This window comes from Pongo abelii, chromosome 14 (genome assembly GCF_028885655.2).
Source record: "Pongo abelii isolate AG06213 chromosome 14, NHGRI_mPonAbe1-v2.0_pri, whole genome shotgun sequence".
Taxonomy (NCBI): domain Eukaryota; kingdom Metazoa; phylum Chordata; class Mammalia; order Primates; family Hominidae; genus Pongo; species Pongo abelii.
The window spans coordinates 96,274,963-96,347,051 of record NC_071999.2 but is presented as its reverse complement, the minus strand read 5'-3'; the positions used below and the strand labels follow the sequence as shown (position 1 = coordinate 96,347,051).

At 35.8% G+C, this 72,089-nt stretch overlaps 1 pseudogene across 1 annotated transcript; it reads right to left on the bottom strand.

Moving 5' to 3' along the window:
- Positions 1 to 29,985: 29,985 nt before the first annotated feature.
- On the bottom strand, positions 29,986 to 31,287 carry LOC100435567 (keratin, type I cytoskeletal 18-like; annotated as a pseudogene). The gene has a single exon (XR_094864.5). The product of XR_094864.5 is annotated as a keratin, type I cytoskeletal 18-like (transcript).
- Positions 31,288 to 72,089: the final 40,802 nt, after the last annotated feature.

The following is a 72,089-nucleotide window of genomic DNA, read 5'->3' as shown; positions in this document are numbered from 1 at the left end:
TAATCATATTTTGCAGAATATGAAACACTTTCTAAGGCAGAATGACAGAGTATATTTGTATTTTATTTTTAAAAAGTAAGAGTTTTCCAACAAGTTCTCTTTCCCCGTAGTTCCAACCACTGACCTGTAGAAAGCACAGTTCGTCAGATCTCATTCTTTATGTCTTTTTTGCTACTATCTTTACTATTGCCATCAGTTTCGACTCCAGTCATGCAAATTTTCAGCAGGAGCATAGGTATTCTATATTTATAATAGAAATTTATCAGTGTTTAGTCAAAGATGGAATAAGAAATATGAATTCAAACTACTCCAACATTTTACTGAGTGAGTTGTACAAAACATTAGTACTGTGAGATTTCAGCATTTTAGGGTAAATTTTAGATAAAATTAAGCAATTCCTATTTTAAACATTTTTAAGAGTATTTAATATAATGTGCTTTCTAAATTTCTAAAGGAACAAAGAGCAAAACTTTTATTCATTTATATTTGATGATGTGACCTTTTCCTTAGGAAGAAATTCCAGGCAACTATATTTTATAGACTATGCTAGGAAATGATTTTCTTCCCATATAGTCTTGTTTTGAAAACAAATACAGACGAAAGCACCTCATCTGTTAGCATATAATACTGCTATTTTCTTATTGTTACTCTTGCAATTTCCATTTCTAGAAACGTAACTAACAAAAGTACAAACAGACACATAAAGATATGTTTTTCTATTGTTCATCTGGTTATTAATAATCTTGGCCAGGCTTGCTTTTCTGTAGATTTCCCCAAAGATTTCAGGGATGATTTTCATATGATCTGAGCCAGGAACTCATCATTAGTCAGTGATCAAATAGAAGCTATGCTTTGCTGAACACTGGGAAAATGTATATGAATTTATTTTTAATAAAGATACAAGGTAGAAAAAAAAATAAGAGGACAGACAATATTAACAGTTTTTAATTGATTGTTTACTCTGTGCCATTGACTATGCTAAGTAAATCACTGAAATTATCTCATTTACTTTTCACAAGAACTCTAGGATAAAGATATTACCATTCCCTCCATGTTACAGATGAGAAGACTTAGCATTCTGTAGGTTATATGATTTGACGGTGCCCTCCTAGTAAGAAACAAAGCAAGATTCTAACCGAGGTGAGCTGATCCTGAAGCCCACATTCACTGATGATCAGTGTGTTGCCTCATACCAGCCCTCACTATCACTATGCAATGCTTAGAAGCAAGAGCGATTGGTTCAGTTGGCCTCATTCATGAATGAAGCTTTGTAGAGTTAAGTCTAGAAGAAAACCTAAAAGAGATGAGAGAGGATGCTTGCTGCCTGATTTATTGCTACCATCTTTGATATAAGGAAAGAAAATTCCGTTGAGTTGCCAGTTTTATTTTATGCCTTTTCCCTGGGGAATCCTTAGTGTGTGGAATGCAGTTAGTGTGGAGATGAGGTGAACCATGAGGTCTCCATTCTATGAAACACGTGGTGTTCTTTTAACAAACTTAGGTATTAGCCTTTAGAACATTGCCAGAACTATGGAAGTTGTCATGTTCTCATCACCTCTAAAGCCATGGCTGCCCCCATACACTCACAGACGCTTAAGAAGTCCTTCCTCCAAGCCTAAGAGTGAAGTGATGAAGGTATAATTAACATTCCAACAAGCTGTAGTAGTTCGATGATGGTTTGGACACATGACCAAGACCATCCCACAAATCAGACCAACATACAAAATATTTTGTACACAGTCTCCAACAATAAAAGAAAAAAAATTTAGTGATCTAACCATCCCAGACAAGAAGTTGGCTTCTACACAAATTGCCTCTTGTAAATAATTTTCTACAAATTCAGGTTCTTGGGTATTTTTTGTTTTTGTTTTCTCTAGCAATGGCTCATTAGTCAGGGATAGTAAACATTCTCATTTTGATAACTTGAAATATAGTCCTTTAAACCAGTGTTTCCCAATCTCCATTCTTAATCTTTCTATTTGTTCACTGGCAAAATGATCAAAAGAGTACTATTACCTCCAGTGCTTTTTCTTCCAGTCTCAACTTACTCTTTGTTATTTTTCCTCCTACAAATTCGCTGAAACTACAGCCTTTGAGAGCTCAATTCACCAACGACCTACTAATTAACAAATTCAATGGTCTCTTCTAAGTCCTTATTTGACTAGTTTTCTCTACAGTAATCAAAATCACAGATAACTTGTTCCTTCTTGAAAAGCTCTTATAACTGGAAGAAGAAAATGAATGTCTCTTTCCCATAGAGAGCCTGGGGAGAAGAATGACCCTTGGCTGAAAATGTAATCAAGTACTTGTAAGAAGTAATTTCAAGGCTTCCACCTGCTCTTAGTGTAGCTAAGGTAGCAGGTTGTAAAAGATATACGGTTTAGCATTAGCCATTTATTATTCCAGGTAGACCTGAAATAGCATGTTTTAAAAGGAGGTTGGGGATCTGAAGGAGAAGAATTATCATGGTGCTGCATAACAATGAGACTACGCTAACTCTATTGCACTCAGGTGAACTTGTGAGTTACGAGGCAGTTAAAAACGTGTTTGTTTTTCTTACTTAGACTTGGCACTATTTTGAAAGATCTATGCATATGAATAAGTGCATATGAGAGAGAAACAGAGACAGACAGATATAACAGATAACAATTGGAAAGTTGGAGAAACAAAATGTTTGTGACCCCATCTGACCTTTGGGAAACAACTACAGGATCCAGATTTAAAGTTCCCAGGACCACTCCTGGATTGCATGAAAAAACTGCAAAAATAGGCAATTTTTGAGTGTTTCTTTTAATGTCTACATGCCTTTATTCCAGCTTTGACATGACTAGACTAGTGACACTTAATCCTAGATGGGACCAACCTTAATAGATTTGCTGTAAAGGAAGATAATTTTTCTAAAATTCATCTAAAAGCAATGAGCATATCAACAAAGGTTTTAAATATGTTTATATATCTGTTTCCTCTTCATCAATTTTCGAACTCTTGGAGCCCAATCATTCTACCTGTTTTCTTTGAACATCATTGTACCTCCCATAGAGGCATCAATAATTAGTAAGTGCTCAAGAAATATTTTTAGAATTGAATTGTTGAACTAAACACAGACATATGTATGGTAAATTGGTCATATGCTAAATGTTATATTAACTTTGATAAATTTATTTAAATAAAATACATGTAAAAGTAGATGAATTGGAACATATTAATATTAAACATACAAAAATTAATTAGCAACATGGCGTGCACACAATGAAAGAGTGTAAATATCTTGATATTTATGGTAGAGGGAGAAAGTAGGAACTAAGCTAACATTTATTAAGTGCCTTTAAAATATCAGACATTTTTCATACATCATCTTATAAAATATAAACAAATTCTTTAAAAATAAGCATTTTAATTCCAATTTACAGCTGAACATTCAGCCCAAAATTCCATGATGAATAACTAGCTCAGGGAAGAACAATAGATCTCAACTTTCTTGCAAACACCCATCAATTTATTCGGGCTGCAGATGAATAATTAAAAATAGTCTTTGGTTGTATCTCTATTCAATGAGAAAGACTCCCCATGCATCAGTAATATCTGCTTTAACTTCAGAAGGAAAGGGAAACTGATCACTAGCAAGTATTGCTATCACTGCACAAGCCCAAAATTAGAAAGCAAGAATATGAGTGTAAGGACATGTTTATTTACAGAGAGATGGAAGAGAGGGCTGAACAGGATTTGAGCTCACATACATGCTCCTCTCAAGTAGAGCTATTTCCACTATCATTAATTTAATTTTAAAATATGGGAAAGATATAAGTTTTTTGATGAGTGCATGATTAATGACAAATGTCATGGTAAGAGCGGACTCAGGAAGCATTAGTTCAAACTAAAAGTATCCTAATGGGTAATACCATATGAAAAATTATGACTAATAGAGCAGAAGTTGGAAAGGAGTCAGCTCTCCATTTCCTTTTTTTGTTTTTGTCTTTCTCAGACTGGTTTTACCATTTTTGTATCTAGTGATCTTTGTGAGCTTAAGGATAAAAATATACACAAATGTTTTGACGTATTACCACCACAAAACCAAGAAAATAAAATACTCCTGAGTTTACATAGTCTTCCCCTTTTGGGCACTGGTTCATATTTTCAAAATAAATTGCACCAAAATCAAAAATAATATGTAGTTTCTTTAACATTTCTATTTATAAGCAAATGTTTTATACAATAAAATTTATTTGCTATGAAGTTAATTCTGGCCTACAGATGAATATATTAAATAAAATAACTAAAAGATGAAATTCAATACCAATTAAGTTGAAGAAAATGAAGAAATGCAAGTTCCCCAAATTACAGTGTCTTTTATTTTAAAGCAACAATGCTACTGACACTGTGGTTCTGTCTTCCAAAGCTTAGATATTGGCTGGCATGGAGAGCTGGTAATTTGCAAAATTAGAAATATGCTTTCTACACCACTTATAGTTCAATTAAATGAGTTTATAAAGACTCTGCCACAAGGAGGCAGAGCGAGATGGCCAAATGGAACCCTCTAGTGATTGTCCTCCCCACAGAAGTAACACATTGAACAACTATCTGTGCAGAAAGCACCTTTATCGAAATCACATATAACATAATGACAAGTAAAGACGCATCGAAGAGGATAGGAAGGATAATCTCGCATTGCCTGTACACCCCTCCCCCTGCCTCAGGAAGAGCAGCAGGGAGAGAGAACCTGTGTGCTTGGGGCAGGGAGAGTGAAGTGAGTGTGGCACTTTGCATTGAAACTCAGTGCCACTCTGATACAGTAAAACACAACATCGGGCAGAATTCCACTGTTCCACTGAGAGAGCATTTAGATCAGTCCTGGGCCAGAAGGGAATCCTCCACCCCAAGGGTGGGAACCCAAGTTCTAGACCGCTTCACCACTGCTAACTAAAGTAGGCTGGGGTCCTGAATAAATTTGCGATGCAGTTAGGCCACAGCAATTGCAATCGTTGAGCAGGTCCCGGTGCTGTTCAGACTTTGGAGGCTTTGGCCTTAGGGTGCAACCCAGAGAGATGCAAGCTGCAGCTGTCAAGGAAGTCCACGCATCACCCCTCTTTCAACTCCAGGCAGTGAAACACAGAGAGAGACCCCTTCTACTTAAGGGAAGAAAAGGCAAGAGTACAGAGAACTTTGTCTTATAGCTGGATATCAGCTAAGCCACAGCAAAATAATGCACTATGCAGACTCCTGAAACACCCAATTCCAGGACTTTGCTCCTGGATGTTTTTTCTAGACACATCCCAGACCAGAAGGGAATCCACTGGCCCTGGTGAGACAGACAGTTTCAGCAGGATTCACACCGGCTGACTAAAATGGCCTTGGTCCTTGAATAAACATCAGTGGCAGCCAGGAGGTCGTTGCCATGGGCCTTGGGTGAGCCCCAGTACTGTGCTGGTCTGAGAAGATATGGGCTTCAGGTGCAAAACAGCACAGTGCCAGCTGTGCCCATGAGAGTGCTCATATTATCCTTCCCCCAATTCCAGGCAGTCCAGCACAGAAAAAGACTCCTTGTGGGAAAGGAAGGAAAGAAAGCAAAGGACTTTTTGGGAACCCAGGAAATTCTCCCTCATCTTCTCCAAGTCCACCAAGGCTGTGTATTTAGGGGTCTGCAAGAGTCACCGCATACGTGGGCTTAGGACATCACCTAGTGCTGGAATGGCTGAAATGACCACAGGCTAGGAAATAAAACCCAATCCCCTTTGAATTCTTGGATTCCTCTCAAGAAGGATAGGCACAAACAAGGCCAAATTACAAAAACTGGAATAAATAACTTCCAGATTTTATAAAATAAAATCTCTTCTATGCCCAGAAATAAACAAATGTCTATGAGCATCAAGAACATCCAGACCACCATGACCTCATCACGTGGAGTAAAGAAGTCACCAGTGACCAATCCTGGAGTGATGAAGATATGAAATCTCTCAGACAAAAAATATTCCAAAAGCTGTGTGAGGAAGCTCAATGAACTTCAAGACAACCCAGAGAAGACATGCAGAATTTTATCAGAGAGCCGGGCACGGTGGCTCAGGCCTGTAATCCCAGGACTTTGGGAGGCCAAGGCGGGTGGATCACGAGGTCAGGAGATGGAGACCATCCTGGCTAACATGGTGAAACCCCGTCTGTACTAAAAATAAAAAAATTAGCCGGGCGTGGTGGCGGACGCCTGTAGTCCCAGCTACTCCGGAGGCTGAGGCAGGAGAATGGCGCGAACCCAGGGGGCGGAGCTTGCAGTAAGCCAGGATTGCGCCACTGCACTCCAGCCAGGGCAAGAGAGCGAGACTCTGTCTCAAAAAAAAAAAAAGTCTTCTTTTGAGAAGTGTCTGTTCATGTCCTTCCAAGACATTTATGCAGCCAAAAAACACATGAAAAAATGCTCACCATCACTGGCCATCAGAGAAATGCAAATCAAAATCACAGTGAGATACCATCTCACACCAGTTAGAATGGCAATCATTAAAAAGTCAGGAAACAACAGGTGCTGGAGAGGATGTGGAGAAATAGGAACACTTTTACACTGTTGGTGGGACTATAAACTAGTTCAACCATTGTGGAAGTCAGTGTGGTGATTCCTCAGGGATCTAGAACTAGAAATACCATTTGACCCAGCCATCCCATTACTGGTTATATACCAAAAGGACTATAAATCATGCTGCTATAAAGACACATGCACACGTATGTTTATTGCGGCACTATTCACAATAGCAAAGACTTGGAACCAACCCAAATGTCCAACAGTGATAGCCTGGATTAAGAAAATGTGGCACATATACACTATGGAATACTATGCAGCCATAAAAAATGATGAGTTCATGTCCTTTGTAGGGACATGGATGAAATTGGAAATCATCATTCTTAGTAAACCATCACAAGGACAAAAAACCAAACACCGCATGTTCTCACTCATAGGTGGGAATTGAACAATGAGAACACATGAACACAGGAAGGAGAACATCACACTCTGGGGACTGTTGTGGGGTGGGGGGGAGGGGGGAGGAAAAGCATTAGGAGATATACCTAATGCTAAATGACGAGTTAATGGGTACAGCACACTAGCATGGCACATGTATACATATGTAACTAACCTGCACACTGTGCACATGTACCCTAAAACTTTAAGTGTAATAATAATAAAATTAAATTAAAAAAAAGAATTTTACCAGAGAAATTTAACAAAGATATTGAAATAATTTTTAAAAATCAAACAAAAGTCCTGGAGCTGAAAAATTCAATTGACAAACTGAAGAATGCATCATAATGCCTCAAAAGCATAATTGATCAAGCAGAAAAAATAATGACAAAGCTTCAAGATAGGCTATTTGAAAATATACAGTCAGAGGAGAAAAAAGGGTCATGAATAAAAAATAACGGAGTATACTAGCAAAACCTACAAAATAGCCTCAAAATGATAAATCTACAACCAGACTGAAGGTAGTTCTTCAGTGTGAAAGAATAGGACATCAAAAAAAAAAATCATCTAAAGTTATAAAACTCACTGGTAGATTAACTACACACACAAGTACTAAATACTCTAATACTATAATTGCAGTGTATAAACCACTCATATATTTAGTATGAAGACTAAAAGGAAAACCTATTGAGGGCAGGCGTGGTGAGCTACCCCTGAAATCCCAGCATTTTGGGAGGCCGAGGGGGGAAGATCACTAGGTCAGGAGTTCAAGACCAGCCTGGCCAACATGGTGAAACCCCGTCTCTACTAAAAATACAAAAATTAGTGGGGCATGGTGGTCTGTGCCTGCAATCCCAGCTACTGAGGAGGCTGAAGCAGGAAAATCACTTGAACCCGGGAGGTGGAGGTTGCAGTGAGCGGAGATCCCGCCACTGCACTCCAGCCTGAACAACAGAGCGAGATTTGGCGCAAAAAAAAAAAAAGAAAAGAAAAGAAAAAGAGAAACTCAACAAAAACAAGAATAACCACAGAAATTTGCTTAAATACATAAATAGATAACAAAAAGAATTTTTTTAAAGCAATCTCATTTACAATAGCTACAAATAAAATTAAATGCATAGGAATAAACTGAACCAAAGAGGTGACATATTTCTACAATGAAAACTGTAAAATATTGACATACAAAATTGAAGAGGACAGAGAACATAGAAAGATATTTAATGTTCACAGTTTGGAAAAATCTTATTGTTAAAATGTCCGTGTTACCCAAAGCAGAGATTCAATGTGATACCTATCAAAATACTAATGATGTTCTTCACATAAATAGAAAAAAAAAATCCTAAAATTTACATGGAACCACAGAAGACTAAGAATTGCCAAAGTCATCCTGAGCAAAAAGAAAAAGACTGGAGGGATCACATTACCAGACTTCAAATTGTACTATGCTGTACTAACCAAAATAGCATGGCAGTGCTATTAAAACAGGCACATAGACCAATGGAACAGGATAGAGGACAAAGAAATAAATCTACACATTTACAGTTGACTCATTTTCAACAAAGGTGTCAAGAACAACCATTGGGGAAAAGCCAGTATCTTCAAAAAATGGTGCTGGGAAAACTGGATATTCATAGGTACAAGAATAAAACTAGACCACCATTGCGCCTCATATACAAAATCAATTCAAAATTATTAAAGAGTTAAATCTAAGACCTGATGCAACAAAACTACTAGAAGGAATCATTGTGGAAATGCTACAGGACATTGGTCTGGGCAAAGATTTCTTGAGTAAGACCTGGAAAGCACAGGCAACCAAAGCAAAAATGGACAAATGGGATCACATCTAGCTAAGAAGCTTCTGTACAGCAAAGGAAACTATCCAGAAACAGGATGGGAGAAAATATTTGCAAGCTATTTAACTGTTATGGGATTAATAGCCAGAATATATAAGGAGCTGAAAAATTCAATAACAAAATAACAAAGAATCTAATTTTAAAATGGGCAACATAGTTGAATGGACATTTTTCAAAAGATGAGAATGGCCAACAGGTATATGAAAAAATACTCAACTTCCCTAATCATCAGAGAAATGCAAGTCAAAAACAATGAAATATCATCTCTCTCCAGTTAAAATGGCTTTTCTCAAAAAAAAAAAAAAATGGATAGCAGCAAGTATATGGAGAAAGGGGAATGCTCATACACTCTTGGTGGGAATTTAAATTAGTTCAGCCACTATGGAAAACAGTATGGAGGTTTCTAAGAAAATTAAAAATAGAACTACCATATGATCCAGCCATGCCACTGCTGCCAATATACTCAAAAGAAATGAAATTAATACATCCAAGAGATATTTGCACTCCCATGTTTATTGCAGCTCTACTCATGGTAGCCAAGATATGAAATCAACCTAAGTGTCCATTAATGGATGAATAGATAAAGAAAATGTGGTATATATACACAATGGAATATTAGTCAGCCATAAAAAGAATGAAGTCCTGTCATTTGCAACAGCATCAGTGGAACTGGAGGACGTTACATTATGTTAAGCGAAATAAGCCAAACACAGAAAGACAAACATTGCATGTTCTCCTTCATATACTGGCATTACAAATTTGATCTCATGGAGGTAAAAAGTAGAATGATGGTTACCAGAGGCTCAAAAGGGTACTGAAGAGGAGAGGTTAAATAGGGGTTGATTGATGGGTACAAAAATACAGTTAGAAGAAATAAGAACTAGTGTTTGGTAGCAAAATGTGACAACTATGGTTAACAATAATTTCCTTCCTTCCTTCCTTCCTTCCTTCCTTCCTTCTTTCCTTCCTTCCTTCCTTCCTTCCTTGTCTTGCTCTATCACCAGGCTGGAGTGCATGGAGTATAATGACGCGATCTCGGCTCACTGCAATCTCCGCCTCCCGGGTTCGAGCAATTCTCCTGCCTCAGACTCCCGAGTAGCTGGGACTATGGGTGTGCGCCATCACGCCCAGCTAATTTTGGTATTTTTAGTAGAGATGGGGTTTCACCATGTTGGCCAGGATGGTCTCGATCTCTTGACATAGTGATCCACCCACCTTGACCTCCCAAAGCGCGGGGATTACAGGCGTGAGCCACCTCGCCCAACCTTATTGTGTATTTCAAAATAACTAGAGGAGTGAATATGGAATGTGGAATGTTCCCAACACAAATTCAGGGTAAACAGATATCCCAAGTACCTTCATTTGATCATTACCCATTGTATACTTGTATCAAAACATCACATATATCCCGTAAATATATACAACTCTCTTTTTTTTTTCTTTTTGACAGTCTCACTCTGTTACCCAGGCTGGAATGCAGTGGCATGATCTCAGCTCACTGCAACCTCCACCACCCGGGTTTAAGTGACTCACCTGCCTTCGCCTCCCAAGTACCTGGGACTACAGGTGTGTGCCACCACGCCTGGCTAATTTTTGTATTTTTAGAAGAGGCAGTGTTTCACTGTGTTGGCCAGGCTGGTCTCAAACTCCTGACCTCAGGTGATCTGCCCACCTCGGCCTCCCAAAGTGCTGGGATTACAGGTGTGATTCACCGTGCCCAGCCTATACAACTCTTATGTACCCATAATTTTTTTTAAAAAAGTTAAAATTTAACCACAATAGAACAACTGGTATTTTTCTTCATGGTGAATCTTGAAAATTTGAGCATAGATGAATTATGTGTTTATTCTTTTTACTTGCTTGCCCTATCCATTTTTGCTCTCATCACCTCAGGTGTCACCCCCTTTTGTTATTGTCCCTAGGGACCCGATGCTGGCTGGTTTATGATTAGGTTTAACACAGGGAAAGCACCAACATGAGACTGGAGGGCAAGAGTGAAGATTCTCCATTCTCCTTTGCTTTGAGGATGCTTTATTTTTATTTATTTATTTATTTATTTATTTATTTTTGTCTGCAGCTGCTTTTCTCCACAACTACTTGGGTAGCCCTTTCACTGGTAGTTCAAGTTCCCATTGAGGAACTGTAAAAATGTTTCCTATCCTTTTTTTCTTCAATCTATGGGTAGAAAGATGGTCTGACATTACTATTATCTGGATGCCTCACTTGCTATACCTTTTTTGTTTCCTTAACTCTGCCTGAAGCTTTTGAGAAATCTTTTCAATGGGTTAAATTTTATTTCCTTTTGGGACTATGATCAACCCAGATTGTGTTCCTGGTTTTGTTGGTCTTTTTTATTTTTTTTTATTCCTAAAGCTTGTAAATTTGTTTGTGTTTATGCTCTGGGTTTAGCATCTCTAGTCCACACACTGTCCTTGGTGCTCAAGGACACTGTTCCATTTGTTTCTCTCATTTCTTCCTTTCTCCTTCCACCCATTTAAAATAAGTTTTCTTTGTAGCACATTTCAATTTTGTCTGTCATTTTAATTCACCATAGGGTTCAAATGTGTGAGAAGAGCTGGTAATAGATCAAAGTGCTCCCTCCTAGGTAATATCCTAATATTTCTATTGAAAGTAGTGATGCATTGAGAATAGTCCTGAAATTTAAGGAAAAAGATCAGCATCTGAGCTCAGCTCGGCATTAATTATTTCACATTACAAGGATCTATTAAACATCTATTCTTCTGAGGCAGAGCAAAATAATGTGCTTATGAAGGTGAAGCAAATACTTTCTAAACCTAAAGCGGATTTGAATGTGTTTTATTTCTTCTTTCTCTATGAGCCTTTATTTTCTTTTTATTTCCTTTTATTACCATGCAGTGATTTTTCTGTGGGAGGCAGTAACTACCATAGCTTGTACCTATTACTTAGTACTTACATAAATATGTGTAAAATTGAATTAAATTTTCTCTACTTTAAGTTGAAGAACATATGTTCTAAGTTCTCGCTTACATGAAATTTTCAGGACCAGCTGTTTATTTGTGGCACTACTAAAAATATATTGATAGATTGATATGCTTAAATTGTACTCCCTTTAGATAAAACAAGTAACTTGGTTAATATCTTTGGAATCACCCAGGAAATTTAAAGAATATTAAAATGCTCATTCATTCACATTTATTTTTAATACAATCTAATGTTTAATCAAATTATCAATAGTTATTTAAGGGTTTGCATCATGCAGACATAATCTGTTTTTTGTGGAGGGGAGCAGCAGTGGATATATTTGAAAAATAACAAAGAATAAATTCTACAACATTTCCGTTTGGCTTTTAAAAGTTATTACATGTTTCAAATTCACATTACCCTATTTGTAGAATAATTTCACCCATTGAGTAGATATATTGTATTTTTTAATATTTCAAGATAATTTTGAAGGGATGAAAATAAATGTATACAAATTATAGTGATTTCATACACAATTATCTTATTTTATTACAATTGATGAAGTTTTCCTTTGCTCCCTCAAATTTAAGTATCTGAGCATTACAGCAATAAGCTATTCTTTTATAGTTTATTGATATCCACTGAAATATCAATGTGTAATTTTGCTCTGTTCAGATAGTATTTCATCATATCATGTGATTCCATTGTTCTTGAATCATTGGGCTGTTTCCTAAGATAGAAAATAAAATTAACCTGGCTTTATGTATTTCTTTGCTACTCTTTCGATAAAGGCTGATAGTAAAACAGTTAAGTAAACACAAAGTTTCTAAGAAGAATCACTGAAATGCATATGATCTAACATAATGTGCTTCACAGAAACTAGAAATTGGATTAATATTGCTTGCTCATGCTTGAAGCACAGAAAATTGCTCAAAGGCAGATGGATGGAGAGTGAAAATCTAAAAATAAAATTCCCAGTGGAAATGAGGATTTTCACAGTCCAGATTGGTTTCGTCTAGGATATAAGTCTCATGGCATGGACAAAAACCTTACAAGCAGGGCACTTATGAATATTGTAAATCATATATATGTGTGTTTGTGTATATCTGTGTGTGTGTGTGTGTGTGTGTGTGTGTGTGTGGGAGAGAGAGAGAGAGAGAGAATAGGCCTAAAAGATATATAAATTAAAGAACAAGAGAGTTAAAATTATTCATCATTTGTGGCAAAGTGTCATTATTTATTGACATAGCCTATGATTTCTTTTATAGACTTCCAGCAGCAGGCATTCAAAATTTGAACTAGTATGATTTTAATGAAAAAAAATACAATGAACTTTGGCATGATTTTCATTGTTTTATTTTAATAAAATCTATATGGTGGATATGTTCCCCTTATGGTTTATATTTACTAACTTCTGGAAAGATCCGGAGTCTAAATGCTGCAGTTTTAATACCTTCAGATAAATCAGCTCAACTGTGTATAATGTGATAAATGATCACAACAATTATGAAAAAAAGATGAATTCTAAATTAAAATTTATTGAAACATATCGCATTGTGTATAGCACTGAAATAAATTCCTAACCAAAAAAAGTGTTAAGTAATCAGATTTAATATGTTTTATTATTTTTTAATTTAATTTTATTAAATTAATTAATTTATTTATTTTTGAGATGGACTCTTGCTCTGTGGCTCAAGCTGGAGTGCAGTGGCATGATCTTGGGTCACTGCAACCTCTGCCTCCGAGGTTCAAGTGATTCTCCTGTCTCAGTCTCCCGAGTAGCTGGGATTACAGGCATAATCCACCATGCCTAGCTAATTTCTGTATTTTTAGTAGCAATGGGGTTTCACCATATTGGCCAGGCTGGTCTCAAACTCCTGACCTCAAGTGATCCACCTACCTCAGCCTCCCAGAGTGCTGAGATTACAGGTGTGAGCCACTGCACCCGGCCAGATTTAATACATATGTTTTACTGTAAGGACAATTCATAAAACTAGTGTTTTTTGTTGCTGACCACATATTATCTGCTAATTTAATATAGGCACAAGGTATAAAGTGTGCCCATTTATTAATAATGCATTTACGTTTCTTCTCTTTAATTCTAGAAATTTCACTCAAGTAACTGTAGTTAATACTTTTATTAGTGACAAGACAATTAAATCACCTCATTTTCTTTATATGAAAAAGGAGATTTTGCTTAAAAATAATATTGTGTCTCCTCTCACCAATGCCAACCTATAACAAGTGCAAACACAATTTAATCATTTATTGCTAATTTATTTTACATTGACTTCATTTTAATAAACTTTAAATACATGAAATAAAATATTAGGAAAGTATTATGGGAGGGGTTATTAGATTATATTAAATAATACTCCCCATTAGGCTTTAATGGAGAAGACAACCAACTTGTAAGGGGTGAAGCTTTCTGTCACAACTTAAGAAGTTTCACTAAATTGACTATTTTCTGCTTATCTGTCCAGTGGTTCTATAAATTAGCTTTAGAGAAATCATAAAATGAATTTTAAAAATTCTTTAGAGTGAAAAGAAAAAGGCTCTCAAGTGACCCAATAATGTTCTCAAGGCCCTTCCAAAGGCTGCTTCTTTGGTCCTAGACTCATCATCGATTTCCTGGTTGACCTTCAATGTTATCCAGTACCTTTGCCACAAATGGGAAGGATTGGTAATCTGCCAAGGCCTTTCTCAGGCTTATAAATCCATTTCTAGAAAAAGATTTGACAGTAATTCATCTTCACTGATAACAGGGCAACATTATAAAAAATAATAAAAAGAAAAAATAAAACATTGACTTAAATTTCAGGAAGGTTTAGAAGGGTAAGAACACAAAGACAAGTCTTTTCGAAAAATAGAAATCTCTTAAAACACTTTTATATATACCCACCTAAATGAATTTAGAATCAAGTCAGTTTTATCATAGATACAAAAGAAAGAGTATTAATATTTCTTCAAGTTTTATGAATTTAACATCATATGAACAGATATACCAAATAATATAAATTATGGAGAGATTGTCTTTAATATCAACATTACTATTAATTTACAAAAAATTTCAGGGACTAATGCAATTTTTTTCTCAAGTCCTGGAATCAGTCTCTGTATACCAATAAATGAAAGTTATAGCTTCCTGTAGGGAATATAGTCTAGGTTCAACATGCTTCCCCAATTACAATGAAAATATTTGTCTAATTTTTATTTTTCTTCCTAATTCTAGCATCAACTAAAGTTGTCCTTCTTCCTGAACATAGGATTAACAGTAAATTAGATTATAAAACTATATTTTGATTATTAACCATTCCACTAGTAAGAAATAAAATACCTTATACTTTTCTTAGGAATTTTTACTTTTCCCCATTTAAGAGGGGAAGGTATTTCTGCTTAGGCAAAAAATGTTTTAGTCACAAAATAAAACATATCAGATGATAAAGATGTAAACATATATTCATTGGAATACTCATTTTGTTTGAGCAAATCATTTTAATTCAGAAATTGATCAAAAAGAACTTTACACCTAAAAAAGGAAAAAAAAAAAACCTTAATTATAGAAATTTGAAAATTCTCATAAATCTGAATGCCCGTAGTTGAATTTTCTTGAGTCAAATTTACCAAGATTATTTTATTATGTTTGATTGAATGGTAAAGTAAATCACCTAAAAAAACTTAAAGAAAAATTAATAGTCCTATTTAATAAATCAATTATCATATATTTAGAAGAAATTTTGTTAAATTAGTTCATTATCAGTAATAACAGCTAGTTTTTGAAAAGATAACCTGATTATTATTCTGTATCTGTTTTACCTGAATATGTAATTTGTATATATTATTCTTATTATTTTAGATTCCTACATTCTATTCATTAACATTTCTTGAAAACATGTATTAATTCTCACAAGTATTTAGGCATTAGTGGGGAAAAAAAAACACCCAAAACTACCATAATTTTCCACCTTAAAAATCACTGCAATATTTTGCTATATTTTAAATCCCTTCTGGGAAGTATTTTTCTTTTTGTTAATTTGAAAATATAAAATAGTGCCCTTTACTTTACATAAAATAACATTTTCTTCAAACTTGGTACTTAGAGCACAGTTACATAACCAGAAATACAGGAAAATTGCCTCGCAAGATATTGACTGTCCCACAGCTTACACACTTAACCCGGAGAGTGACAAAACTGTTTGTCAGCTGTATAAGATTTTAGAATTGTTCATAAAATTAACTTTATTGGTTTAAGTAGCTTGATTAGAAGGGACAGTAAATCAGAAGCCTCACCTGGAATCATTCAGGCTGGAAGGAGAGAGAACATTGCAGTTCTAACTTGGAACTCTTATCTTTTGGAGTTGACTGAAAGAAAAGGAATTTGTACAGACAACAAAGCACAGAGTTTAGGTGATCATTTAAAGCAGGAAGCACGTCACTTTAACCCTATGTTCTGAGCATCATCGTCATTCTGCTCCAGATAGCAAATAGTATTAAGCAATTGAAAAAGTTTTGGAAATGTTTTTAAATATTTAGCCAAAAACAAAAGTTCCTAAGGAATAATGCATATAAAAAGGCATATATTTATGTGAAAAATTTTATTCTCCACATACACCAAAGTGATAGATGCGTGAGATCATTATTTTTAAATCACAACAATATATTGATACAACAAAAAGACTGACTTTAAAATAATATATAATATATAATAAAAATATACAAATAATATATATTACATTATATATTACATAATATATATCTACATTATATATATTATGTATATATATCTACATTATATATATTATGTATATATATTACATAATATGTATATACATAATATATATAACATGATATATATACAAATAATATATATTACATAATATATTATATATGTAATACATATATTACATATATTATATATTATATTATATATGTAATACATATATTACATATATTATATATTATATTATATATGTAATACATATATTACATATATTATATATTATATTATATATGTAATACATATATTACATATATAATATATGTATTATATATGTATTATATATGTATAATATATGTATTATATATGTAATACATGTATTATATATATTATATATAATATATGTAATATATGTAATATATGTAATATATATAATATATATAATATATAATATAATATTACATATATTACATATAATATATTACATATATTACATATAATATATTACATATATTACATATATTACATATAATATATTACATATATTACATATAATATTACGTATAATATATTACATATATTACATATAATATTACGTATAATATATTACATATATTACATATAATATTACGTATAATATATTACATATATTACATATAATATTACGTATAATATATTACATATATTACATATAATATAATATTACATATATTATATATTACATATATTACATATAATATAATATTACATATATTATATATAACATATATTACATATATGTTACACATTACATATGTTATATATTACATATATATTACATATATTACATATATTATATATTACAAATATATTACATATATTATATATTACATATATAATATTACATATATTTTATATGTAATACATATATGACATATTAAATATAACATCATGTATTGCATATATTATATAATATATTATGTATATAATGGATGTATGATTTTGATGCTCAATACATGTTTATTAGCAACAATAAAATAAGGCCCAATAACAGTAATTGTTTACAGTGAGATAAAGTAGTAGTCTAAGCAGCTGTAAAGTCAAATAGAAAAAGAATAAGCATATTGAAAATTAAATGAATGCATGGAATTTCACCAAAATGTCAAGTTCAACATAGTAAGTAATAGTGTAATATAAAACAAACACATTTTCCATAAAGCAAATTAATATACTCATTCATCAAAATAATTTATGGAACTCCTACTGTTATGCATCAGATGTTGTCCAGGGTACAAAAGGTTGAAAGGCAGTTTTAAGGACAGAAGGAGATTGAAAATTTTCGAAGAAATTGTATGTAGTCTCTTGAATTTGCGGCAGTTTTCCAGTTGTCTTTTACTTCACTATTATTATTGTGCTTTCTCCATGGTAGAAGCTATCCATTTTAATTTTCTATTTGCTAAATGAATGAAATAGCATACTCAATTAGTTGCTTAATACATATTTTTATTTTATAGCTTTATTGAGATATTACACATATCATAAAATTCACCACTTTAAAACACACAGTTGAATGATTTTTAGCATTTTCAAAGAGTGTACAACCATCATCAAAATCTGCATTTGGAGTACTTACCTGATGCCCAAAAAGCCCCAAACACATTAGCAGCCATATTCCATACTGGCTTCACATCCTGCACTCTCTCAATTCGAGACCCCACTTCCAGCCTCAGCTCCAGAGAACCACTAATCTATTTTCTGTCTCTAGATTTACTTAGACTGGTATTTCATGTAAATAAAATTGTTCTTTATGTGGTCTTTGTGACAGCCTTGTTTCACTTAACACGATGTTTTCAAGGTTCATCTCTATTGTAGTATGTATTAATATTACATTATTTTTATTGTCAAGTAATATTTTATTGTATGATATAACGTTATATTTATTAATTAATAGATATTAAATATTTTGTGTTTTCCCATATTTTGCCTATGAATAATGCTGCTATGTACATTTATTTATAAGATTTTTTTTGTGTCTAACTTTTTATTTATTTTGGGTGTACACTGAGGAGTGAAATTTCTGGGTCATACGGTAAATTTATGTTTAATTTCTTGGAAGAACTGTAAGTTTTTCAAAGTGGCTATGCCATTTTAACTTTCTACCAGTGATATATAAGGGTTCCAACATCTCCATATCTTCATCAAACACTTCTTATTGTCTGTCTTCCTTTATTTTAAGCATTCCATCATATGAGAAGTGGTATTTCCTTTAGGTTTTAATTTGCATTTTCCTAATGACTAATGATGTTCAGCGTCTTTTTATGTGTTTATTGGCCAATTGTATTTCTTTCTTTTTTCCTTTTAGCAACTTCTATTTAAATCCTTTGCCCATTTCATTACTTGTTGTTTTTATTGTTGAGTTATAGAAATACTTTATATATTTTAGATACAAGGCCTTGGTCAAAGTGTGATGTGAAAATAGATTTTTCTCATTTTTCCACTTGACTTTTCACTTTTTGATTATGACCTTTGATGGGCAAGGTTTTCAATTTTGATTAATCCAAATTATCTTTTTTTATTTATATTGCCAGTTGTGCTTTCAGTGTGGTATTTAAAAGATCACTGCCTAACCTGAGGTTATGAAGATTTACCCCTATGATTTCTTCTATAACTTTTATAATTTTGACAATTAGTTTATGTCTATATACACCTCTGAGTTAATTTTTTTGTAGGATGAGATAGAAGTCTAGATTTGTTCTTGTGGATTTGGATATTCATTTGTCCTATCACTATGTATGAAAATATTACTTTTTTCTCCATTGAATTGTCTTGGCATCCTTGGTCAATTTATATTCAATTGATTTATGAACTGACATTCAATTGACCATAAGTATGAGTTTATTTCTGTAAACTCAATCACATTCTTTTGATCAGTATGTTTATTCTCATGCCAGTATTGCTTTGCCTTGATTTCTATAATTTGTCATAAGTTTTGTATAATTTTTATCCCTTCAATTTATGAAGGCTTATTTTATGGTCTAGCATGTGGTCTGTCCTGGAGAATGATTTTATACACTTAAGAAGGATGTGTATTTTGCTGTTGTAGGGTGTAGTATTCTATACATGTCTGTCAAGTCTAGGGGTTTCTAATGTTGCTCAAGTCTTCCATTTCCTTGTTGATCTTATGCCGAGTTACCTCATTCATTATTGAAAGTGGGTTGTTGAAATATTCAACTATTATTGTTGAATGTTTTATTCTCATCCCCCACTGTGCAGCAGAGCTGAGTTCTCTGAGTTAAATACAAAACATCACCACAGTCTGAGAATAGAGATTTTGTAGTAATCTGCAAGTTCAAACAAAATATTGTCTGTGCTCTGGGAGTGATGCTTTGAAGGCAACTCCGGAAGAGGTTAAATCTCATTGTCTGCGGTACTGCTGTATTTTTGCTACTGTGCCATTGATCTGGGGTAAAAAGGAGTGATAGGAGTAGCCTCAAGTTAAAGAACCACAGATCTCGCTGTCATACTTATATTCAATATTTTCTCTAGGATCACTCTAATTACTAGAGTTCTGCTATGGCAGGTTTAAGTTGTTTTGCTAGTATTTTTATTGTTTTAGAGACAGAGAGAGTTCACTGAGGTCCTCAGTATGTCATACTGTAACTATGTATATGATTATTGAATAATAGTAGTGTCTGGGAAAAGAAAGCTTTTTAAATTCTTTACTGGAGCTAATGAGTCTTGGTTCCATATTCTAATATTCTCTAGGAGTTGTTAATGTCATTATAGTTGCAATTAATAAAATAAATATGGCTTCTGAAAAATCTATTCTTTAGTTTACAGAAGTAACATTCAGAGTACCTTGGTAGGTCATCTTAGTCTATTTTAGCTTCAACTTTATAGTTCTAAAAACCTAAATTGAGCAGAGTATATAGAGATAATTTGATTCAAAGGAACTGATTCAAACTAACAAATCGAAATGTGTTTAACCAAAACACAAACTTTACTTTGACTTACATTAATCACCATGCCTTACTGAGGGGCCTAAATATTCAAATAATCAATATAGCTTGAAAGTGACTTAAAGGCATATCTAAAAAGTATAACTATAATGCTATTCGATTAACAAGGAAAATAATACATTGTATCAATATTTAAAATATGGAATCACTTTTTATGTGCTAGGCACTGTACTAATATTTTTTGATGTATTACCCAAGTTATCTTTTCAAACCTTCATATGATGGCTATAATGATTATTGCCCCGTATACAAAAATGGACTAGAGTAAGAGAGATTAGAAAATCATTATCATATTTTAATTCAATATTTGTTTAAATATTTAATTAAATATTCAACAAAAAGTATTTGTTGAATAAATCAATGAATGCATGAAATATAACACTAAGAAAGTGAAGAGGATTAGGGAGATGGAAGAAATAAGATATTTACAGCCCTCTCCTCGATAGCGCTATGGTCAAATGATAGGGAGAGTAATGGTGCAAGTACAATAAATATTATTGGAGTTATTTTTTTCCCTTTTTTTCCTGTATTGCCCCCATTTTCTCCCAAAATAGTCTATTAGAGACAGAAAAATAAGACATAATCAAACAAGTGTTCTACTGCAGACCAAGATGTTTACTACTGCATCAATCAATTAAAAAATGTAAAAATACATGAAACAACGGTTTTCAAGACACTAAACATCAGTCAACAGACAGTGAGCCCTGAAAGACCAGAACTCAACAAAGTAAATCCTACAATTGTTCCAGCTTCTAGTCCTGAGATTTTCTACACCATAACAGGAAGCAAGTAACGAGGCCAAGCCTGGCAGACTCCCCGAACTGAGCAGGCAAAGTTGGTCAGAGTTACTAAGGTGGCTAGAGTTCATGAAACACATATGCAGAGAAGACGGCTGCACAGGGAGAAGGCGGGAGTCTGAGGTGTCCTCTTCCAGCATCCAGCAGTGCTGGTCAGAGCATGCAAATGAGGAAACAGTGAAGACATACCCTAGAGGCTTTTAACATCTTTACTATTAACTTCCTTCCTACCACGAAGAAAACTTTTTTTGACACAAACCTAGGACTTTGTTCAAGATGTCCATCCGTCTCTACTACTAATAAGTAAATAGTTCTTTAGCAGTACTTTCTTCCTGGAATCAACTTAAGATTTTAATATTTGGTTGATAAAATCTACAAGTGTGGTAATGAAAGATATTTGTTCCATATTTTGCTTCTTACGAATGCTCATAGCTCTTATCATATTCTCATAAATACCACAAAACAAAAGTCCAGTTATTTTCTTGCACAAGATAAAGATTTATGCCTTCCAAAGACTGAATATATCATGTCATTTTTTTCATCAGTCTCATATTACTAAAAACTACATCTAAGACATCTAATTAAATGCAAATGAATACAATTTAACATAAAATGCTATTTCATTGATAGTACATTTTAAGATTTTAACCTCAATTTTTAGCTATATTAAAGTATCTCAGAGATATCTTCTATGTAAATACACAAAATAAAATGGATTGTAATGAAAACATTTATTGCTATACATACAATAGTATTTTAACAATTACAAAAGTATTATTTCTTCTATTGCTTTCTATTTAATCAAACAGAAAATATGACATAACACTCCTGTGAAGTACTTTGGATAAATTATGTATAAGAAATGTAAAATATAGAGAAATATAAAATATTATACTCAAATTTGAATTTTTTAAAATTGTCATATGAACTATAATGATACAATGTTAATGTTTCTTGTTTAGAAAATGCATTAATGTATGTTAAAATAAATGTATATATATTTTTAATTCTAATACCATAGTTAAAATATTAATGTCTTATCTCGTTATCATTTGATATGATAGCTCTAAAATTCAAAGTTATTTCTTAAAGAAATACGTAATAGTGCATATAGTAACGTGACTTTAAAATATATTTTCATGGGAGAAGAGATGGGAGAGCTTAACCCCCTTTTTTTTTTTTTTTTGAGATGGAGTTTCACTCTTTCGCCCAGTCTGGAGTGCAGTGGCACCATCTCGGCTCACTGCAACCTCCACCTTCCGGTTTCAAGTGATTCTCCTGCCTCAGCCTCCCAAGCAGCTGGGATTACAGGCGCCCGACACCACGCCCAGCTAATTTTGTATTTTTAGTATAGATGGGGTTTCACCATGTTGGCCAGGCTGATCTCAAACTCCTCACCTCAAACTCTGCCTGCCTTGGCCTCCCCAAGTGCTGAGATTACAGATGTGAGCCACCGTGCCTGGCCAGAGAGCTTAACCCTTAATTGGCATTTTCTATGATGACACATGAGCCCAAATGTCAAGCTGCATATGGTCATCCACTCAAACTTATCACATATATGTGCAAAATACCATCTCACAGCTGGTGATGAACTATTCACAAGTTTCTATTTGTTTACTCAGGTACAATTCTTATTTCCAAGAGAAAAATGTTTTCAGTTTTCAGTCTTTTAGTGTTAAGTGTTAGCTCTACACATACAAAATTACTACTTCAATAAAAACTCATTAAATTTCATGAGAGGGCTGGAGAATAAGGTGGAGGAAATCTTCTGGAAATAGGACAACAGTACCAACAAATTTTCAAAAAATGTATGAAAGATAAACTAAACTTAGAGTATCAGAATGCTTGGATAAGAGTTCTTCTGCCAATAAGCTAAATGACAGAAAAAGAAAGAGGAGAAAAAAAAACAGATTAAAATGATGCAAGGCATTTGTCAAAGAAAGAGTGCTAAAATAGAACAAAACAGAAATCAAACACAAAAAATAAGCTGTTCGGGTCCCAGCCATCATCTTCATCATCCCTGTGGCAGGGACAAGCAAGGGATGGGGTTGCAGAGGGCTCACATCCACTTTCACTAAACTTCATTTCTACAGGGTTACCCACCACACTTCACTGAATTTCACTGGCCAGATTTTGGTCACATGGCCCAATCTAGCTACTAGGGAGGCAGTATGCATGAAATAAATTAAAAGAAAAACAGGCTGGGCACGGTGGCTCACGCCTGTAATCCCAGCACTTTGGAAGACCGAGGCGGGCAGATCACGAGATCAGGAGTTCAAGACTAGCCTATCAATATGGTGAAACCCCATCTCTACTAAAAATACAAAAAATTAGCTGGGCATGGTGGCAAGTGCCTGTAGTCCCAGCTACTTGGGAGACTGAAGCAGGAGAATTGCTTGAACCCAGAAGGGAGAAGTTACAGTGAGCCGAGATCACACCACTGCACTCAAGCTTGGGGGACAGAGCGAGACTCCATCTCAAAAAAAAAAAAAAAGAAGAAGAAGAAGAAAAACAATGTTGTAGAAGAGAAGAGTGAACCTATACTATTATGTAAATTATATACTCTGTTACTGATCTGTGAATAATATTTCCATACTCATAGAATGTTAGTGCTGAATAATGATTTAACAAAAAGTGTGAACTTTTATTTTGGGGGTATTCACATTATGTCTGGTGAATTCATTAGTGTTAAAGCCTCATCTTTCATAATGGTAATCATATATCATCTCTAAAATAGAAACAAAAAACTAACATTATAATTGATAAAGGAAGAAAAATCAATCAAAATTGCTCCCTCTAAGTGGAAGGATTTGAGTACCTTATTTCTTTTAAAATTTTTTATATTGTACACGTTTCCTTAAGGAAACATGAAAAATTGATTTTTTTGAAAAGGTAGGATTAATGCTTTGGTGGTATGGAAGAAGCTGTAAAATTGCAAGGGCAGGGGTATATAGTCAGAGAATTTACAAGAACTTGCAGGACTGGAATTGATACATTAGTACTGACAATAGGGGTGGCCATGGAGTTAATGGCTGAGCTAAGTTGAAGAAATGTTATTAAATTCTAAGAGGTTAAGGAACTGAGAAGAAAAGTTTTTGAATAATCTTTCATGGGAATGATGATAATATCACTAAGATTAATAATAGAAGAAGGACTCGATTTTTTAAAAAATGAGGAGAGTGATCAGGAGGTAGATGATAACTACATAGGGAAATATGGGGTGGTATAATCGTTTGACATCTGGGTCAAATGACTTGTGAGTTTTAAAGGCAGAAGATAGAAAAATGATTTGAAAGTGGTAATGAAGAACAGTATGAGTCCTATACCTCACCACTAAGACCTGAGCTATTGAGTTAGGAGAGGAAAGAAAAGAGTCCACCTGAAAAAGCTGCAGAGAAGACGGTATCTTTATCAGAAACTCACTTATTTTGAGAAGTAATGGGAACATTCAGAAAACTGACTAAGGCTTAAGGGGAATTGCTAATGATAGCGCATATATTTCAGACTTGGGATGTATAAAACATTGTGAGCGTTAGAATTGGTTGGTATAAAAGGGAGTAGAAAGTTGGGGTTCTGGCAAAGATATTAGTAAAAAGAGAAGTAGGACATCATGGAGTTAGTACCTAATGCGCTCAACTGAGTATTTCCGGTGACTCATTGTCTTCAGAAAAAAGTTACCAAGACATCAGGGGATTGTTAACTCCTGAGGGAGAGCTATTCTGGAGTTTGATGTGATACAATTGTGCTCAATAAATTAAAAAGTAATTTACAAATAAAGCCATGGTTGGAAACATGAAAATTCAAAACTGTCTGAAAACATTGCTATCAATAAGCAGGAATAAGATTATTACAGAGAGCCTAATATACAGGAAAAAACAGGTTAAGATACTGATCAGAAAGAAAAACTATGCAACAAAGAGAAAAATAAATGGAGAAGAGCTACCTAACAACAAGAAATGGAAAAAAAAAATACAGTGAACATAAACCGCCCTGAAAGGGAGCACCGTTGGCAGTGATTAAAAAATAAAAGAAAACTGTATGGTTTTCTTGAAGGACTGCCTTTGACTTTACCTCGTATTCAGCTTCCTTTGCTCCCCATACGCAACATGCTTGCAAGCCTCTAATAACCATTGACTAGCAAAGTGAAGCCCAAGAAATACACTGAATTTCTGTGTACAGAAAGAACTGCTTTTATTAGCTGCCACATACAGCCTAGAATAAAGTTTTGGCAACAGCCGAGTAAATTGCTTGAGTGGATGGAATTATACTTTTCTTGGCTTTCTAAGTAGGAACCCTACAGCGGCCTCTGGAGGCTGGCTGATAGAATGGATCCAATTATTTATTGATATATCATCTTAAAACTGATAAAGATGTTGTGTAATTATTTTTACCTCTTAAACTCCTATTGATATCGGGAATTCGATTTTAGTCTTCATTTATCTGTTTCTAAACTTCAACATGATTAAAAGTATGTTCAGCTTTCATGATTCTCTAAACTAAAATATTGTAGGTTTGTTATCATGAAAACCTATTTCTCAAAAAGGCACTTCTCTCTGAGATAACACTGGGGCTAGTAGTGAATATACTGGTCTATTGGACATTCAATGCCAGATAATTCTGAATATAATCTTAGTTCTAGTCTAATAGCCAGACATATGGTGTTACTTATAGCCACTATATTAACAGAAGTTTTTATTTAAAAAGAAGATGCTACAGTATTGAACATACTAATATAGAACTAAAATGTTTAGAAAAAAAGACATTATAAGAGTGTGAATTTTAAGCTGTTTCGTTTCTCTCATTTAATCCACAAATATAGTGCCATAATTAAGCTCAGAAAATTGAAAAGAGGAAGATTTTATAAATCAGTTGTTTTAAGTCTCTCCTAATATTGAAATAACCCCATACATTAAGTTTTCTTACATTCCAAATACAAGAGCAAGAATATTCTTAGAAATCTTTACATAGGGCCAGGCACGGTGGCTCAGCCTCTAATCCGAGCACTTTGAGAGGCCGAGGTGGGTGGATCATGAGGTCAGGAGTTCGAGACTAGTCTGACCAACATGGTGAAACCCGGTCTCTCTAAAAGTACAAAAATTAACTGGGCGTGGTGGCTCACGCCTGTAATCCCAGCTACTCAGGAGGCTGAAGCAAGAGAATCGCTTGAACCCAGGAGGCAGAGGTCGCAGTGAGCCGAGATCTCGGCACTGCATTCCAGCCTGGGCGAGAGGAAAAAAAAAAAGAAAGAAAGAAATGTTTACATAGCTAGATTTTAGGAAGAAAAATATTTTTTTTCATAGAGTAGGAGAACCTTATTTCCCATGCAAGTATGATTCTGTCATAATCAAGTCTGCAGTCATCTCTTTCCACAGAAGAGAAAATCTATAAGAACCCACCTGAACCAATGGAGAAGGTGTGTGTGATAAACAACTGTATTGTTATTTTCTTAAGTGCTTGAATAAAATAGCCAGGTAATATACATAATTGTCCAGCATTTTGGAGATATAAAAAACAAACTTGAAATGGCAAAACATTTGTTTATTTATTTTTTTTGAGACGGAGTCTCGCTCTGTCGCCTGGGCTAGAGTACAGTGGCGCGATCTCGGCTCGCTGCAACCTCTGCCTCCCGGGTTCAAGCAATTCTCCTGCCTCAGCCACCTGAGTAGCTGGGGCTACAGGCGTGGCCACTACGCCCAGTATTTTTAGTAGAGACGGAGTTTCACCATGTTGGTTGGCCAGGATGGTCTCGATCTCTTGACCTCGTAATCTGCCCGCCTTGGCCTCCAAAAGTGCCGGGATTACAGGTGTATGCCACTGTGCCCGGCCCATTTGTTTATTTTCTTAATGAGAGGTGACACCATGCTGGCAGTCCTCACAGCCCTCGCTCGCTCTTGGTGCCTCCTCTGCCTGGGCTACCATTTTGGTGGCACTTGAGGAGCCCTTCAGCCCACCGCTGCACTGTGGGAGCCCCTTTCTGGGCTGGCCAAAGCCAGAGCCCACTCCCTCAGCTTGCAGGGAGGTGTGGAGGGAGAGGCACGAGCAGGAACCGGGGTTGTGTGTGGCACTTGCGGGCCAACTGGAGTTCCGGGTGGGCGTGAGCTTGGCGGCCCGCACTTGGAGCAGCCGGCCGGCCCTGCCGGCCTGGGCAATGAGGGACTTAGCACCCGGGCCAGCGGCTGTGGAGGGTGTACTGGGTCCCCCAGCAGTGCCAGCCCACCGGTGCTGCGCTCGATTTCTCGCCCAGCCTTAGCTGCCTTCCCGCGGGGCAGGCCTCGGGACTGCAGCCCACCATGCCTGAGCCTTCCCCCACCTCTGTGGGTTCCTGTGCAGCCCCAGCCTCGCGGACGAGCACACCCCCTGCTCCATGGCGCCCAGTCCCATTGAACACCCAAGGGCTGAGGAGTGCCAGCGCACGGCGCGGGACTGGCAGGCAGCTCCACCTGCAGCCCCGGTGCGGGATCCACTAGGTGAAGCCAGCTGGGCTCCTGAGTCTGGTGAGGATGTGGAGAGTCTTTATATCTAGCTCAGGGATTGCAAACACACCAATCAGCACTCTGTATTTAGCTCAAGGTCTGTGAGTGCACCAATCGACACTCTGTATCTAGCTGCTCTGGTGGGGCCTTGGAGAACATTTATGTCTAGCTTAGGGATTGTAAACACACCAATCAGCACTCTGTATCTAGCTCAAGGTTTGTAAACACACCAATCAGCACCCTGTGTTTAGCTCAAGGTCTGTGAGTGCACCAATCGACACTCTGTAGCTAGCTGCTCTGGTGGGGCCTTGGAGAACCTTTATGTCTAGCTCAAGGATTGTAAACACACCAATCGGCACTCTGTATCACGCTCAAGGATTGTAAACACACCAATCAGCACCCTGTGTTTAGCTCAAGGTTTGTGAGTGCACCAATCGATACTCTGTATCTAGCTGCTCTGGTGGGGCCTTAGAGAACCTCTGTGTCGAAACTCTGTATCTAACTAATCTGATGGGGACATGGAGAACCTTTGTATCTAGCTCAGGGATTGTAAACACACCAATCAGTGCCTTGTCAAAACAAGCCACTTGGCTCTACCAATCAGCAGGATGTGGGTGGGGCCAGATAAGAGAATAAAAGTAGGCTGCCCGAGCCAGCAATGGCAACTCGCTGGGATCCCCTTCCACACTGTGGAAGCTTTGTTCTTTCACTCTTTGCAATAAATCTTGCTACTGCTCACTCTTTGGGTCCACGCTGCTTTTATGAGCTGTAACACTCACCGCGAAGATCTGCAGCTTCATTCCTGAACCCAGCAAGACCACAAGCCCACCAGGAGGGTCGAACAACTCCAGACGCATTGCCTTAAGAGCTGTAACACTCACCGCAAAGGTCTGCAGCTTCACTCCTGAGCCAGCGAGACTAGGAACCCACCGGAAGGAAGAAACTCCGAACACATCCGAACATCTGAAGGAACAAACTGCAGACGCGCCACCTTAAGAGCTGTAACACTCACCGCGAGGGTCCACGGCTTCATTCTTGAAGTCAGTGAGACCAAGAACCCACCAATTCCGGACACATTAATACTCAACACTTGAAGGCAAACAATCTACAATAATAGTCTGACAATTATTGAAAATTATATATTTTTTAAAAATAAAAACTTTTGGTATCAGAAAGTTTTTTAATGTGAGGTACTATATTTTCTTAATTATAACTCATAGAGAACCTAGCCAATTAAGAATGTTCATAAATCAATAAATATTACTTGAATAACGATGCCACATACAAAGGCCAAATGAAAACTATGTGAGCAAATTGTTGGTAGCAGCTAGGTTTCCTTCAGAAATTCCTTTCACATAACACTATTTGGACAGAATGTTACCTATTTCAATCACTTCTAAACCATCTTGAGAAAAGAAAGTCAGGGAGAGTTGCAGAGTTTTTTAACTGTTTGATGAGAACTTTATCACCTTTCCTTTGATGTGTAACTTTCTCTTGAGAGAGGTCTAGGGCAGCTCTGACTGAGATTGGCATCTGAAGAATCTGAGTGTTGTAACTTTGTGATCCCTTCATTGTATTTGTTTGTGGGTAAATATTTTATAAAAGCCTTCAAATATAAAACTTCCCCGGTCATGATTTTTAACATTCTTTCTGGTTTGACCAAGTTTCTCCTCTTACTTTGTCTTAATAGGGAAACTGTAGTAAGTACTTTTCAAACATCAAAATCAACAAGCTCATACTTACTTTGAGATTAAATACTAATGCTAAATCATTTCAAACAGAGCTGCCTAGTAGTTATCAAAAATTAATTTGTTATGATTGGCATTTTATTATAAACTTTAATAATAAAGTTGATTGTGTTTGATCAATTTCAAAATTTTAACAGAGATCTGTGAGCTCTTTATGAATGAACATTACATAAAACTTGAGTGTTGTCTCTATGTTCCAAAAATATCCATACATTTTAAACTTCAGTTATTATGGGATTCATCTTTTTGACTAAGGAAAATAGTTGAAATAACATATTCTGTAAAAAAGCAGTTCTATCAGAAAAATCTTCAAGTCATGGCACACAGCGGCTCATGCCTGTAATCCCAGCACTTTGGGAGGCCAAAGCGGAGTGGATCACTTGAGGTCAGAAGTTCGAGACCAGCTTGGCCAACACAGTGAAACCCTGTCTCTACTTATTGTTTTAATTAATTTACTTTTTAACCTCTGAACTTCTTATTGGCCTCCTGCCCCCCAAAGGGTACCCTGCGTCTGCTGGCTTAATGTCTCAGAACTTTAGTGTCGTTGGTCTCAGACACCACTTTGTCATCCACTATCCTGCAGGTGGTGGACTTTTGGTTGGTTTGCATGGAGCTGCTGCTGTCCAGGGCATCACCATGATTGAAGTTCTCCCCGTCTTCCAGTGGGCTGTGGTAGGTGGCAATCTCAGCCTCCAGCTTGACCTTGATGTTCAGCAGGGTCTCGTACTCCTGGGCCTGGCGCTGTCCCTCTGCCTGAGTCTGTGCCAGCTCTGACTCCAGGTGCAGCAGGATCGCGTTGAGCTGCCCCATCTGCAGGGCATAGCAGGCCTTCACCTCCCTTAGGCTGTTTTCCAAGCTGGCCTTCAGATTTCTCATGGAGTCCAAGTCGATCTCCAAGGACTAGACTGTATGTCTCAGCTCCGTGAGCGTAATCTCAGCAGCTCCAACCTCAGCAGACTGCGTGATGACCACTGTGGTGCTCTCCTCAATCTGCTGAGACCAGTACTTGTCCAGCTCCTCTCGGTTCTTCCCAGCCAGCTCATCATATTGGGCCGAATGTCTGCCATGATCTTGGTGAGGTCCTGCGATTTGGGGACTTCTACCTCCATGGTCAACCCAGAGCTGTCAGTCTGGGCTTGTAAGCCTTTTACTTCCTCTTCGTAGTTCTTCTTCATGAAGAGCAGCTCCTCTTTGAGAGCCTCGATCTCTGTCTCCAGCTGCAGCCGAGTGACATTGGTGTCATCAGTGACCTTGCAGAGCCCATGGATGTCACTCTCCACAGACTGGTGCATGGCCAGCTCTGTCTCATACTTGACTCTAAGGTCATCAGCAGCAAGATGGGCATTGTCTATCTGCAGAACGATGAGGGCATTGTCCACAATATTTGCGAAGATCTGAGCGCTCAGTTCCTCGATGGTCTTGAAGTAATGGCTCCAGTCTCTGTGCTGGGGTCCCTTCTTCTCCAGGTGCTCCCGGACTTTGCTCTTCAGGATTTTCCTCTTCAGCTTCGGGTTCTCAGTCTCCAGGCTCCTCACTCTCCAGGTAGGAGGCCAGGCGGTCATTCATGCTTTGCATGGTCTCCTCGTTCTAGATGCCTCCCATTCCTGCCAAATCCCCCGCCATCCTCATGGCCAGGCCCCGAGACCCCATGCCGCCCAGGAAGCTGGTAGAGCGGGACACAGAGATCCGGGAACCAGAGCCCCTGGCGGCTGCATAGACGCTGGCTGTGCTGCTGACTGGCAGGGCACCATAGCTGGATGCCTGGACAGAGCCCAGGGAATGGTAGTTGGTGGAGAGGGTGGAGCGAGTGGTGAAGCTCATGCTGTTTGGTGGGGAGAGCGAGAGGACAAGACTCAGGCTTTGCCAACGACCCCCGTCTCTACTTTAAATACAAAAATTAGCTGAGCATGGTGGCGCATGCCTGTAATCCCAGTTACTTGGGAGGCTGAGACAGGAGAATCACTTGAACCTGGGAAGTGGAGGTTGCAGTGAGCAGAAATCCCGCCAATGCATGCACTCCAGCCTGGGAGACAGAGTAAGACTCCATCTCCAAAAACCAACCAACCCAACAAACAAAATCTTCAAGTCAACCAAAAAATTGTCAATAAGCCTTTGTTTGTTTGTTTGTTTTACCTGATTTCTCTTAAATTAATGTTGCTCTTAACTCTGAGATAACAAAATAAGGGACTGGTTCATATGTACGAATCCGTAGAAGTAAAGAGGAAGAAGAACTATAGGAAATGATATTTCAATGTGAGTGCTTTAACCTGGTATTGTTTAAACCCAGCTATTTCAAAAGATTTTGTAGTCCTACTGATAATAATATGTCATTGCTAAGGGAAGAAAGGTACAAACACAAGTTAAAGATAATATCCTTAATCTAACTTGGAAACAACCTGGGTGCTACTCAGAACTCATATTAATGAACTCTATAATATTTTGACTGCTGAATAAAGTTAATTTAACTTCCAATGTCTTCTAATTCATGTATATTTTTAATATATCTCTCCTTTGTGTTTATATAGATGTATACAGCATGGGTTTATAAGAAATTTTTCTTGTTGAGAATATATTATTATTAAGCCATAAACTCCAGACAATTTTGGTTTACTAAAGGCCAAAGTTGCTTTCATCAGTTGCACTAAAAATGGTTTAATGGTACCACTCACCACCCTTGCCTCTCCTTTCCAGCTCCAGAACATTTAGTTCTCTGTCCTCAGTACCTTCATAGTACCAAATGTATATTTCTGTCTTAACACTTGCCACATTGTGCTGTCAGGTTTTACTATACTTGTGGACCCAGGAGAAAAATGTGCAGCCCTGATATAGGTTTCTTGGTATAGTTGATACTTTTTCTTTGTCATTTCATATCCTGTGCTGAACATAATTTCTGGCTCTTGTTGGATCTCAATGAGAATTTTTGAAAGAATAAATAAATAGTGGGAGCAATGTGAATTTCTGCAAGCAACTTGCTTTTGGAAATAAATTAATCCATTTGTCTTTATTCCTATTCTCTATGGATAGGGAATGTGCAAATTATTAATGTCCAAATTGTGAATGCTAATTTTTATTCTTTTAAGTAGAATGTGCTGAAAAGAAGTCAAACTGTGCATTAACTCTACATTTTACCTGGAATAGTAGTAACTGAGTCAATGAATTCTGGGAAGAAAATTCTTGAGTTTTTAATCCTGACTTGTACGTTATAAATTGTCTGGATATATGCTCCCTGCCTATGTCATAGCATGAGAATAGTAGTAATGGCAGAGTGAGCTGATCTACAATATCAATTTACCAAGAAGGAAATGGGCCAGGTGCGGTGGCTCACGCCTGTAATCCCGGCACTTTGGGAGGCTGAGGTGGGTGGATCACTTGAGGTCAGGAGTTCAAGACCAGCCTGGCCAACATGGTGAAACCTCGTCTTCACTAAAAATATAAAAATTAGCTGGGCCTTGTGGCATGTGCCTGTAATCCCAGCTACTTGTGAGGCTGAGGCAGGAGAATCACTCGAACCTGGGAGGCAGTGGTTGCAGTGGCCCAAGATTGCACCACTGCATTCCAGCTTGGGCGACAGAGGGAGACTCTCTCAAAAAAAATTAAAAAGTAAAATCTAGAAGAGTAGCTAACATTTTATTCAAGTAATTATCTATTGAGAGACTTAACTAGACATGATTTTGTTGCTGATGAAATTTGACCTTGTTGCCACTTCTGGCCCTAACTTCGTTTTGAATTTGGCTTACACTGCTCATCTGCAAAGCTCTCTGAAACACAGCACTTCTTTGCCAGGGTGAGAAACTTTGTTTTCCTGCTTCAATCTCTGAGACTATGTGTTATTAATTCTCTTTCCTTAAGGCACTGTCAACATACGCTGTGTGAGTTTACAGATTTGTTAAGATACAATGGTAGTATCCTTCTCCTTCACTAGAGTAGAAATGTAAGGTATGGATAATTAAGTTCAAAAGATTCCTTAAGCCATGAGAATACAACATACATCAGTATTTGGGAAACAAAAAGATGTATTTTTCTTTTATTTTTTTTTTGAGACAGAGTCGTGCTCTGCTCTGTTGCTCAGGCTGGAGTGCAATAGTGTGATCTCGACTCACTGCAACCTTTGCCTCCTGGGTTCAAGTGATCTTCCTGCCTCAGCCTCCTGAGTAGCTGGGACTACAGGCATGTGCCACCATGCCTGGCTAATTTTTGTATTTTTAGTACAGATAGGATTTAGCCATTTTGGCCAGGCTGGTCTCGAGTTCCTGACTTCAGGTGATCCGCCCATCTCGGCCTCCCAAAGTGCTGGGATTACAGGTGTGAGCCACCATGCCAGGCCCAAAAAGATGTATTTTCTCTATCTCTTAAATTATTCTGTAAATATAATAAATATTCAGAGGATTAGAAATTATAAAAATGTGAAAAAATGTTTGGGAGTCTGGCCTATTATGACCTCACAGGATTTTTCAAATTTGCTTCTGTGACACTATATCATATTAATACCTGTAATTTTGAGGTAGGAAAAAACTGTATATTGCTTTTAACAAAAACTTTGATTTAGGCACTGAATTATTCTTTCATAATATTCAGTTTGCTTTCAGATTTCAATAAATTTGCTATTTTAATATGCCCAGTTTCTTAGCCAATTGTACTCTGACATTCATTATTAGCAGGATTTTGTAAAATAAAAACATTTGAAATTATCTGTGTGGGACTAAGCTGAATTAAGAAATGTGGCTCTAGAACTGTTTTCATTTGAGACTTGTTTTAATTTCGAATACTGACCCCACGTGCACATATAGACACAGCACCTCATGGAGAAATTGAGCAAGGTTTGCCTCACCAGTGATTACCTGCTCTTCTCTTTCCTGACACTAACGGTGTCCAAAATAGTAATTACTGCTTTAAGGGTGTCCAGATAACTCTGTTCTAACCAGTGAGATGTAAGTTGGCTTCACAGAATGAGGCGTCTAAGAACCCATAAAAGGAAAAATAGGCTGTGAAAACATTTTGTCCTTTGTTCTTCTCTGACCTGGAGTGCACTAAGTGATGTTGAAGATGAAGCAGGCAATGAAAACCTTTTCACCTTAATAGCCCCACTGATTATTAAGAAAACTATCACTCTTACCTCCTAAAACAAGCCAGAAGATGGACCAACTATTTTATTTTTATTTTTTTAATTTTTTTTTTTTTAGAGAGACTATAAATTGAACCTGTAACAGAAGCATTTAAAAATCTGTTCAGATAGAAGAACTGGGTATTCACAACCACCAACCTGATAAACTGTCTTAAACGGATGCTCTTTTTTTTTTTTTTTTTCTGCCTCTACATATCCAGAAGTTTGAAATAGTCCTGGGCTAATACAAGAGCCCCAGTGTTACCAGGCACGTGAGCATCCTTTAGAATTCCTTTCTCTGTTATTTTTCAAGTGGAGTGAGCTTTTCTGTGGTCTCAAGCTTCCTGCTTCACCTTCAACATCACTTAGGGCATTGCAATCCAGAAGAAGAACAAAGACAGACACAATAATTTCACAGCCTATTTGCCCCATAATAGACTTTCATGGAAGCCATACTTCACGAAGCTGTTTATATTTTATTGGCCAGAATATACTTATTTGGGCAACTTTAGACCAATGATTGGAAGCTAAATTTGGAGAAAGTATTTGTCCATAGGGTTAGTCAGCCAACCAACAGTGACCTCCACTGTTTTTACTTAAAAGTGATATGACAGACAAAAAAGAGAAAAGTTAAACAAAGGAATGTAATAATGCATACAATTTTTAAAATGTCCTTTCTACAGTGCCTTTGTGTACAGCATAGCTGACTAAAAGGAGTTACTAAGAATTCAGAACTCTGTTGTTGGTTTGCTTGGCTATGCTTTGCTGATGTGCAGAAAGGCTGGCATACTTGGTTGAGAAAACAATGTGGAAATATCATTACATAAGGCACAATTAATATCAATATATTTCTTTTCTATATTACATACTTCCTAGGGAAAAATCACTCAAATACAAGCATTAGATTTAAAACCGCAAGCTGATATAGGAGTGTTTACATTAATTACCAGTAACGAAATTTGAATTGGCCCTCATGGCCAAGGTGAAGTGCAACTGAACCCCAATACCTGAGCTTGGTTTTTCCTCAGCCACATTTCAACAGGTACCTCTTATCCTTCCATTCAGGGAGGAAAAATTGGGTAGCCCAGGAATCCTTTGGAACTTCCTAAGCCTTCAATTAGAACAATATTTCACAATGTTTCTTTCATGTTGTGGCAAAATAGAATAGTATACTATTTGAAGTTCATGGAGGAAGATGCTCCTGGCTGGACTGGGCTGGGTTGAGCAGTTTCATGGATAAAGTGGTTAAAGATCTTGGGACATCATTAAACCATTCATAGCCTCCCTGTGCATCATAATAAAATGATTAAAAAATATTTCTTAGAACATAAGTTTATATCACAGCTAGGGTTTATCTACTAAGCTGAAACATATTCTACCGGGTAGTGATGACACTACAAATGACTGATCACCTTTCTTTGTCCCCCAAGTCTTTTTTCCCATCTGGAAAATTCATCTCATTTTACAATTCAAATTTATCTAATTTCATTTTATTTCAGATCCTTATGCCTGTCCTTTAAAAAAAAATCTTACTCCTTTCTTAAGTTTTTTATTCTAGGACCTTACTGTTCTCTTTTTATTAAATCGAAGTATGCAATATGGATCCTGAACAGTCATAGGCAAGATGTGTGCACTGATTAGCAAGGTGGAGCTTGTCCCTGAACTGATTTTCTATTGGCAAATTCAGGGTAAGGCCAAGTATGAAGTCTGAAACTTGTGTTTTCTCTTTTTTTTGACTTCCCCTCTTTTTGTGACATTCTTGCCCTCACTCTTCAACCTCCTTGTCCCACTTAGCCCCAACTCAAGAATGTTTGTTCCATTGGTGCTTGTTTTCAACCAGTCAGGATCTTTGGTCTTCCGACAAAATCTCTTATCATACAAAAGTAATTGTGTGAAATTATTTCAGCTTGTTTTAATATCACTTGGCATTTCATCTAAATTATAAGTTCCTTGAAAATAACTGAGTCTTCTAAATATTTGTACCCACAATGCTACGCACAGTCAATAAATTATGCTTTTAAAAATATCATATAACTTTTAAAACATAAATAAAACGATAGAGTGTGGTATAATGTACTCATTACACTCATTATTCATACATGGCCAATCTTAGTTTATCTTCATCTAATGCAATTAGTATTCCCAAATGTCAGACACCAAATAGTATGTCAGTATATGTTTCTAAAATATAAGGACTTAAAAAATGCAAAATAATACTGGGAAGCAGGTTTACCAAAAGAGGACTCCCATTGTGGGGCAGATTGCAGAGATCATCATCATGTGAATCACCAGGAATTGGAGTCCAAACTCTTCCACCCACTGCAGCCTGGGCTTCACTGTTACCAATGTGAGAAGGAACACATTCATGTGCAACAGTTATTTAAAGAAGGTTTATTAATTATAGATGGGTAAGAAGGGAAATAAGAAGTGTTGGATCCATTGTGAGCTGATCCCTAAGATTCAGAAAAGTTGCCCAAGGCAGATGGAGTCTCGACTGCGCACGGTCCACTTGCATGACAGCTGAGGGACACCAAAAAGTAGACTACCCTGGGCTACTAACTTAGGAGCATGTGACTCACTGGGCAAAGCTTTGAAGGCCATCCTGCTTCCAAGGGAGAGAGGAACAAAGCCCCAGTTAGTTCCAGATAGTTTCTCCCTAACTCAAGATGTTACATTTCCTAGGAGAGAGAGACAAGTCCCAGGCAGTTTCTCTCTGCCTAAGGATATTGCATTCCTAGCACATTCTACACTTGTTGTTAAGAACTATAAGCAAGAAGGTGGGGAACACTAAGTCAGTCCAAGACCATGTGAAGAACTGCCCTGAAAATACCACTTTCACACTAAGAAATGAATGATAACTTCATAATGTTTTTCCAGTATTCATATTATAAGGGTCTTACAAGTGATTTTTAACATATTACTTTTTTGGATCTGGATACAAAGAAAGTCCATATATTGCAATAGGATGTTATGTCTTCTTAATATTTGTATCTATTCTTCTTTTCATCTACTTTTTCAATTAAAGTTAAATTTACATACAAGGAAATGCACAGATTAGGTGACAATTCTGTGAGTTTTGACTAATGTATACATCATGTACCCTATACCCCAATCAAAACAGAAAACATTTCCATCACCCCACAAACTTCCCTTATGGCTCCATCCAGTTTTTGTCATCACCCCATAGTTCAGATTTTCTATCAAAAATTAAGGTTGTCTAATCTAAAAATTCATGTATATGAAATCAGACTTACTATTTTGCAACTCAAATATTCCTTTCAAAAAATGTTTATAAAATTCAACCATGTCTTCCTATATATCAGTCTTATTTTATTTTATTTTAGAAATAGGGTCTCACTCTGTTGCCCATGCTGGAGTACAGTGGCTCTATCCTAGCTCACTGCAGGTGTGGACTCCTGGGCTCAAGTGATCCTCTCACCTCAGCCTCCCAAGTAGCTGGGACCACAAGCGCAAGCCACCATGCCTGGCTAATTTTTATATTTTTTGTGAAGATGGAGTCTTACTATGTATGTTGCCTAGGCTGGTCTCATGCTCCTGGGCTCAAGGGATCCTGTCACCTAGGTCTCCCAGTATTGGGATTACAGGGGTCAGCCATTGTGCCCAGCCCCATGTATCAGTCTTTTATTATTGATGAATATTGCAGTATATCAATATATCCCATTTTATCCATTCTAATGCTGACGGACATTTGATTTGCTTTCAGTGTTTTGCTATTATTAATAATGATTCTATAAACATAAGTAATGTGTAAATTATTTTTCTGGACATATACTTTTATTTCTCTTGTGTAAGTAATTGGGTGTGGAATTACGTGGTCTTGAAGTCAGTGTAAGTTGGACTTTATATAAAGACTATCGATGCAGATTTTTTAAATTTTTTACTGTTATCCTCAACGTATATGCGTTTTCTAATTCTTTCACATCATGGCCAAAGTCCAATTGGGTTTTTGCTTTTTAATTTTTGATACATAGTTCATGTATTCTATATATCTACTTTATATGACATAATATGTCATAAATATGTAAATATGAGGCAATATATTAAACAGTTAATGTAAAATGTAGCATACTATAGTATAATGTCATACGAATGTAGGGCAGATGGAGTCCTGACTGCAAGTGCTCCACTTGCACGACAACTGAGCGGCACCAAAAAGTAGACCACTCTTGGCTACTTTATTTATAATTTTGTATAAATTATAAATTATCTATATAAATATAACTATATATTGATATATGATTATCTATAACTATATGTAAATATACATATAACACATTATAAATTATATAATATGTAATATATAATATAATATAACTTAGTATAATATGATATGATAAAACATATAGTTTATATAATATTCTATATATCAGTAACAAAATGTCAACCATATATATGAGATTATATATATATATATATTTTTTTTTTTTTTTGACATGGAGTCTCACTGTGTCACCCAGGTTGGAGTGCAGTGGCACGATCTCGGCTCACTGCAACATCCGTCTCTGGGGTTCAAGCAATTCATCTGCCTCAGCCTCCCCAGTAGCTGGGACTAAAGGCACGCACCACCATGCCTGGCTAATTTTTGTATTTTTAGTAGAGACAGGGTTTCATCATATTGGCCTGGCTGGTGTCAAACTCCTGACCTCGTGATCTGCCCATCTTGGCCTCCCAAATTGCTGGAATTACAGGCATGAGCCAGCGCACCAGGTGAGATTATATATTCTTTATGTCAATTCTATGTATTATGTATGTCATATAATATATAATACATATAATCTATGGTTACATGTTACAGGTTAGAAGTTAGGATATAAGTCCTTCATAAGTGTTATACCTACTAGATATGGAAACATTTTCTCTCAATGTGAGGCTTGATTTTTATTTTCTTAATGGTGCTATAAAATGAAAAAGAATTAAATTTTGTTAATATCCAATTTGTGTATTTTTCATAAAAGCTTAGTGTTTTATGTTTCTCAAAGAAATCACTACTAAATAATTACAAAAGTATTCTATGTTTTCTTTGAGAAAATTTAAAATGTTACTTTTACTATTAGATCTATTAGGATTCCAAATTAATATTTGCTTGTGCTGTGCAGTAAGGATCAAGGTTTTTTGTTTGATGTGATTTCGTGTGTGTGTGTGCTTTTTTTCCCCAATGTTCATCCACTTATTCCAGCAGCAGGTTTTGTTCCACTAGCTGATTTCTTTACTTTTATATCAATCACACACTTGCATGATTATTGTGGACTTATAAATAGCCAGAAAGTTAGGCATATCTATGATTTTCTTGTCGAGATATCTTTGGCTCTTCGAGGTCCTTTACATTTTTATGTACATTTTAGAAATAATTTGTCAATTTCTGTAAAGATGTGCTGTCATTTTGGTTGGATTTCCATAGAATCTATAGCACATTTTTTTTAGATAATTGACGTCTTAGAAATATTACATTTTCCAATGTATAAATATATTGTGTTATTCACTGGCTTCCTTAATTTCAGTCAGTAATATTTTCATCTTTTAAATATAGAGGTCTTGCACATTTAACAAGCATATTTCTTAATATTTTCTTTTTTTATGTTAACGTAAATTGACTTTTTAAAATTTCATTTTCCAATTGTCAGTAGTATATATAAATACAACTGATTTTTCTTCAAAACCCTTCTATTCTGTAATCTGTCTAAATTCATTTTTAATTCAAAAGATTTAGTACTCTCCTTAAGATTTCATTAATAGTCTATCATACCTCCTGTGTAAGAACACTTCCTTTTTCCTGTCATTATATAAAGACTTATTTATTTATTTATTTATTTTTCTTGCCTTATGGTGCTAACCAGGACCATGGATATAATGTTGAATGGAAACGCTGAGAGAAAATATGCCTTTTGTCCTATCTCAGAAGAAATGCTTCATCAGTAAGTATGATGTTAGCTATAAGTTTTTACAGGTGCCCATACTTAGGCTGAGACATTTTTCTCCAATTATTTTTGTATGAGTAATTCTATTATGAACAGGAGTAGAGTTTTTTTCATATGAATTTTCTTTGGGTACATGGATGGTCATATAATTCTTTGACTTCTTAATATGGACATAAGCTCCTTAATTTTAAACTGTTCTTTTTTATTTTTATTTTTTAATTATACTTTACGTTTTAGGGTACACGTGCACAATGTGCAGGTTTGTTACATATGTATACATGTGCCATGTTGGTGTGCTGCACCCATTAACTCGTCATTTAGCATTAGGTATATCTCCTAATGCTATCCCCCCCTCCCCCCACCACAACAGACCCCAGGGTGTGATGTTTCCCTTCCTGTGTCCAAGTGTTCTCATTGTTCAGTTCCCACCTATGAGTGAGAACATGCAGTGTTTGGCTTTTTGTCCTTGCGATAGTTTGCTGAGAATGATGGTTTCCAGATTCATCCATGTCCCTACAAAGGACATGAACTCATCGTTTCTTATGGCTAGATAGTATTCCATGGTGTATATGTGGCACGTTTTCTTAATCCAGTCTGTCATTGTTGGACTTTTGGGTTGGTTCCAAGTCTTTGCTATTGTGAATAGTGCCGCAATAAACATAAGTGTGCATGTGTCTTTATAGCAGCATGATTTATAATCTTTTGGGTATATACCCAGTAATGGGATGGCTGGGTCAAATGGTATTTCTAGTTCTAGATCCCTGAGGAATCGCCACACTGACTTCCACAATGGTTGAACTAGTTTACAGTCCCACCAACAGTGTAAAAGTGTTCCTATTTCTCCACATCCTCCCCAGCACCTGTAGTTTCCTGACTTTTTAAAGATCGCCATACTAACTGGCATGAGATGGTATCTCAGTGTGGCTTTGACTTGCATTTCTCTGATGGCCAGTGATGAGCATGTTTTCATGTGTCTGTTGGCTGCATAAATGTCTTCTTTTGGGAAGTGTCTGTTCATATCCTTCGCCCACTTGTTGATGGGGTTGTTTGTTTTTTTCTTGTAAATTTGTTTGAGTTCTTTGTAGATTCTGGATATTAGCCCTTTGTCAGATGAGTAGATTGCAAAAATTTTCTCCCATTCTGTAGGTTGCCTGTTCAATCTGATGGTAGTTTCTTTTGCTGTGCAGAAGCTCTTTAGTTTAATTAGATCCCATTTGTCAATTTTGGTTTTTGTTGCCATTGCTTTTGGTGTTTCAGACATGAAGTCCTTGCCCATGCTTATGTCCTGAATGGTATTGCCTAGGTTTTCTTTCAGGGTTTTTTATGGTTTTAGGTTAACATTTAAGTCTTTAATCCATCTTGAATTAATTTTTGTATAAGGTGTAAGGAAGAGATACAGTTTCAGCTTTCTACATATGGCTAGCCATAAACAGTTTTTCTTTTCTGATATAAACATGTAAATTATGACTTTCCTTCTAAGTACTCTGTCAAGTGCGTGTCACAAATTTTGACAAGTGCAGTTTTCATTATCATTTATTTTAAAATATTTTAAAATTTTCATTGTGTTTCTTCTTGGACAAATGGGTTATTTCAATGGTTCTTGTACCATTTATAAATATTTGATGCTTTTAAAGTTTATTTTTATTGATTTTAATTTAATTTAACTTGATTTTTTATTTTATTTTATTATTATTTTTTTGACGTGAAGTCTCACTCTGTCACCCAGGCTGAAGTGCAGTGGCATGATTTCAGCTCACTGAAACCTCCACCTCCTAGGCTCAAGGGATCCTCCTGCCTCAGCCTCCTGAGCAGCTGGTATTACAGGCATCTGCCACCACGCCCAGCTAATTTTTGTATTTTTAGTAGAGACGGGGTTTCACTATATTCGTCAGGGTGGTCTGGAGCTCCTGACCTCAGGAGATCCACCCATCTCGGCCTCCCAAAGTGCTGGGATTACAGGCGTGAGCCACTGTGCTCAGTTTAATTTTATATCATTATGGACAGAGAACAATATTGTATAAGATTTTATTATTCTGAAATTTGAGTCTGGTTTCATGGCCCAAATATAGTAGAGCTTACTGAATGTTCTATGTGCATTAGAAAAAAAAGTATATTCTGCAGTTGGTGGGAATAGTATCTTATAAATGTAAATTAGTTCATGCTGACAATCTTGTTCCAAAGACGTAAATCTTCTTCTTCTTCTTCTTATTTTTTTTTTTTGATACAGAGTCTTGCTTTGTTGCCCAGGCTGGAGTGCAATGGCATGATCTTAGCTCACTGCAACCTCTTCCTCCCGAATTCAAGTGATTCTTGTGCCTCAGCCTCCCGAGTAGCTGGTTATTACAGGCATGCACCAACACACCCAGCTAATTTTTGTATTTTTAGTAGAGGCAAGGTTTCACCATGTTGTCCAGGCTGGTCTTGAAATCCTGACCTCAAGCGATATGCCCGCCTTGGCCTCCCAAAGTGCTGGGATTACAGGTGTGACCCACCATGCCCAGCCCCAAATCTGATTTTTTTGTGTACTTGTTTTATTAATTAGTGAGGAAGCAGTGCTAAAAACCTCTAAGTATGTTTGTGACCTTCTCTGATTTTATTTTTGTCACTTCGTATATTTTTCTACTCTATTATTAGATATGCACCAATTTTGTATTGCCAGGTTTTTCTAAAGAAATCACTCTTTTATTACATGATGTTATCTCTTAACCTGTGGTAACATTCCTTTTAAAGTCTTTTTTTTTTTACAATATTAATATATCCACTATTTTGAGCTTCTACTTGGTATGGTTTATCCTTTTTCATCTTTTTCCATTCAGCTTATCTCTGCATAAAATAGGCAAGTCTGACATGGAATAACTTTAAATTGCAGTATTTAGTTCTTTATATTTAATAAAATTATTTCCATTTGTTTTTTGTTTCTATCTGCTTATTTTTTCTTTTATGTCTTTTAAAAATAATTGTTTGAATATTCTGTTACTTCTGCAATTTGCTTTTTAGAAGAAATTTTTTGTATATTTTTCTAGTGGTCTTTCCAGAGGCTAAAGTATGTCTAATTAATTTATCAGTCTACTAAAAGTTATGTTGTACCATTTCAGGTAAACTCTAAGAATTTAATTGCAGTATCATCCCATTGCATTCCTTATCATATTTTGTATTATTATTATAACATATTTTACTTCTAAATATACAGTGCACCACATTCTAATTTTTTTCTTTGAAGAGTTAGTTTAATTGCTTTTAATGAATTGAAGGAAAAAAATTAAAGTAGTCTATATTTATCCATATCTTTATTATTCCTATTATTTTGCATTTCTTTCTATGGATAGAGTCTCTATCACTTAATTGTTCCCTTAAGCTTAAAGAGCTTTATTTAGCATTTCTAGTAGCACAGGTAAAAATTAATTCACTTAGCTTTTCTTATATGAGAATGTCATTATTTCAACCTTATTTCTAGAATATTATTTCACTTGACAAAGTTAACTTTATCCCTTTCTCATGAACTTTAAAGATATCATCGCTTTGCCTTCTAGCATCAAAGATGAGAAGTCAGCCGTCATTCCTATCATCATTTTCCTCTGTTTGTAAAGTGTTTTTAACCTCTCTGATTGCTGTTGAAATTTGTCATTGAGTTTGACTGTATTCTTATGGTATGCATAGATTAGATTTTCTCTGTTTTTAACCTGCCAAGGTTACTCTTAGCTTCTTGTATCTGTAGTCTAAATTTTTTCACAACATGTTAAAATTTATGCCATTACTTCTAGGTGGTCATTCATCCTACAGAGAGTCATATTATCTTGATATTTCTGATAGCACCCCTATAATGTCATACAACATCCTTACTGTTTCTTGTATGTTCTGACAAATGTTATAGAGTCATGCTCAAAACAAAGTGTGATATTTTGGGAGAAAATAGAGCTCAATACTATTTTATATGTTGTGTATCCCTTTCAGGAAGCAAACACTACTATGTTGTTTCTCTCTCTGCAATGTTTTTAAATAGTAATAATTATAGATCAATTTCTTCATGTGTGGTTGCAAAATAATGATAGTATAATTTATCATATTTTTTAAGTTGAACAACTTATATAAATTGAAATGTCTCATGTCCAATATGTAGTTCCATAAAGTTCAATTCATACAAGAAAGCAGGATAGGTGCTAATTTTTTGATATTTATTTACAATTTTTCAAAATAACAAGGTTGTTCACTAACATTCTCTATGGCTATACATTTTAAAATTATAAATAAAAACTTTTAAATTAAACATTTTAAGTATATTCATGCATAGAAATTAATATTTTCTGTTCAAGCCAACAGATGTCTAGCTGCCTTAGTTAGCTCTGTTTCCTCCTAAACAAACACTGCTGCCATTGGATATTGTAGCAGCCAACGATTTTTCACCATTTTCTCATGTTTTAAGGTTCCTAAGGACACCTTTTCCCCCAGGTAAGTTGTATATTTTAGCTGCAGATTTTTTGTTCTACTATTCTTTTTGAAAGTATATAGGAAGAAGCAAGTATTCTGCTCTTCTGCTCTTAATAATCTTTAATTGAACTTGTTAAATAAGTCAATGCTGATGTTACCATTATTGCTCCAATTGTTGCATGTCTTTCCAGTTACTTTTTATGTGGGTGTATGTGAAAATTTGACATTATGATAATGAATTAGTTATAGGGCAGGAGGGTTCCATAACCTCTACCATAGTAGATTGCATCGAAATATGCTCTGCTGAACATAAGGAGTGGCCTTTGTTGTCTAAGTTTCTTTGTAGGTGAAAGAGAGGTTATATTTGAAAGGAGTTATGATAAATGATCTCTGGGGACCATATGGGTACTGTGTGCACTTTAAACCTTATTCAATAGGGAGGCAATTCAGAAGAAATGAAAGATCTCTCATTATCAAAAACAAAACAGAGGTTTTCTTTCTATTTAGAAACATTATTTAGTATTTTCCCATTATAAACTTGCATATTAACTTAGAGCCCAATTTTGTATCTTTTTCTAGCCTGTTAGTATTCAATACAGAAGCACATGAAACAGGGAGTAGTAATTTACAGAAACATTTTCCAGTAAACATAAACCCTGTTGACATTGTGATTAACATAAAATCTCCCATTAGTAGTTTTCTGTGGAGATGACTGTACTTGTTGAATGATGATGCATTTGCTTCAGGTATCTGTAGGTCTTTTTGTTTCAAACAGACACAGACAATCAACCAAGACATATTGTTCCAAAGAAGAAATAAGCTAAACCATCTTCTTACCAAGGCCAGAGATTGACTGTTCTGATCTATTTCCACTCTGTAACTACTTAAAGCAATTCACTTTCATTTCCCACAAGAGGAGATTTGGAAGTGCATCAAAGACAAACTTGAAATTGGGTTAACCCCTTTGTTCTCAGTTTTTGCCACTTGGCATCAACTAGCTCTATAAAGAAAGGAGAAGCTTGGAGTGCCAATTATGACCTGATTTCAAAGGGTATAACTGAAACTCTTTGGGAAATAAGTGGTCATTTTTGTTCAATTATTTCATGTATTTTTTTCTAATTAAATTAGTGGAAACTGTTTTTGCTTCTAGGCACTAGTTAAGGTCTTGTTACACCAGTTCATTGGAATCGTATTTTAATTTATATACTTTTTAACTTCAAAAGGAGCAGTCATTTTTATTTCATATCCATTGCCTTGCCATCCACTGCTTCAATTTAATTTCAAATTTATTTTAAATTATGTGAACATGACCTGTTCAAAAAATATTTGTGAAGGACACTTTTTCTTAGTTAAAAATGGAATATTCCTGCATACATTGTTAAACGTACAATAAACCACCAACTATGTAATTAGCTTTAAGAACATGCAACATGATAAAGTGAAAATTAGTCATACACAGATTAAAATATTTATGACAATGTGCTCACTCAACCCATTCCTGCTTTTTTTCTAGTTGAAGATATTTGTGGTCTTAGAGGTTTATTTCCCATACTAGTTTGTACTTCCATTTTCAGTTCTAAATAGAATCTGTTTTCTCCAATTAGCCTTCACAGGAGTTATCTGTTGTTCATTCTGTTTTTTTAGAAAGCAAGTTTGGCAAAAATTAAAAAAAATAAAGAGAGAGAGAGTTTTCTACATTTATGGGTGTGCAGAAGCAGTACCAAGGGCAGAAGTAGTTGTAGTGACAACTTCTTTATTCTTTTAATCCCTGCATTGGAGCTATGCTATACATTCTCCAGATTCCAAGATGTCAAGAAGCCATTGTTTTGGCACCTATAGGGGAGAAAAGGGAATTTATTTTCCTCAATCATGTCAAGGTTAATGGCTTACACTCCTATAACAGAACATAGATTAACATGAGGAAAGCATAACAAATTTATTTAACCAAAGTTTAATGTGACATGGGAGCCTTCAGAAGTGAAGACCCAAATATCCAGGGCAAACTCTATGTTTATGATTAGGTTCAATAAAGCTGGACAGTTGTGTGGAAGTATGATTGGACAAAAATGGGATATGACCTACTGGTAATAAACTTGGAGGAACTTAGCAAGGCTTATATGTTCAGATTCTTCTTGGCCTCTGGTTCTAGGGTAGAACACCCGTGCAATGAGGTTCTTATGACCTACTATCAGGTAAGGAAGGCCAAAGAATTTACTTATGACCATTCATCAGGGGAGAAAGGTGGGAGATGTTCAGAGTAACCTTCTCACCTCTGCAGTTTTCTCAATGATCAAATTGCCATATTGCGAAGTGTCTTGTTCTCAGCCCTGACACAGCATTTTAGGCAACTGATGATTTCTTGCTTTCAACATATAGAGAGTAGCCTAGAGCAAGTTGTATATGTTCTGAGAAAGATTCTTTGAGATTCAGCCTAGAATCTGGACTTTCAAAATTTTCACAGATTTTATAGGCAACAAGCTCTTGGTTAAAATAAGTACACTTGGCCGGGTGCAATCCCAGCACTTTGGGAGGTTGAGCCGGGCAGATCACAAGGTCAGGAGATGGAAACCATCCTGGCTAATACAGTGAAACCCTGTCTCTACTAAAATACAAAAAAAAATTAGCCGGGCGTGGTGGCAGGTGCCTGTAATCCCAGCTAACAGGGAGGCTGAGGCAGGAGAATGGCATGATCCCTGGGAGGTGGAGCTTGCAGTGAGCTGAGATCGCCCCGCTGCACTCCAGCCTGGGCGACAGAGCGAGACTCAGTCTTGAAAAAACAAAACACAAAAACGAAAAACAAAAACAAACAAACAAACAAAACTAGGCTTTGATGAACTAAATCTTGACTGATCCAGGCACTTAAAAGCACTGGGATTTACATACACTCATTCACATTTTTTTACTACTCATTTGCAATTTCTTTTCACCCTCAAATGCCTATTTGGGTATTATTTTCACTTCTGATAGAAGAGGACATGTGTCTAGAGTCTAATTTTTACCAAATTTCTGTCATTAGGATTAGTGCCATGCTCTTCCTGTGTTCTTTCCTGCTTAGAGGTGTTTTTTCTTTAATTAAATAAAAGAGATATTTTTTATTGCGTCTAGTATAAGTAAATGAAAAAAAGCAAATACAACAACAACAATAACAACAAACACAGAAACATACATACCAAAATAAGACACATCTGCTGACCAATTTACCATTTATATATTGTTAATCGGAAATAGCATTCCCATTAATTATGTAACAATTTAGTACCATTTTGTGATCTAAAGAAAAGAGCTTTATGTTCACTTGTCAAAATGCCCTGAAATAAAGCACCACGGAGTGGATCTGCAAAAAGAAGGTCTTTATTCATGGTTAGCAGGAGGTTCATGTGAAAGTAAGACTCCCCTGCCTTCTGGCCATTAGCAAAGGTATTATATGTCTCAGGGAAGCAGGTTGATCAGGAGTAAAAGGAACAAGGAAACAAGAATGTGATGTGCCAGGCAAAGTAATTTTCTAAAGCAAATGGCCTCAGGGTTAGCAAGGCTGGAAAAGTATATTCTGCAGGTTCAAGTTAACAAGGAAAACTGACAGTTTAAGCAAGTTTTGAGTTTGGCACATACTTTAAGGCTAGAGAAATATTGTCGTAGGTGTTACACAAAAGATCTTAATATTTATAATCTGGAACAATATATCCGTTTGTTCTGGGTGTTTTAAAAAGGTACATACCTTTGTCAAAACTAAGACACTATACACTTAAGATCTGTACTTTGTATTGTAAGTAAAACCTCAAAAGAAAGAAAATTAAAATGGTGAATTCTAATTAATGATGTGCATGCTATTTATGGAAAGCTGAACTGACTTCTAAATTTTAATTTTTAGACATCATAAATAAAATAGAATAATAGATGGATATAATGTTGCATAGATTATATTAGTAACATGCAGTACCAAGTCAATGGTAGACACTTGACAGATATATTAATGGACACTGTAAAATTATTTCAACTATGCTACATATTTGAAAATTTTTCTAAAAATATTTGGAAAAAGAAGCAGCATTTTAAGAAAGACAGAAGGTGCAATAAGAGTTTATGAATACTATGATGTTTGAAATAAAAAACATAAATAAGTGATTATATTTTCTTAGGAAGTAGGGCAGGCATGCAGCATGTGTAGGAATGATGTAGCAAAAGAAATTCACGATCAGCTTTATTACTATCCTTTAAATAACCTTGGTGAAATCAAATACATGATATAATGAAGATAATAATATATCTCATGACTTCTCATTGTATTGTGAAGATTAATGTTCAAATTACTATGCAAATATATATTTGTATTACTCAAATTAAGGATTCCATTTAATAACACTCTAGCAAAACACAAATTCAATGCTTGCTTTTTAAGCACAGATTGGAAGGTCAGAAAGTGAAATTTTCCTCTCTAATCCTTGGAGGTTTCTTTCCCTTCCATTTTAGGCCGGCGTTAATTGCTGATAAATGGTGGCAATTTGTTAGAAGCAGACAGTATTGTATGTAACCAGTGGAACAGAGTAAAGCATTGTTAAGCAAAAACCCTCAGATTTGATGGAGATCTGTAAAAAACAGTAAAAAGGCAGCATTGAGGTTAGTCTCCATTAGAAAAAGGAATAGACCAATACAATGATAACACAATATGTGCCGCTATTAACTAAGACACGTGAAAGTGAGATACCAGCAATATCCACAGCGTTATTGACAGAAATGAGGACTAGTGCATTCATTTCCTATTGTGGCATAACAGAGGACCACTCCCATAGCAGCTTAGAACACACATGTTTATTACATGACGGTTTCCATGGTTCAGGAGTGCTGCACAGGTAAGCAGGGACTTCTGCTCAGGGTCTCTATGGTTGAATTCAACGTTGGCAGGGACTACAATCTCATCTGAAGTTCAAAGAGTCCGCTTTTCAAGTTGGCATGTTTTTTGATAGAATTCAGTTCCTTTTGGTTGTAGAATCAAGGTCCCCACTTCCCGCCTTTTTTTTTTTTTTTTTTTTTTTGGTAGTTGTCAGACAGGGTTTATTCTCAGCCCCTAAAGGCTGCTCTCAGATTCTATCCACATGCCCTGCCACAGCATGGAAACTTGGTTCTCCAAAGCCAGCAGGAGAGTCTCCCTCTAGTCTGCTGTAATGGATGGAGACTTATATAATGTCACATAATCACAAGAGTTACTATCCCTTTATATTTAGAGGTTCTGCCCACACTCAAGCAGAAGGGAACACAGAGTGTCCATCAGGTGGCAGGAATTTTAGGGGCCATCCTAGAATTCTGCTGACCACAGACAGGTATGTTGACAAGAAAATTAATATTGTCTTAATTTTAAAATTAAAAAAAAAAAAGTTCATCCAGCTTGTCAAAGAAGATGACTGATTCATGAATAGAGTGAAAAAATAATACTAAAATACTAGGTCATTAATGATTCCAATAAAATAGGGAAAATTTGAAGTGAATAAACTGAGAACATTGGGACTCAAAAAGGAAAATAACAGAAGCAAATTACAGCTCTGGAGTTTTTCAACCTATACAGAAACCTTAACAGAGGCAGTGAGACATTCAAAAAAAGAACATCATGATCCAAACACATCACTGGGCTCATGAAGGATGTCATCACCAGTCTGCATGGTAACTAAAGAATAAGAGCTCAGTAGAGTCTGAACAACATCAAAATGCATTAATTTACTCATGTTTTCATTTACTTAGTAAACTTGTCTTCATTTGTGTCCATATGCCTATCACCAATTGCCATCTTTCTGGTGTTATATAAAAGTGAAAAAGTCAGGTCTCACTCTCAAGAAGATCCCTTCCTACTGTGAAAATACTCAAGACAAAAAAAAAAAATGGCAATAGTTAGGAGTAAATGATGGTGGTGTGCATAGGACTTTCTAGTTGCATAAGAGGGGCGCTTAACATGAACATTGCTTGTCCATGTCATTTTCCCAGCAATGATGACACTTTGTTGCCCTAAGTTCAATTTGAACTGGGCTAAGAAAGGAACCCATGATCAGTGTTACAAACAGAGTGAAGTACACATTTAAAGGGATAAAATTATGACAGGCTCTTGGGGAAGCAAACAAATGGATAAAAAATAGTACTTTGGTTTAACTAGGACACACCTGGTATGACAGGAACTGGCAAAGAGGTGGATCAATAGGGAAGATTTATATGTGAATGATAAGTGATTATGAGAGATCTGGATAGGAGTCTTGTCTCCATCAGTAGCAAGGTAGATTACTTGGGCTAATTAATCAAGCTTTCCAATTCTCAGTTTCATCATCTTAGAATGGGGTAATATATATCACGAGGATATAGTAGACCAAAAGAGATCAAGAATATACAGCTTGTACTCATGCTTAGCACTGAGGGACTCTTCAGTACATAGCAACTATCATTAATCATGTAGTTAGTTAAATTCTAGGCAAAGGGAATTAAAAAAAAAATCCAATAAGTGGTTTAAAGCAGGTGAGTGTGGTGTAGGTGGTAGCAAGATGAGATTTGTATTTTAGAAATATCGCTCCATCAAGAGCTTAGAACATTGATTAAAGGGAATTGAGGCCGGAGGCAGGGAGATGAGTAAGGGCATAATAATGAGGTCTTTTGCTAAGTTCATGGCAGTAAAGACAGTGAGCAGAGGACGGATTTGAGAGACATTTAGAGTAGAAACATTAAGAATTGATGATGAACTGAGAAGGAAAAACATCAAATGATTCTTAAGGTCTCACATTTGGCTGATTAAGTTAATAGCAGCATTATATACCGATGAAACAAGATGTGTTATAAGGAAAATAAAAAAGATAACATTTCTATTCTTATTCAACTACTCCCACCCCAAATAATTAAGGGGGGATGGGAAGACTACGCAGAATTTTGCAGGGCTGGAAGCTGTGAAAGAAAGTGATCGGCAGAAACAGGCAGAAACTGCCAATGAGGGTGAAAAGAGAGCCCTCAAGAGCCAAAATAGGAAGTAGATTGTGATTTTGAATGTGTGGATGTAAAACATCCAGCATCTTGGAGGGGGATGGTGGCAGGCTGTGGTCCAGGAAGGCTGGCTCGACCGGGTACTGCCAAATTCTGCAAAGCTCCTTGTATCCAGATATAACACAGAAACAGCCAAAGCAGCCACCTGCGTACAAACCTCAGGCCTCAGACAATAAATGTTCCTGCAGGGCACAGTGTAAGCTGAGATTACAGGACTGAGCCACAGGGTTCTGGAAAATTTACTTCCTCTGAACTTTATCAGGCCCTGGAGAGGGAGAGTCCTCAGAAGGGCTGAGTTTTAATTTTTGATACCACAGATAAGAAAGATTATTTAAATTAGAAAGATAAAAATAATGCATGTTTCTATATAATCTGATATAGGTGAAACATAGTGGAAATAATTTGGCTAATTGTGTGTAAAACTGTGAGAATTATGTAAGAAAATGTTGCAAGACCTTGAATGACATGTGTGGGAAGAGACATTTGGAATAGAGACATAAATTTGGAGGTCATCAACATATAGGTAAAAAGTAAGATGTTGGGAATATATTAAATCATCCAAAGTTAAACAATGTAGATTGAGACTTAAAAATGGCCACAGACAGAAGATATCTTCTTTCTATGTGTGTGAGAAAGAAGGGCTACCAAAAAAGAATAAGACCAAAAATTACAATCTTACCGCTATCTTATAAATAACTTTCCTGAGAAGAAGGAAAACCAGAAAACAAAGATGCTTTAGGTCACTTTAAATGAAAGAGTCTTAAAAAATGAAGAAGGATCCGTGGTAAGAAGTAAGAAATTATTGAAAGGTGAACTGAAATACGTATGTCCTGAAAAATATCAATTGGATTTAGTAATTAGACTCCAATGAGACAAGTCTTAATTTTTTTCATAGCTTAATTTAAACTGTTATAGATTATGTTAGCAGGAAAATGTCATTTTAAAATATTGTGCATATAGTTTTCTTCCCAATAAGTTTAGAAGATAGGACGTTCTTCTTCATCATGTTTATGATTCAGAAACCAGAGTCTTGATGAAACATGGTAATTTTTTCAGTGTCTCACAATTAATAAGAGACGGACCTTGGATTTAGATATGTTTTAGTAGATCTCAAAGGAGAAAAGCTACTGGAGGAGGTTCAGGTTGCTGTGAAATCTGCTCTGCAACTTGGGCCATATGATACAGAAGATCTAAAGAGAATGGGGGTGCTAAGTGGTGTCTCAGGACACTTAGCATCCTCATTTAAAAAAAAAACCAAAAACTGCTAGGAAGAGCTCTAGGATTCTGAAGCAACGTAATGCTCTCCGTGGCAGAATCAATCACTCTTGAAAGCAGCAGTTTCTAGTTAGAGTGCATTAAGTAACAAGTGGTGTTTTGCAGAATGAGCTGAGATTTCACAGATTCACTGAGTCGTTCGGTTGAATGGGAACAGCTATTATCTATTGTGTGTTGAAGATGCATGTCCAGAATTAGGCCCAAACAAATCCAGAAGTTAAAAATAAATTATATAGGCTGGGCGCGGTGGCTCACGCCTGTAATCCCAGCACTCTGGGAGACTGAGGCGGGTGGATCAAGAGGTCAGGAGATCGAGACCATCCTGGCTAACACAATGAAACCCCGTCTCTACTAAAAAACACAAAAAATTAGCCAGGAGTGGTGGCCGACGCCTGTAGTCCCAGCTAATCGGGAGGCTGAGGCAGGAGAACGGCGTGAACTCGGACGGCGGAGCCTGCAGTGAGCCGAGATCGCGCCACTGTACTCCAGCCTGGGCGACAGAGCGAGACTCCGTCTCAAATAAATAAATAAATGTAAATTATATAAATAGGTGGCTTAGATCCCATAGCATCTAGCTGTTGAATTGGTGCCTCTTCCTCAGCTTGCACTTATGGACATATGATGGCTCTCCTAGGACAATCACCAAAGAAGGAACTAATTGGGTCTGGCTCATCAATGGATTGATATAATACATTGATGGTAGCAGTAGACCTAGTCAGGGACTAGGCCTATAATATGATGATAAAAGGATATGAACAAATTTGAGAGTGGTAAGGGTATAGACGTTCTCTTTGAATTCAGGGAGAAGCAACCCAAGGCATAGGTGAAGATGGAGTCCCAGATGGTAAATAGTAAATAGGTAAATAGTAAATAGGTTGATCGAGTACTTGGAGGAAAAACAAATGAAAAGAGAAAAGAACATGTTGAGAATGGTGATGCATGTAGACTGTGTTCTGAGTTCTAAATATGCAATCTTTCTGCCAACCAGAGATCATCCACTAAAAAAGAGGCACATGACAGCCCAGTGAATAGGATGCCTGGCTAGCTTAAATGTTAGCCAGCCTCCCTCTTTAACCATTTAAGTGCTGCCGCAGAAGTCTCATGAATGAACTAACCATGGCTGCTGCTTTTGAGGTGACCCTAAGCTAAGACAAATAGGCTTCTTAAAGGCAGGTCCTCTGAGCCCTCCTGAGTAACTTGTTTTTGTGACTGTCTGTTGTTGATGTCAGTGAGTTGATGACTCTGGTCTCACATAAAAGTTGGTTCTAATGTATCAACCCCCATAGCTTCTCAACTCTTTCTAATACTATAGCAAGGCATTTTTGTCAAGTCTATCTAGGTCATTATCATATCCAAGCTTCAATAAGTCATTCCGGCAACATGTTAGCACAGCTCCAATACCCTGGCCAAAAAATTAAATCCTGTAGGATGGGAGAGTATAAGTAAGTTTAGCATTTTTTTTTTTTTTGCCATCCAACTTTACATTCTTCCACATCTAAAAAATGTCTTTTGAAAATTCTCTATATTTTCATAAATTTCATCTCAATACATGATAGCAATGCCCTAGACTTCCTCTGGAGTGTAAGTTACTTCTTACTTGATACGGACTCCATGGAGGTTGGTGTGGAGGAAAAGTTAAATATTAAATTTGGACTCAAACGTGGACACAAACAATGGTCACCAAGTTCTGGAACAGTCTGTATGAGCCCCTTGAGGCATTCATCCAGCACCGTTTCTCAGAAATCTCTATTTCAATCTATTCCTATACCTTAGTTATTGAAAAACAACAGACAATCACAAAAACAAGTTGACCTTTTTGCGTTCCTTGAACCCAGTCGGGAAGGAATCTTGTGACTGGGCCTCATGCCAAACAACTCATTACAAAAAGAACTAGGGTCCCAGACTGTGCCAAAGCTTCATGAGACCTCTCCCGTCTGTGCACAGATGAGTGGCCAACTCTGGAGCCCAGGGTGTTGCTTCCCGGTCTGGTGGTGAATCGTCCATAGTCTGGTGAGTGTAGTGTCTGACTCTGGAGCCCAGGCTGATGCTTCCTGGTCTGGTGATGAATCCTTCATAGTCTGGTGAGTGTAGTGTCTGACTCTGGAACCCAAGCTGTTGCTTCTCGGTCTGGTGATGCTTCCTCCATAGTATGGTGAATGTAAATATGTGCATATCTTTTCCCTTCTCCCCTTCCCGTATCAATTTGCTTATTATATCATTTGCTTATTATATCTGTATTGCCATATACTTGGGATAAAGGCTGTTTACCCTTAAAAGTATTGTGTGTGCCTTTTCTTCTCCCCTCATGCGTCTCCTGCACAGAACAGTTGGTCTAAGAACAATGTGAATTATTCTCTTTAGTAAATTGGAGAAAGGAAGAGGACAAGTGTCATTTGGTAAAGCAACTGCTTCAAATGTGATCTTTGAAAGGTTTCCAGATAAGGGGAACCTGCTGTTGTTCACAAAGAAATAAAGTAGCTGCTTACACAGAAGCTTCAAGAAAACCTGTGCATTCAAAATTCTCAGAGTCTGCTGTCCAAATTTTCACATACCAGAATAAGGGTATGTACTCATACCAATCATGACACTATTTTTGACCTAGGATATATATCATGGCTTAGCATTCAATCTCCTATTAGCTTTCCTATCCTTACATTTGATTCCTGGCCTGATTCTCATCACAGTCAGGCCTGAGGCTATAAGAGTTTTATGCCTCCTTAAACGCTACTAAGAACTCCTCTGGTTTTTAGAGCATGTTATGGCTTGAGAGTTGGCTGACCTAAACCTGTCATTTCCTTTTCTTAAGGTTTCCAAAGCAAGCAAATAAAGTCAGGCAATTTTACAGTTTTTATAATCATTTTTGGCCTCATAATGTTCAAGTGTCACATATATTACTTAACCCAAATTATAATAAGAAGAGAGGTGTCATAGAGACTGATAAAAGATGGAGAAAAGGAAATATCATGGCAGACACTACAGTTAACAAGATGTTAAGCATAACTTCAAAACATCAAGTTTTTGTTTCACTGTACTTTTATATATTAAAAATATAGTTTAAATACAGAAAATATACTCTTACAGTATATAATATTTGAAGGTTAAAAAAAGTATATAGTCATGCAATCATGACCAAAACCAATATAAAGAACAATTCCAAGTCTCCAAATTTCTTGCATGCCCCCTTGTCCCAATCTCAGTCACTCAAAACACTTTCCTTACAGTTTTATCTTTTCCAGAATGTCATATAAATAAAATCATACCATATGTAGGCTTGAAGGATGGCTTCTTTCCCTTGCCTTCGAGCAGCTGAGATTCTCCCATGTTGTTGTAAATATCAGTGATTTAGCCTTTTTAAATTTCTGAGTCATTTCCACTGTATGAATATACTTCAGTTTATCAATTCACCAGTTGAGCAATATTTGGATTGTTTCTACTTTTATTACAACATGTTTTCTAATTACACGAAATGGAGAATTTTTTAAAAAAATACGCACCCAGTCAAAAATAAATTAAAAATATAAATAGTCACATATCAGTTGTTACATTTCACAAAGAAAACTCTAGGTACAAATATGTTCACTAAGGACTATCTAAACAGTTTTCAGAAATAATACTGATCTTATATAAGTGTTCCAGGTAATAGAAAAGAGGGAAAACTTTCTGATTATTTTTATGAAACAGCAAAAAAAATGATAGCAAAATCAGACAAGGATATTAACGTATAGAAAAATTAAAGGTTAATATCCTTCGTGAACACAGATACAAACAATGTTGTAAAATATCATAAACAGAAGATTCTTGCAAAGCAAATGTAACAATATACAGAAGAAATAATATATAATAGAGAAGTGGAGCTTGGTTTAGAAACATAAGGTTTCAACATTTGAAATTAAATCATGGTTTACCTTATTGTCACATATTAGTGTGTTAATATCAAATGTACTAATGTGTTTAAATGTATTATTATGTTAAAATAAAAGAAAGAACTTGGTTTATCTTAATAGGTGTAGAAAATATTACTTGACAAAATTCAACATTGGTTAATCATATTTTTCTTAATGGCAAGAACATTAAATAAAAATATTATATTGCCTCTGTCTTTCCATACTAGTGCAAAAACAAGATAAAGTTGTCCATCTCAACAATTCTATTGTTGATATAGCAAGAATACCAACATTATATTAGTATTCTTACTCTAGGAACTATTGCAATTAATATAAATAAAATGTATAAATCTCAGAAATAAATATATTAACCTCAGAGAGAAAAAAAACAAAACTAATATTAGAAGGTACATGATTATATATGCACAAAATAAAAAAGAATATAAACATTTAGAATTAATGTTAATTTCATTCAACATTCTAAAATCAATGGAATATTTATTAACACTAAACAACTAGAAAATAAATGTAAAAAATATATTTTCAATATCATTAAAAATCAAACACATATAATTTTTTTAAAATTTTTTTTGAGACAGAGTCTCGCTTTGTTACCAAGGCTGGAGTGCAGTGGTGCAATCTCGTTTCACTGCAACCTCTGCCTCCCGGGTTCAAGCGATTCTCCTGCCTCAGGCTCCTGAGTAGCTGGGACTACAGGTGTGCACCGCCATACCTGGCTAATTCTTTTTTGTTGTATTTTTAATAGAGATGGGGTTTCACAGTGTTAGCCAGGATGGTCTCGATCTCCTGACCTTGTGATCCGCCTGCCTTGGCCTCCCAAAGTACTGGGCTTACAGGCATGAGCCACTGCTCCCAGCTCTAGGATTTTAAACAACAACAAATAATGCAGAAGAGTTCCTGTAGCTTCACATGCTTATGGGTATTCTGTAATGTTTTTAAATTAATTCAGAGGGTGTGCAGTAGTATTTCATTGTAGTTTTATTTTGTATTTCTCTTACTTCTAATTGTATTGAGTATATTTTCATGGACTTTTGTGCCATTGTTTTTCTATATATTCCTGCATGACATCAGTTCAAATCATTTGTCCATTAAATAAATATTTAAAATATAGTAAACATAATAGCTGTATTAATAAATAAAATGTATATCAGGCACTACATAAAGATGCCTGGAAAAAATCTTACCTATATATTGAACCAACAATCAATGACAGAACACAGAAACACACAAAAAATGGAACTTAGTATTTGGAGCCACATTTATTGTGGAGCCCTTTGCCTATTCTGAAAGACGATTGAGAGTTTGCAGAGGGCTCTGACAGCCTCTGTGTCTAGGCAAACAAAAGTTGCTTTCTGATATTGGAATGCTAAGATACAGACATTAATATAAATATAATTCTGTTTCAGTTTAACTTCAAGAAGGTAAAAGAATATTCACAATTTTAGCTCAAAACTGGAAAATATAAAGAATATATAATAGATTTGAAAAAAAGATATAGATTTGTAGTGAAAATAGCCTCCAATACAGATTTGAAAATTAGCAAACTAAAAGATTCTTTTTAATTCAACACAAACAATGCAACAAGAGCAAACCAGTGAAAACTTCAGAAGACAAAGTAAGAAACAGTAGTGAGACAAATCTAATATAACCATATTCTGAGAGAGCATAAAAATCTGGCACAGAAATAATATTTGATGACATAATGTAACCAGGCAGTTTATATCCAAAATGCATTTTTAAACCTTTTTCCTCTTCTCTAGTCTTAGCTTTGAGATGTGCTTCAAAATTCTTCTCCTCTCTTCCTGGCACTGTGCTTGATTATCTAATTATTTGCTTGCTTAAAATTTCCAGGGGTTAATCTTGAAATGAACCAGGCCTGGATACTCAGCTGAGGAATTCCCTCCCATTTAGAGATCACTTCAAGTCAATTACTCTACAACCCAGACATTGTTGAAATGGTGTCAGCCTGTACTTCAGATGGACACTAACTCAAGATGGTTATTGAGCAAGACATGTAGACCCCATATCCTGGACCATTCTTGTGTGCTTCTCATACTTGGTTTCCCTTCTTAAACTCATTTGAAATTGTGTTTTAGAGGCATGAGTCCGGCCATTTCCAAACTGCTATTTGATTAACAAAGCTGCTTTCCCTTCACTAAACCTTACTTTTTAATAGGCTTCTCAAGCAGTGAGCACCGGGACTTGTATGTGGTTACAATACTAACTAAGAATTTCCCAATCTTCATCAAATACTGCAACTCAAAGATTCAAATTATGAAATCCATCTAGGAAAAAATTTTTTTACAAGAGATGTGAATGTACAATCACACTGGAATAACTTACCCAAATTTTCCCTCCTATCAGATCAACCATAAATCTAGAAAAAGAATGACAAAACAATTTTCAGACACTAGATTGCATCCAGATCAGGACTGCGATCCTTAAAAGAAGAAAAAGACACACACACCCTCTGTTAGCTGGGGTATTGTGCTTCAATTTAGTATGCAGTTTTGCTGAACTGAAAAGGCAGGACTTTGGTGCTACTGAAGCTAGAAGTTATGGGCAGGATATGAGAGAGAACATGACTACACAATGCTGTAGCCCCAGGGGGTAAGCAGGGGTTACCATTTGTTCTTGGCTGAGGAATTAGCTGCACGCAGGCAGGGTGAATATTCATGGGGCTTTTGGATGAGTTATTTCTGAGGGACTGGGAGCCAAGCAGAGGTGTCAGAGATCATGCAGGCCTGGGAGGTGCAGGGATCCTGTCCCAGCCTGGTTAGAGAGACCTCACTGTGTACATTGCACATTCAGCAGAAACCTCAGAAAGGTCATGCCTTAGCAGTAAGGACTTACACCCTTGGATAAGAAAATTGACTAAAGACATAACAAAAATAAGCAAGTTCTAACAAAAATTAAAATCACACTGAAAGGGTCAAAAAAGTCTACCAGTAACTTTGTTTTAGACAAAATTAAAACATTAATTAATAAGATATAAAAGAACCAGATGGAACATACATATAATATCTGATATTTAAAATTTACTGTGTAAACATAACAGCAGATTGGAGATAACAGAAATAAGAGTCAATAAACTTCAAGATACATTGGTAGGAATTGTCTGATTGGCAGGAATGAGAGAAAATAGTCAAAAATAAAGAAACAGAGCATCAGTGATACTCAGTAAGGAAAGAAAGGGAGTTGGGGGTATAAAGAGAGAGGGACAGAGACAGAGGCAAAGGGAGAAAAATATTTAATGAAGCGAAGTCAAAATGTTCCAAAATTTAAAATTAAAACATCAGAGCTCTAATTTCAAGATTGATTAACTGTAAGCATTTTAAATACAAATAATGCCATACCTAGACACGTTATAATTGAATGCTGAACATAAAATAATAAGAAAATTTTTGAAAATGCCTCAAGAGGGCTAAAAAAGACATATTATACGTAGGAAAGCAATTAAATGAATGATGGTTTACTTCTTAGAGGTTAATGAAAAAGCACAAAGTGCTGAACAATGAGAGAACAAACTGAGGATCGTATATTTAATGAAAATATCCTTAGAAAATGCAAGTAAATAAAGACATTTTCAGATAGATCACATCCGTGAGGATTAGAAGCCAGTTGACCTTCACTAAAACAAATGCTCTAGGGAGGTTTTTAAGATGAAGGAAATGGAACCTGATGGACATTTGAATGTAGGGTAAATATTAAAGGACGCCAGTGACAGTAAATACGCACAAATGTAAAATACTATTTGTTCTCCTAATTTATTTAAAAGACATTTGCATGTTTGAGACAAAAAATGTACTGTGGGGTTTAAAATATACATAGAGGCAGGGCGCAGTGGCTCACGCCTATAATCTCAGCACTTTGGGAGGCCAAGGCGGGTGGATCATCTGAGGTCAGGAGTTCGAGACAAGCCTGGCCAACATGGTGAAACCCAGTCTCTACTAAAAATACAAAAAAATAGCTGGACGTGGTGGCGGGTGTCTGTAGTCCCAGCTACTAGGGAGGCTGAGGCAGGAGAATCACTTGAACCTGGGAGGCAGAGGTTGCAGTGGGCCGAGATGGAGCCATTGCACTCCAGAGTGGGCAACAAGAGTGAAACTGTTTCAAACAAACAAATTAATTAATTAATTAAATATACATAGAAGTAAAATCTACAAATTTACAGCAAAATAGGCAGTGATATTTAGAATTACATTGTTGAAGGGTTTTCTTTATATTTTATGTAAGTTGTCATGACATTAATTCTAAATTATTTGTGTCAATATTTTCTAAATTCTCACAAGGTTGATACTTAGCTAATACCATTGTAGTTATATAGGAAGTTAGTTCATTGTATATGGTGAGAGTCTTAAACCTTGAGATGTACTTGTCTCACAGAACCTGGTTAAGAAAAGCTACCCTAAGTAAAAAAAACAAGACATTCTATTCTTACTCTACTTAATCTTCCTGTGGAACTTCATTCATCTCTACAGTTTCAACTAGTATGCATATATTCCTATCTCTTAAATAGTGAACACCAGCTTACCTACTGAATATTTATCTTTGCTAATTTCACTTCAAAATCTACATATACAAAACTTGCCATGTCATTTTCGTCTCCAATTATACTAAGGTTAGGTGTCTTATCTCAGGGAATGGCAACACTCTCCATTTGCTGCACACGCCAGCTCCCTAGGGAGCATCCTTTACCTGCCCCTCACCTAGCCCTCATTTGGGATGCCACAGCAGCAAGACCTTGGCCATTTAACAATTGTTGAGAAACAATATCTGTGTTAGTCTTCTGAGGCCATAGAGCTGCAGTGTGGATGCATAGCTGTGTAATGGCTAAAAAAAAAAAAAAAATAGAGTAAGAACTCAACTTGCCTGTTTAACCCTGAATTATTATTATACAAATCCTCATAACAATGTGATATAATTTCTAATAGTGCACAGAGTACAGCCAATAGAAGGAATCCAGGTGAGACATTTAGGTGTATTTACTCCCCTACATTAACTCTGTTTACAATACTTAGGGAAGTTGAAATGTCTTTACTAGACAGACAAGAAAAATTGTTCTTTAACGAGAATCCCCAGATATGCTATGGTTCTCTTCAACATATTGCTTTTGTTTAGTTTAGTTATTATTTTTTGTCAGATAAACCTATTTTATAATGATGTTTGGGATTGTTTTGATGTCCTATACAACATTTACTTCATCAAGCAAGTTGCAGATTGACCTTCCACTAGATGAAAACATCAGATGTTCAGCTTATAAGAAAGAATATTCCACGATCCTCAGAATGGGAAAGTATGCATCCTTCAGCCAAATCGATTAATTAATGAGTACCCCAGATGGGAGTGGTTATGGTCAATGTAAGGGAAATTTTACCTTGGTACGGAAATATTTTAACCATATATATTTTATCAAATACGTAAATGAATACACTGTGAATAAGAAATAACTGGGGATATATAAGCTCAACTCAGCATGCCTTGATTTTATCCCCTGTGTTCTAATGTCTTTTGATATAAACTTGTCTACAATCCCCAGAGTAAGAAGATTCTGTGGGCCCTGTAAAAATTAATTAGCCAAAAGAAAAATCTAATTGGTTAGGGGATACAAGAGACATTAATACCCATTCGATAGTTCAAGTCCTAGTGGTTGCAGATGAATCAATTTGTCTCTTTTCTATGTTAAATAGAGTAATCAGGGTTTATAGGACTGCACTGTAAACATAAAGGGTCAGTAACACCTTTTCAGACACATTTGTCCTTGCACTAAATTATGACCCTTAATTGATAAATTTTAACTAGACTGTAAAATGAAGATCTTGATGCTTGGATGAAGGGGCCAAACAAATTATAGTCTGTTGGCAAAATCCTATGACATTAGACAGGGGATAAATCTCTTTCTTGTTGGGGGCAAATGAAGGTTTGTGTGAGGTTAAACTTCTTTCCAACAGAAAAAAATATCTTTTTCCTCTCATTGTACCTGTAATGGACTTGACCAGAAATACTGCTGTTCCTGGGTTGATGAGAGTGATATCACTACTGGTGTGACTCATTTGGTCAAATGCCTTTTATGGAGGCTACAGTGAAAACTTGCCAAACAGAGGAGCCCAGAGACCTTATACTTGGCTGGAATGAAAGAGAATGGAACTACTGGTTTTGCTTTTACTCATGCTGTTAGCCTCTCAGAAAAATCCAGAAGGAAAGTTGAAAACAGGTGAGCTGACACAGTCTAATCAGCTAAGTCACGCAAGGCTATATAGCAGCCTGATTTTCAAGGTGGTTGCAACGAACTGACAAAAACCTACCATCTCACAGGGAAGTACTGCACAGCCTTCCAAACTCTGTGATTAAAGAGTGACGTCAGCTTCTGACAAAACTGCATCAAAATTTACTGATATCGCATCTGCTGCTGGTTTAACCGTACATTGAACACTTCACGCTGGTTTATCCCTACATTAAGAGTGGTCGCTGAATTGGACCACCATGATTGACTGACCACTTATAAAATAAGACTAAAAAATATCCTGAAGTGACAGCTGAAGACAGCTATTTGAAAGACTGAATAGAAAAGAAAAGAAAATTAAAAAACAGATGGCTTGCCTTAAAACCCCAGCCCAGAAATAAAACCTAGTTATTTTATGAGTGGGTTATGGATAAACGTTCAGATTTGATAAAACCCCAGATATCCTGACAATCTATATAAAAGAGATATTTCCAAATGGAATGAAAATGATATAGCACTCTGTTTGATATGTTAACCACCGTATCAACTAGAAGTGGTTAAGAATGTTATGGGGTGATGCTATCTTTCTGAATTGACTTTGGAAGATCCAAGTACCTTTTTCCAAAACAATTCCCCTTCTTTTAAATAAGGCATATAAAATCTAAATATCCTTCTCATGTAGAACTTACTCCTTGTGATATTACTGATCTCACTCCCTTGTGTATCTGTATTCTAGGTTCTTTGCACTGCAATTTAAAATGTATTCTTAAATCATATGTTTTTGACTAATTTACTGATGTATCAATAATTGAAAAATCTTGGTGATAATATAATTATGAATAAAATAGTCATCATATTTTGTCCTCCTTTAGAATTGTTACATTTTTATTTGATATTTGAAATTTAGTCACATTATAAATATTACAAAACATAGGTATCTTAAAAGTGCCTGATAATTTTAATCCAGTGAAATAAGAAATTGCAGCATTGGATCTGGTTGTTCATTTGAAAGCCCTGCTTGAGTGCAGGTTTCTGTGCAATCGTAAGAAAAATAATTTAAGAATGTGGTACATCCATTGAAATATGACTTATTATTAGAAAAATACCCATAGTGATGTGCCATAATGTTTAATAGTTCATACAAATCTGCTAATTGACAGAACAGAACTGGGGCTTTCAGAGACATTATTTCTATTGTGCTACCTTGGCTTGGAATTCTTAAGGATGGTGAAAATCATTTATCAAAAATTGAAGCAGCTCTTTAACAGGAATTACCATTTATATTGTGGTTCTGGGTCTTTTCATTATTTTGTATTATTTTCTGTTAAGTAAATAGCATTTTGCAGACATTTTTGAAAGACACTGGCGAAAAAAAGTCACAATGGGGAAGAACTTAAATGAAATAAATTGGGAACATTGCAGCCAGGAAATGAAAGAGGCATCAGGGATAAGGCAGGAAATTATATCTCCAGAGAAACACTTGTGAAGGCTCATCAAACTACTGAGATTTACTCTTATGATTATAGAGCATCCTCCCCTTACACACCTTACAGCCAACTAGAGTAAGACACCAGTATAATAACAGTGGATTATAGGTAAAAGAGAAAGAAGACACAGACTCTGTCTGAGAAAAATGATTAGAAAACCCAAAGTCAAGATGGAGACAACAACAAGGACACTAGAGACATTTGTAGATTTTAGCACCTATAGCTACAAAAAAAGACTTTTAACCCAACCCAGCTCCTACCCAGATTAACATAAAATTTCATGCTAAATGCCTGTTTATGTCAGTTCCCATTACCCAATACATCATGTCCAGCTTTTAGGAAAAAATTGCAAAGTATGGTAAAAGACAAGAAAAAATATTATCTGAAGAGAAAATCAACCCTGACAACCAGACTCAGATAATAAACAGATGTTGAAATTATAAGAGGGATAATTCAGAATAACTGTAATTACCATGTAAAAAGAAACAATGGGAAAAAAAGTAATGAGAGAAAACAGATGGATGATGTGAGCAGAGAGATAGAAATTCTAATAAATAAATAAATAAAGTCCTAGAACTCGGCCAGACACAGTGGATCATGCCTGTAATCCTAGCACTTTGGGAGGCTGAGGCAGGTGGATCACCTGAGGTCAGGAGTTCAAGACCAGCCTGGTCAACATGGTGAAACCCCATCTCTACTAAAAATACAAAAAAATAGCTGGAGTTGGTGGCACACGCCTGTAGTCCCAGCCACTGGGGAGGCTAAGGCAGGAAAATAACTTGAACCTGGGAGGTGGAGGTTGCAGTGAGCCAAGGATATGCCACTGCACCCCAGCCTGGGTGATAGAGTGAAACTCTGTCTCAAAAAAGAAAAAAAAAATCCTGGAACTCAAAAACAGTAGCAAAAATGAGAAATACTTTGATGAGCTCATCAGTAGACATGACATGTCTGAAGAATCAGTGAGCCAGAAGATATGTAAACAGAAACACTCTCACATGAAAAACAATAATAATAATAATAATAAACAATATCAAAGAAATGATATCGCAAGCAGTAGCCTACCTGCAATTAGAATACCAGGTGAGAAAAAAAAAATAAAAGAGAGAAAGAGAGAGAGGAAAATGCAGAAAGAAAGAGAAAAACGAGATGAAGACATATTTGAAGTAACAATGAATGAAAACTCTTCAAAATTAATGACAGACATAAAACCACAGATCCAGGAAGCTTGGAGAACAGCCAGCAAAATAAAAAACAAAAGAAACATAGCTATTAATAAGACATAACTTCAGAAAACCAAAGGCAAAGAGAAAATCTCAAAAGAGGCGAGGGGTAGTGAATGGGAAACTACCTTATTTATAGAAGAGGAAGAGTAAGAGTTACAGCAGACTTCTTGTCAGAAACCATGCAAGAGAAAGGAAAGTGGAGTCAAATTTTAAAGTTTTGCCAGAAATAAAATAATGAATAAAAACACCAACCTGAAATTCTATATCCAGCAAAATTATCCTTCAAAAAGAATAAAGACCTTCACAGTTGAAAATTGAGGTAATTCATCATAAGCAGATGTGCACTACAAAATTGGTTAAAGAATTTATGAAGAAATAAAATAATACAGTTTAGAAACTTGGCTCTGAAGCAAGAATCAAAGAACATCAGAGAAGGATTACAAAGAGTATCAGAGAAGAATTAAATAAAGATAACATTATTTTATGTTAACTTATTCCTAGGTGATCTAAAAGATAACTTTAAATTAACAATAGTAATGAGCTAAATGATTTTTTACATACAAATAAATGAAATGTCACAAGAGACAGAAAAGAGAAATTGGAAATATGCAATTATAGCAGGTCTGCACTGTACTCTTAAGTATGAACTGCACATAGTGACTGTTTCAAATAGTCCAGTATGGAAAGTGGGGAGAAAGAGTAACTTTATACTAAGGAAATCTGAAAAACACTACTTCAGCCAGTTGATGAAGGTTAACAACAAAAGTGCTAATCCACATTGAAACTATGTTTCCTTTATATGATACCATGAAATTGCACTTTATTTGTATGGTTTTCCTCACCCAAACCCATAACCCCAGTCTAATCATGAGAAAAACATCAGACCATTTTCAATGGAGGGACATTCTCTAAAGCAGTTCAACTAGTAATACTCAAAACTGTCAAGGTCATCAGAAACAAGAAAAGTCTGAGAAACTACCACAGCTGGGAGGAACATAATAAATACAAGTAATATGATACTCTGGATGAGGTCCTGAATAAGAAAAAGAACAGCAGGGAAAAACTAATGAAATCTGAATAAAATATGAATGTTAGTTAAATAATGTATTAATATTTGTTCAGTAATTATGGCAAATGTACCATACGAATGTAAGATGTGAATAATAGTCCAAACTGGGTTTGGGTATGTATGAACTCTCTGTCCTACTGTTGTGACTTTTTAGGGGACAGGTGCTTAATTCTTTGGATAGTTTATCTTTTTAAAATTGAATAACCAAAGATTTTAACTCAACAGAGATAATATGATAACCCAACAAATTCACTCAATGAAAATAAAAGCATTTTGTCATGAGACCAATAGCAAGAGATTTAGGAAGACTTGAGCAGAGTTATTTATATTTGACAGATCACTTCATTATTTACCAAACATACTACAAAAATATGTCCCTTTCATTCGTTAAGATTTTTATGAGGAGTGTTCTTTTTTATTAGTTAATGAGATTAAAGAAAATTAGATAAAGCTATTTGTCTTTCATTGCTACTACATTACCTATAACGAACCTAAATTTTGCCAATCTTGAGTGGGCCAAAGTAGATGTGTAGAATGTGGAATTTGAAGAGTTTTGAATTTGAATTTTGTGCTCTGAGGTTCATATGAAAGAGTTACTTAATTATTAGTATTTAATAGTACACCGTGGCCCAGCAATCATACAAATACATTATTTTCCTGATATTATAGACCTCACTTGGAAAGCAAATTTCTGACCTAACTTCTAAATTCTTAAGAGATCTTTAGTTTTATCTACAAGTACTGGCAGTAGCTTATAATTTAAAATTATATTTGTTTTGTCAATATCAAAATATAAATTAAAATATTTAATTAAAATATTAAAACCATAGATATTGGAATAATAAAATTATGCATTGTCATTTTTTTTAAAAAATAGATGTCATTAGGGAAAATAAATGAAAAATAGTGAGAAATAATGTAGGTGTATTAGTCTGTTCTCACACTGTTATAAAGACACACATGAGACTGCTTGAGACTGGCTAATTTATAAAGAAAGACAAAAGATTTAATTGGCTTATGGTTCTGCAGGCTCTACAGGAAGCACAGCAGCATCAGCTTCTGGCAAGTTCTCAGGGAGCTTTCACTCATGATAGAAGGCAAAGTGGGAGCAGGCATCTTACATGGCAGGAGCAGGACCGAGAGAAGGTGAAGGTGCCACACACTTTTAAACAACCAGGTCTCGTGACAAGTCCATTATGAAAATAGCACCAAAGGGATGGTGCTTAACCATTCATAAAACATCCACCACCATGATCCAACAACCTCCCACCAAGTCCCACCTCCAACACTGGAGTTACAATTGAACATGATATTTGGGTGGGGACACAGATTCAAACCATATCAGTAGGTATTAAAGTTTTATTAATGTGATATTTAAATAACTGTGATTAATATTTTAAAGAAGTAAATAAAAAGAGAATTTCACCAGGAATTGCAATCCATTAAATATTAAATTTATACGTGAGTGTTGTACAATATAACTCTTTTTAAAAATCCATAAAAAATTTAACAGATTAGTTATTACAGATTTGTTAACTGAAAATGGTATCAATAGACAATATTCAGATAGACAGTAAAATGTCAGAAACATAAAGAACACATGAAAAACACCAAAAAATCTGATATATTGCAAGCTAACATAGTTCTAGAAGATAAGAATTGAGAGAATACAAAACTTGTGTTTGAAATTTTCTCAAACTATTAAAGAATGTCAATCCTGAGATAGCAATCTTTACAAATCTGAGTCATAATAAATAAAAAGGAAACCACATCTAAGCATGTCATACTGAAGTATGTAAATATTAAAAAAAGATAAAATTCTTTTTTTTAATGTTTACATGTACTGTTTTATTTTTTAATTATGTCTTCCCATGCTACTTATATTGTACAAATATGAATCTTTATAGTCATAACATAATCATATGAATACATGCCAATCTCTTGGCCCAAGGAATTGGGTCTTATTGATATTAAGAGATGAGCTTAGTATTTAATAGATAGAGGAGATCTTTGAGAACATATTTTTAAAGCAGCAGTGGATTTGGCATGTATTAATATATTTAAAAAAAATTAGAAAAGTTATTCTACTTGTACCGAGATAATATATAATCCATAGTAAAAGACTAATCCACATTTAATTTATGACAAATGGAGGCATGGCAGAATCATGGGGAAAAGATGGTCTTTTCAATAAACAGTGTTGAGTGAATTAGATATGCTTATGTAAAAAAGGAAATTTGAACCCTACACCACATAGAAAATCAATTACAGATGCATTTAAATTTAATTATAAAAGTAAAACAATAAAGCTTCTAAAGGATAATATAGGAAAACATCTTCATAATTTCGAGGCATGGAAAGATTTTTATTTATTTATTTATTTATTTTTAATTTTTTTTTTTCTTCTTCTTCTTCTTCTTCTTCTTATTATTATTATTATACTTTAGGCTCTATGGTACATCTGCGCAACGTGCAGGTAAGTTACGTATGTATACATGTGCCATGCTGGTGCGCTGCACCCACCAACTCGTCATCTAGCATTAGGTATATCTCCCAATGCTATCCCTCCCCCCTCCCCCCACCCCACAACAGTCCCCGAAGTGTGATGTTCCCCTTCCTGTGTCCATGTGTTCTCATTGTTCAATTCCCACCTATGAGTGAGAATATGCGGTGTTTGGTTTTTTGTTCTTGCGATAGTTTACTGAGAATAATGATTTCCAATTTCATCCATGTCCCTACAAAGGAAGTGAACTCATCATTTTTTATGGCTGCATAGTATTCCATGGTGTATATGTGCCACATTTTCTTAATCCAGTCTATCATTGTTGGACATTTGGGTTGGTTCCAAGTCTTTGCTATTGTGAATAATGCCGCAATAAACATACATGTGCATGTGTCTTTATAGCAGCATGATTTATAGTCCTTTGGGTATATACCCAGTAATGGGATGGTTGGGTCAAATGGAATTTCTAGTTCTAGATCCCTGAGGAATCGCCACACTGACTTCCACAAGGGTTGAACTAGTTTACAGTCCCACCAACAGTGTAAAAGTGTTCCTATTTCTCCACATCCTCTCCAGCACCTGTTGTTTCCTGACTTTTTAATGATTGCTATTCTAACTGGTGTGAGATGGTATCTCATTGTGGTTTTGATTTGCATTTCTCTGATGGCCGTGATGGTGAGCATTTTTTCATGTGTTTTTTGGCTGCATAAATGTCTTCTTTTGAGAAGTGTCTGTTCATGTCCTTTGCCCACTTGTTGATGGGGTTGTTTGTTTTTTTCTTGTAAACTTGTTGGAGTTCATTGTAGATTCTGGATATTAGCCCTTTGTCAGATGAGTAGGTTGCGAAAATTTTCTCCCATTTTGTAGGTTGCCTGTTCACTCTGATGGTAGTTTCCTTTGCTGTGCAGAAGCTCTTTAGTTTAATTAGATCCCATTTGTCAATTTTGGCTTTTGTTGCCATTGCTTTTGGTGTTTTAGACATGAAGTCCTTGCCCATGCCTATGTCCTGAATGGTATTGCCTAGGTTTTCTTCTAGGGTTTTTATGGTTTTAGGTCTAACATTTAAGTCTTTAATCCATCTTGAATTGATTTTTGTATAAGGTGTAAGGAAGGGATCCAGTTTCAGCTTTCTACATATGGCTAGCCAGTTTTCCCAGCACCATTTATTAAATAGGGAATCCTTTCCCCATTTCTTGTTTTTCTCAGGTTTGTCAAAGATCAGATAGTTGTAGATATGTGGCATTATTTCTGACGGCTCTGTTCTGTTCCATTGATCTATATCTCTGTTTTGGTACCAGTACCATGCTGTTTTGGTTACTGTAGCCTTGTAGTATAGTTTGAAGTCAGGTAGCGTGATGCCTCCAGCTTTGTTCTTTTGGCTTAGGATTGACTTGGCGATGCGGGCTCTTTTTTGGTTCCATATGAACTTTAAAGTAGTTTTTTCCAATTCTGTGAAGAAAGTCATTGGTAACTTGATGGAGATGGCATTGAATCTGTAAATTACCTTGGGAAGGATGGCCATTTTCATGATATTGATTCTTCCTACCCATGAGCATGGAATGTTCTTCCATTTGTTTGTATCCTCTCTTATTTCCTTCAGCAGTGGTTTGTAGTTCTCCTTGAAGAGGTCCTTCACATCCCTTGTAAGTTGGATTCCTAGGTATTTTATTCTCTTTGAAACAATTGTGAATGGGAGTTCACTCATGATTTGGCTCTCTGTTTGTCTGTTATTGATGTATAAGAATGCTTGTGATTTTTGTACATTGATTTTGTATCCTGAGACTTTGCTGAAGTTGCTTATCAGCTTAAGGAGATTTTGGGCTGAGACAATGGGGTTTTCTAGATATACTATCATGTCATCTGCAAACAGGGACACTTTGACTTCCTCTTTTCCTAATTGAATACCCTTGATTTCCTTCTCTTGCCTAATTGCCCTGGCCAGAACTTCCAACACTATGTTGAATAGAAGTGGTGAGAGAGGGCATCCCTGTCTTGTGCCACTTTTCAAAGGGAATGCTTCCAGTTTTTGCCCATTCAGTATGATATTGGCTGTGGGTTTGTCATAAATAGTTCTTATTATTTTGAGATACGACCCATCAATACCTAATTTATTGAGAATTTTTAGCATGAAGCGTTGTTGAATTTTGTCAAAGGCCTTTTCTGCATCTATTGAGATAATCATGTGGTTTTTGACTTTGGTTCTGTTTATATGCTGGATTACATTAAAAAAAGATAAAATTCGAAATGTAGGCTAGACAGAAATATTATTTTAAAGGAACGATGCTAAATTTAAGAAATAATTTTCGCAATGAAACAATGGAGCTCAAGAGACCCTGAAATTGCTATCTCAAAGAATGAAAAAATATCTTCCAACCCAGAAATCTAAATTTAATAAAGATATTCCTTAAAGTGAAATTTCAAGACACTTTTGGACAAATAAATATAAATTCATCATCTGTACACCTGCAATA